This window comes from Panicum virgatum, chromosome 8N (assembly GCF_016808335.1).
Source record: "Panicum virgatum strain AP13 chromosome 8N, P.virgatum_v5, whole genome shotgun sequence".
Lineage (NCBI taxonomy): Eukaryota > Viridiplantae > Streptophyta > Magnoliopsida > Poales > Poaceae > Panicum > Panicum virgatum.
The window spans coordinates 10,032,676-10,104,309 of record NC_053152.1 but is presented as its reverse complement, the minus strand read 5'-3'; the positions used below and the strand labels follow the sequence as shown (position 1 = coordinate 10,104,309).

Here is a 71,634-nt window from a genome sequence, read left to right as displayed (position 1 = left end):
CTAGAGAAGAGTGTAGAAGCGAGGATCCACTCAGGCATCCATCGACTCTAGAAACCATGTCTCCTCAGACATATACTGAAGTCTCTTAACCTTGGGCCCTGGTAGCCCTCTCACGTCAAGAAGGTGCACAACAGGAGGCTCTGCTGGTGTGCCATCCCTAGACTGATCCTCGGCACCACTGTCACAGCCTATCTGTTGCTGCTGAACACGAGCTCTTGGCCTTCGAGTAGCACCACCTTGGGTCCGTGGACTAGAGCATGCAGGTGGTGAAGTTTGTGCTGTTTCCAAACCATGAGTACGCCCTGAGTGGCATAGCGGTGGAGTGGACTTTGGCTCCTCCTGACCCTCTGCCTGTGATCCTCGGATCCATATCGAACACTGTGGCTGATCAGAAGCATCTGAGGCTGCTAGAGCACGCTCCCACTCACGGTCCTCTCGTGACCGCTTCTTCTTCTTTGGCTTATCAGCCACTTTACCCTTGCCCTTTCTGTCACCTGCCATCTGCCAAGAGAAATGGTGGAAGATTTTAGATAAGACAGGGAATTATAATAATACGAGATCATGCACTAGAGATAAGAAAATCTTAAGCAAAGCATGGACTTGATTGAGCCTAATGCCATGAACTCTAGTGGATGAACTGCCCTGATTACACACTTATTTTGATGTGAAAGAAAAGTGCACGTGTGTGGGTGAAGTGCAAGGTGCATGGCCACGGCAAGGGTGAGAGAACATGTGTGCAAACTGTAAGAAGTGAAGATTTCGACACATGCTACAGAAGATTGATTGCATAACCTTGCAAAAACAGCGAGAAAGACGAGCCGAGGTCAACAAAATTGCCTTGGGGCAATTCACCGAACACCTTGAGGGCGCCCCGGTAGGAGATGGAAGGGGAGAGCCTTGGGCTCGGTTTGCGCGCGTGCTGAGCGCGGCGTGGAAGGCAGGAACGCAGCGGCGTGCGGCGGTGCAAGACGTGCACGACGGAGGCGGCGGTGGCGAGGAACGGCACGATGACGGCTTGGAGCAAGGCGCGGTGGTGGCGGCACAGGGAGCGCTAGTGCGGTAGCGGTGCGGAGGCAAGCTGGGCAGCGGCGCGTGGGTGGCTTAAGCGTCCCCACATAAGTAGAGGCTAAATATGATATAAATATCAGTCCCAGGAGGCTAATAACATATTTATTCAATAGATAGTTCAGTCACCGTGCAATCTCCGTGGAGGTGGGCAATGGATACACACGATAATAAGCAGTAAAAAGACTACAGTGATACACCAAAGCACAGCCCAGGCAGGGTCCAGATCGGGCTCAGAGTATCGCGCCAGTGAAAGCATGCTGCAAAGGGCCAACACCACAGGCAGCGTGGGTGCGGACACAACCTCCTACTCGACGTCCTCGACCATGAAGTCCGAGTCTTCCTCTGAAGCAACAACATATATTGGGGTGAGTACAAAAGTACTCAACAAGTCCAACCCCATCCACGGAGGGGGATAATACAGATTATGCACAAGATATAACAAAGATGAGGCTGAGGTTAATTTGCAGTAAAGCTAAATTTTTACATATGCACGGGTTTATTGTAGAAAAGGTTTTATCAAAGCAATTCTTTAGTAACCAAATAGCAAGTGGGGTTGATCCTACCCCAAAGATCCAAGTTTTAATACTACCAGACTCTTCGTCTGTCGTAGCTCACGGCACAACTGCTGGACACCTTCCAAAAATAACTCATGGCATATGAAACCATTCATCCCAACATCTAGTTATGTGACCAAACCGTAACTCGCCCAATGCCGTGGGCATGACTATTCGAATAGGTTTTAACTCTGCAGAGGTTGTACACTTTACCCACAAGTAGGGTACCGCAGCATGATCACCTTGGTGTCGGTACGGATCCAATCAAAACAATTACCCACCTTAGCTAGACCTGACTAGCCAACACGGAATCCACCAAGGGGTCATTGATCTACCAGTGAGGTTTACCCGTTGCTCATCAGCTCTCCTGATGACTAACAGACTAGCTAGTGGAGTTTATGCTAAGCCGTTGCCACACACAACGGTCGAGTGGTTGCACGATAATTTGAGTTAGGCAAGATAACACATCAACTCGGTCCTTAATTATGACAAGATGGATATCTCCCAACATTGCTCAACCACTATGGTACGAGCCTCAACATGGCATTTCACACAAGAAACACCCATCCATCTCATCTAAGTATTTCTTTCTTTTATTTTCTAAAAATCCCATTTTTCTCCCTTTTATGTACTCACACATTTTTTAGTAAAACACATTGTAATCATATTTGAAGTGTAGTAAATGAGTAACAAAGTCCTAAGCATTCTAACAGTGTTTATCATCCAAATAGAGCTTATCATATTTATAGACAAATATATGTTATCAAGGAATAATCCAAGCAATCAAGGGGTGGCTATCCAACTATGTTTCAGCATGGCTATCCAACTATGTTTTAGCGATAAAACAATATGCAATTTTATAAACAGGCCAATATGTTGTGTTTGTAAAATTGGGTTAAATATACATTAAAGGATGAAATTGGACTTGCCGTCTTGAAAGCCTTCCGGGAGTTACTGCTCGCGGTACGGGTCTTCGGGCTCCAGCTCGCCGTACTGCCCTTCAAACTCCTTGGCGTTCTCCTCCTCGATCACTCCGTCAGCTAAGGTGAGAACAGCACAATCGACAAACAACACAAACAAGCATCACACAAAATAAAATGAGCTCAAAGAGTAGCAGGAAAAGCAGAAGGAACTGATGGTAAATGATTTGATAGGAATTTAGGAAAAGACTTAGTGTCTTGGAGGTTTGATGAGTGAAACGTGAGAAGTGTAGTGTAGGCTAGTGATTAAATATGAAGTAAAAGGAATCAGCTTAATTTATGGGTATGGCTTGTACGTGATGGGCTGGTCTAGGATGGGCTGGGCATGTGCGATCCATACTTGTGCTTTTAGACTTGATTAGGATTTTGGGTCCAGGAAGAAAGGAAACAGAAGGAGACGCGTGCATAAAGGAGCGTCGTGTTCCTTGGACTCGGCCACCATGCATGGGTCAGACCAAGCTCTCTGCAGCTTGCTGCTCGGCAGCTCGAACCACCATACCTGAAACCGAGTGCATGGGGAGAGAGAGAGGAGGGCGAGGGGGTTTCATTTTGACAGCTTCGAGCATCAGAGGCGCAGGTCGGCTCCGGCTGCATGGCAGCCATGGCCGTGGCTTCAGGAGCTCGTCGAGCTCAACTCTGATGGGGAGGTGTACGAATATGGGGTAGCAAAAATAAAATTTTTCTACCGCATAAACCAGGATTACTGCAGTTATAGATCACGGGATTACCACTAGACGCGCGGTTGCGAAACTTCTGTAGTGCGTCGGTGTAGTGCAGATGGAAGCCGGTAGTGCAGTTGCGTGAACCTCCTCATGAACGGCTCGTTCTTGTGCAGCAAGCGCAGCACCTCCACGAAGTCCACACGTACAGGAAGAAGTTTCGCACTCCGGATTGCTAGATCCGCGAGAACGAAATAGGGCTAGATGCACGAGGAAGCGAAGCAGGGAGGAGTGGGCGGCTAGGGTTGCTGTAGCGGTGGCGGTACTGTTCGCATGAATAGTACCCCAACCCTTGTATTTATAGCCCCTTTGGGCGCCCCCTAGGTGGGATTTCATGGGCCCCACCTTAGGCATCCCCTAATGGGCCAACGAAAGCCCATTAGTGCATCTAAGCTCAGTCTAATTTGGATCTCATCCTCATTAGGCTTCTGGCTCTTAAGTGTGTGATCATATGGGCTCACGCGTGAATAGACATGGCCCAGTACTCCTACTGGCCAATAGTTGATAGCGGTCTCTAGCAAGACGTGTCAACTCCTAAGCACGCGCGAATCATATCTGTCGAGCCGTCACAATCTTATACATGATGTTCCCTTTGCCTCACGATATTTTGTCTAGCTTGAAGCCAACCACTCTTTCTCGATCCTGTGATTCAAAATCCTTGGTTAACTCTTAACCCTAGCATGGCCATGCATTTCTTGATCCGAATCACTCGAGGGGCCCAGAGATATCTCTCTCTTGTAGAGAGGGGCAAATCCCATCTTGACCGACAATGTCTCATAGCATACTTCTTAACAGACCCGAAAGCCACCTTTATAACTACCCTGTTACGGTGTAGCGTTTGATGGCTCCTAAGTAAGTCGGTTCACATCTTGAGTACGTACAACGATCTCAGGTCTTAGGACACAGCGTACATATTGTGTAATGAGAAGTCATCATCTCGTGTTGGGTTAGTTCTGTCTCATGTCTCACATGAACCCACATTATTAGTTTGACATCCTCATGTCCATGACTTGTGAAATGTAGTCAATCAACTAATACATGTGCTAGTCTAATATTCATGTGTGTCCTCACATGAACTCCGACTAGGAACATTTTAGAATATCTATACAAGTAAAGAGTTTCACAAATACTTCACATAAGCATTAATCAATACAAGTTGTCATCCATGGATATTCAAGGAACAGTTTATTAATCATAAATACAAGGAAATATGATTGCCTCTAGGACATATTTCCAACAGTCTCCCAATTGCACTAGAGTCAATCTAGAATGTATCTAATACCCATTGCTCTTGTGTGCCTCTCATGCTTGGGCTATGGAAGGGGTTTTGTTAATGGATCTGAAATGTTTAGGTCCGTGTGTATTTTGCATATCTTGATCTCACCACGATCGATGAACTCTCGAATGAGATGAAATCGCCCCATAACGTGTTTGCTCTTCTGGTGATTTCTTGGCTCCTTGGCTTGCGCAATAGCTCCACTGTTGTCACAGTAGAGGTCCAGCAGGCTAGAGGCATTAGGGAACACACCAAGCTCAATAAGGAACTTCCTTATTCAAACACCTTCCTTCGCAGCTTCCGAAGCTGCGATGTACTCGGCTTATGTTGTAGAATCGGCCACCGTCTCCTGCTTAGAACTCTTCCAGCTAACAGCACCACCATTTATTGTGAACACGTAACCTGATTGGGACTTTGAATCATCTTTGTCAGTTTGGAAGCTAGCGTCGGTGTAACCCATTACAACGAGCTCTTCCTCACCTCCATAGACCAAAAACACATTCTTAGTTCTTCTTAAGTACTTAAGAATGTTCTTCACAGCTGTCCAGTGACTCTCACCCGGATCAGACTGGTATCTGCTCATAACACTTAGAGCATAAGAAATATCTGGTTGTGTATTTATCATTGCATACATGATAGATCCAATTGCTGAGGCATATGGAACTTTGCTCATGCGCTCTTGCTCATCAGTCATTGTAGGACACTGAGTCTTGCTAAGATGTGTGCCATGTGACATAGGCAAGAACCCTTTCTTTGCCTCTTCCATGTTGAACCGCTTCAACACTTTGTCAATGTAAGTATTTTGGCTTAATCCTATAAGCCTCTTTAATCTATCTCTATAGATCTTAATGCCCAGTATGTATGCTGCTTCTCCTAAATCCTTCATCGAAAAACTATTTTTCAATGAAGTCTTTACGGACTCAAGCATAGAAATATTATTTTCAATCAGCAGTATGTCATCTACATACAAGATTAGAAATGCAACATAACTCCCACTTTTCTTCTTATAAACACAAGCTTCTTCTTCATTTTTAATGAAGCCAAACCCTTTGACTACTTCATCAAAATGAATGTTCCAACTCCGAGATGCTTGCTTTAATCCATAAATAGATTTTTGAAGCTTGCATATCCTTCCAGCATTAGTCAGATCGACAAAACCCTCGGGCTGCATCACATACACGTCCTCGGTCAGTTTTCCATTAAGGAAAGCTATTTTGATATCCATCTGTCATATTTCATAATCGAAATATGCAGCAATAGCTAGAATAATCCGAACAGATTTAAGCATCGCCACGGGCGAGTAAGTCTCGTCGTAGTCAACTCCTTGAACTTGTCAAAAACCTTTTGCGACAAGTCGAGGTTTATAGATGTGAATATTTCCATCTATATCTTTCTTCTTCTTATAGATCCATTTGAACTCGATGGTTCTCACACCATCAGGCGGGTCTATCAAGTTCCAAACTTGATTTTCCTTCATGGATTCTATTTCAGATTTCATGGCATCTTGCCATTTCTCAGAGTCAGGGTCTGCCATCGCCTCTGCATATGTTGCAGGCTCATCATTATCTAACAATAATAATTCCCGCGCTGCGCGGAGCCTTACTGACCTTCGTGGTTGCGGAGGTGCTTCTGTTGCCATAGACATCTCAACTTGTTCAGCTACATTAGAATTACTTGTAGAGTCTTGTCCTATTGGCTCATCTCGAACTTCTTCGAGTTGCACCGTTCTTCCACTTTTCTCTCCTTTGAGAAACTCTTTCTCTAGGAAAACTCTGTTCCGAGCGACAAACACTTTGCCCTCAGATCGATTGTAAAAGTAATACCCTAAGGTCTCCTTTGGGTATCCCACGAATATGCACTTATCGATTTGGGTGCAAGCTTGTCAGACTGGAGTCGTTTGACAAATGCTTCACAACCCCAAATCTTTAGAAAAGACAAACAGGGAGTCTTGCCAGTCCATATCTCATATGGTGTCTTATCTACGGATTTAGATGGCACCCGATTTAATGTGAAAGCTACTGTTTCTAGAGCGTAACCCCAAAACGATAACGGTAGGTCCGACTGGCTCATCATTGATCGAACCATGTCCAATAGAGTTCGATTACATCGCTCAGACACACCATTTCTCTGAGGTGTTTCAGGCGGCGTAAGTTGTGGAACAATTCCACAACTCTTTAGATGATTGCTAAACTCGTGGCTCAGATATTCACCTCCACGATCAGATCGTAAAGCTTTAATTGTCTTGCCACACTGATTTTCAACTTCACTCTGAAATTCTTTTAACTTTTCAAAAGTTTCAGACTTATGTTTCATCAAGTAGACATAGCCATATCTACTCAAGTCATCAGTGAAAGTTATGAAGTATTGGAATCCACCTCTAGCAATCGAGCTCATTGGTCCACATACATCAGTATGTATGAGTTCCAGTAAGTCCGATGCTTTCTCTGTAAACCTGTAAATGGCGTCTTGGTCATCTTGCCTAGCAAACAAGCTTCACATGTCTCGTATGACTCAAAATCAAACGAAGTTAGAAGTCCATCCGAATGGAGTTTCTTCATGCGTTTCTCGCTTATATGACCGAGACGACAATGCCACATGTAGGTAGGATTCAAATCAGCAAGCCGATGCCTTTTAGCATTAATATTACAGATAGGTGAATCATCAAGATTTAAAACAAGGGAAAATTCGATTCATGCCACCACAACTCCGTGAAATTGGGTTTCACGTTGAAAATCATGCCACTCAATGGCATGGATTTCAACATGAAATCCAACTTCGTGAAATTGGAGTGGCATGGATCCAACCGATCCTTAAAACAAATAGCCCATTCACAATGGACGCAAAAGCCACAAATATATTATTCTTAGAGATAGCACAACCATTGTTTTCACTCGCAAAAGAATAACCATCCTTCATCAAACATGAAGGAGACAGAATGTTTCGACTCAAACTAGGAACAAAATAACAATTACTAAGCTCGAAGACAAATCCTGACGGTAGGTGAAGTTGCATCGTCCCGACGGCCACAGCAGCAACTCTTGCATTATTGCAGACGCGGAAGTCAACTTCTCCTCTTCCAATGCTTCTACTCTTTGTTAGTCCCTGCATCGAATTGCATATGTGAGCAACCGATCCGGTATCAAATACCCAAGAATTAACACAAGAGTCAGCGAGAAATATTTTTGTAATATGAATAACAAGCGTACCTGAGGTGGAAGAACGATTCTTCAATGACGCGAGGTACAGCTTGCAATTCCTCTTCCAGTGTCTCTTCTCGTGACAATGAAAGCACTCATTATCTGCAGCTGGTCCAGGTTTAGCCTTGGGTGCAGGGTTTGGCTTAGGGTTCACAACCTTAGCCTTGCCCTTCTTCTTCCAAGAAGAATCTTTCTTCTTGAAAGCAGGCTTGTTCTGGACAGCCATCACATGGCCGCCGCTTGTGCTCTTCTTGATGTCACTCTCTGCTGTCTTGAGCATGCCACACAGTTCAGTGAGGTCCTTTTCAGCCCCATGCATATGGTAGTTCGAGATGAAGTTCACATAGCTTGGCGGTAAAGAGGCGAGAATGAAATCAGTGGCCAACTCTTGGCCAAGTGGGAAGCCCAGCTTCTCCAACCTCTGTGTGTAACCAACCATCTTGATTACATGCGGACCCACTGCAGCGCCTTCTACCAACTTGCTCTCGACAAAGGCCTTGGACACATTGAACCTTTCAGTCCTTGCCTGAGTTTGAAACATGTCCTGAAGCGTCACGATCATATCATGTGCCTCATGGTTTGTCTCGAACTGCATCTATATGTCAGGTTCCATGCAAGTGAGCATAAGGCAACTTATTTCAAGGTTGTTGTCACAAGCCTTTCTGTAAGCTGTCTTTTCCTCAGCAGGTGCATCATCAACAGGCTCTTCTGGTAATGGGGTATCTAGAACATCTTCCTTTTTCTCTGCCCTGAGAACAATTCTCAGATTGCGGGTCCAATCCGTATAGTTAGTCCCATTCAGTTTGTCCTTCTCAAGGACCGAACACAATGAAAAGGATTGGGTGTTATTGCGGACCATGATCTACAACAAAATAATAATACAAAATACTAAGACAAACGTATTCATGATGGAGTAAACGATATTAAGCAATTAACAGAATTTACTCTCACTAAAATCAATATCCCTCTATTGATTCTTAGCGATTCAAGACCCACAACTATCAAGGCGACTAGTGAGCTTTAGCATCACCGCTAGAAGACTAGATAGATCAGTAAGCAACTCTTTGCTAATCATATCACATATGACTCTTGTTGTTGGATGACATCTCCATGTCTCGCTCCCAACCTTTATGCCCCTAGGTCCTTAACCGTTAAGATGACCTTGTCAAGCTAACCAACCCTTTATGCGTGCATGTATCCGATACAGCCTGTCTAGTCAAGGAAAACCAGTGGCGCCCTAATTTCATAGACCCACCACCAATCGTACAAGACATGTGATAGTGCAAGGTTTAGTTGGTAGGGCATGATAGCTCAAAATTTGTGAGGGATTGTTCTACTTCTACTATGATGCACGTAATAGTAAAACATCAAGAATGGCAAGCACATAATTGTGAATCAGTATGACCCTTGTTCTTCTGGTGATCTCCATCTCCATAGAACTTGTTCGCCATGTAGATCTCCATCTTCATGGAACTTGTTCACCATGTTGATCTCCATCTCCATGTACATGTGCACCATCCTTCATGTGATGAAAACTCCAAGAACTAGAACTTGCTATTACACCTAATAGCTAGTAAATAAATAACATTCACGACTTGGATCATCATAAGTTGGCACGCAGGCCAGTACATCAAATGCAATAATTCATATGGCTCCGGCTGAATTGTCATAATCATGACACGCAGGTCATGAAACAATTACACACATACATCACATACACATAGGGGCCATACCGATCACAAAACCTACAAAACAGAGTTATGCGATTCCGATGTCCAAACTTAAAATGCCGAAAACTCTACCTTCTGGGCCGAATTTCACAGATCTAAATTTCGTGAAAACATCAACACTGTTCTGAACCAAGTCTAACTTTTTCTATAGATACAAATCGATATAAAATTCGCCTCAATCCGAGTTCGTATGCAAAAGTTATGACTGTTTTACTGTAAACCACACTTTTGGAACAAAATGGAATTCGCAATAGATCCAATCTACTGCCCTATGCATCTCATGCATCTGGCTTATGCCCTAAGTTTCGATTTGACCAATCACATTGATCTCTAACCGCAGTGACCGGGTTTATGTGCACCACTTAACTCTGATGGCGGAAAACCGACCAGTAGGAGTATGTCGCTGCACAACCTTCGCAGCTAGTTTACGAAACTAGGTCATAGATTGATCTGAAACTACGCATATCTCCATATGCACATATGGACTCGCGGGGCAATCTCCGCCTTGCTCGAGGGCACTCTGTCGAGGCCCTCGGCCGCACCCCGCATCTCCGCCTCGCTCGAGGGTAGCGAACCTACCCTCAGGGAGGCGGATCGCCTCCGCCTCTCTCGAGGGTAGCGAACCTACCCTCGAACAAGTGGATCTTCTCCACCTCGCTCGAGGCCGCCCCTCGACGGAAAGGACAAACGGTCCTTCCGTTCACCTGCCCGTCGTATAGGGGCATTGAACGCCAACCACTCCTCCACAGCGCTCGGGTCAGACGGCGTCAGAACGCCAGGCTCACCAACTCCGGTCACTGCTCCGCCATTCCGGATGCTGTGGCCACACTGTGGGACCCTGCGGCGGACTGTGCAGACGTGCTCGACGCTACTCCCTCTACTATGCTGCCTACTCCCCGTACTTGCTCTGCCGCAGGCTTCCCCGCATGGCAAGGGCACGACCCTCGGGCACGGCTCGAGCCTTGACCAGACCCAGACCCCCGCCCTCACGGCCCTCGGAACGCCGCCACGCCACTCGTGGGAGCAGAAGACGCTACAACAACGACCACGCCGCCTGCTGAGACTGTCAGGACGCCGGCGTGATCTCCGCAAAGCCAAGGACGACCGCCACACCCGAGGCCATACCCTACAGTGTACTTTCTACAGTGCCTAGCCACTACCCCCCGCAATTTGTGGAAAGGACCGACGACTTCTGGGGTCACCAATGCATGTACCCTGCCCTTCCTTGTGACTATAAAAGGAGGAGGCAGGGATGTCTCTCTCTATCTCTCTTTTTCTCGCGCTCACTACGACCAAGACCCACTCGCAAACACACCACGCCCCGATATTGGCACTCGCCTCAATCGTTCTACCGCTAGCAGAGACTTGGGAGCTTCCCTCCCTCTCTCGCCTTGCTTGTACCCCCTAATACAAGCCCTTCGGGTGCAAGACAATACAGTGCACTCGCACACCCCCCTTTGCTGGACGTATGACCCCGTGGCCGGAATCAGGATAAACCCGTGCGTTCCTGTGATTGTCTCTTGCATCAACACTTGGGACGAGGAAACACGCATCATTTACTAGTTGGTGCCGGGCCACCGGGTCAGGACACCGACAAGGGTGGCCTCAAGCATTCAATGCGTCAAAAGCATCATAAATGAGCCAAGGGATCAGATTATATAGAGTGGAGAAGCCCCCACAATCATTGGCAACCAACTGCACAAAAGTTGTGAGCATCGGTTAAACCAATGGGAGGCATCAGTTAAACCGGTCACACTGAGAGAAAATAGTAGCAGTTGAAACCCTGACACAGTGTGCAGGCTTGCATCATTCCACCGATGCTTGTTCCAATGGGGCATCGGTTAAACCGGTGCTGAAGGAAGTTTTTGGTTGACTAAAACATGCTTTCTGGACAATAGTACGTTGATTGCACCGATGCCTATCCTGGGACCATCGGTGATTACTCCAAAACATGCTTTCTGGACAATAGTATGGTGATTACTCCGATGCATGTTTTGGTAGCGTCGGTTGAAGCGGTGCTGTTACAGTGTCTGACTTGATTCCATCTGCACATCAATATTGAGCCGATGATGGGGCATCGGTGTATCCGATGACCATCGGATGAACCGGTGACCTGTCATCAGTTTAACCGGTGCAACTGATTTTTCTAATTTCTACTCAAGTGACTTGAAGTTGATTTCTTCCTCGAGTTTTTCTTCTTCCAAGTGTTGTTTTGGCTTCTTTGAGCTGTCTTGGACTGAGCTTGAGCAAGTGTGCAAGATTTTTTAGGCCAATTCAATCTAGGTTAAGCTACTAACTCAAGAACCCCTCTTAATAGTACGGTCAAGAACTAAAAGCTATAAAATCTGAATTAAATCAAATGTCCTTAATCTCCTTATGACACTTGATACTAGAAAGGTCCTTGATCTTCATAAACACGTCCTTGACAAGTATGATTATTTGAATTGAGGGGTCTCCTTTCACATTTCATACGAGACTTAACTAATAATTGATTTTTCCATGAAAATACACATTTGTCGCATACGGTTGTCATTAATCACCGAAACTTATCAAATGCATCTACAGGCCTAGATGCGCTTCAAAATTACAGTATAATAATACACATAATAAATCATTACAGTAGTATATAGAAAATGAACCTAGTAAGTTTAGTTTACACATACAATGTTTACTAATAGGCATATGTTAAAAGAGTACCGAAAGAAACGAAATCATTCCCACCAGATAAGTCTAGGCCATGAAAGGGCCGAGCTCTAGCCTAATGGTTAGAGCACCTGAGTAGCACCCAGCAGGCATGGGTTCAACTCCATGTGGGAGTGAATTAAATGGATCTGAAACAAAAAATTACAAAAAAAATAGGTTGGAGCTTCCCTTGCTGACTGCGGTCAAGAAAATAAGTCTGGGCCAGTGCCGAGGCATGAGATACGATGTTTTCAGGATTGGACATTGGGCTTTTTTGGTTTCTGACCCTAGCGGACCAAGCCAAAATTTTCGTCATGGCCAAGATGAGGCAATGCCAAATTAGGGCTAAAAAGTTTGCATTTGGGTTCGGGACTTGGCAAAGTTTGGACAATGTTAAAACTATGAGTATGACATGTCCCGCATGTCATTATTTTTAAATATTAAAAGTAATTAATATGAATATGTGCATAATATAAAAGCATGATCAACGAACAATTTTCTTGATTTTGAAAGCTCTTGGGATTAAGTTCCTTTCTTCTCCCAAAAAGCATTGGCCCAAACATAGAAGCAAGCAAACAAGTAAAACTAAGAACAATACACCAATCAAAAGAAAAGCTTCAAAAGAGCATACTATAGGATCGAAATAGTTACCACGATTCGAGAATGCGAGAAAGGCTGAAGACAAAGTTATGGTTGAGAAGATATAGCTATCGGAAGATTTGATTATAAAGAAAAGAAAACTATATGCTAGATTTATTTTTGTTTTGATGAAATCACAAAGTCAAGGTTATGACCTTATTATAGAATTAGTACAAATTATATTTAATTTTAAAAGCTGATGTATATCTTAATTAAAATTTACTTATAATTGTTTAGGTATAAATTATACCAAGTAAACATTTGATTTGAAATAATTCATGTAAATTAAATGCACATTTATGTTGGTATTAATGATATTAACATTAATTATGGAACTGGTTGATGAGGAACTATGTATGGAGCAACACTCCTAGATGGTTCATCCCTTGCTATTAAGAGGCTGGAGGACACTCAGCATTCAAAGAGTCAGTTCACATCTGAAATGTCAACACTAGGAAGTGTAAGGCAACGTAACTTGGTGCCTCTTTTGGGATATACTGCATTGCCAAGAATGAGAGGCTCTTGGTTTACAAATACATGCCCAACGGGCAAGGGTTCTCTTTATGAGCATTTACACCAACACAGTAGTGACGTACAAAAATGCATTACAATGGTCACTTGGGCTAAAAATTGCCATTGGGACTGCTAGAGAATTGTCATGGCTTCATCACAATTGTAATCCCTGCATTCATCATAGGAACATTTGTTCCAAGTGCATATTGAGCGATGATGAATATGAGCCCAAGATTTCTGATTTTGGGTAGGCAAGGCTTATGAATCCCAATTATATCCACCTGAGCACTGTCAGTGGTGAGTTTGGTGACTTGGGGTATGTAGCCCCTGAGTATACACACCCCCTTGTGGCCACTCCAAAAGGGGATGTCTATAGCTTTGGAGTTGTCTTGCTTGAACTTGTTACTGGTGAAGAGCCCACACATGCGTCAAATGCCCCCGAGAACTTCAAAGGCAGTTTGGTGGATTGGATAACTTACCTATCAAACAACTATCTATACTTCAGGATGCAGTTGACAAGTCCTTGATTGGGAAGGACAACGATGCTGAGCTGCGTCAATGCATGAAGGTTGCATGCTCTTGTGTGCTTTCTTCTCCGAAGGAAAGGCCTACAATGTTTGAAGTTTACCAGCTTCTGAGAGCTGTTGGAGAGAAATATCATTTCAGCGCAGCTGATGATGAATTGACAATGCAACCTCAAACTGCTGATCTGAAGATGAGCATATTGTGGCAAACTAGTTGAACGAGCAAGTGCTTGTGGGATACCCAAGATTGCAGGAGTTGTTGTAACTTGAATAATTAGGTCAGTCTGAAAGCATCGCTCTGTATCTTTTCAGCTTCCTGCACTACTGACCAACCATTAGTAAGCCCTAGGATATGCCATTTGGTTGGAACATTTGTACCAATTTGTGATGTTCGTGTTCTGTTGTATCTTCAGGACTGGTATGTCTTGGTTGTAAGATGTCAAACTATTTTAGTTGTACATTGTCCAAATTTTAGTTGTAGCGATAACTTTAGTAATGTGAAACAATGTTGATCGGTCATTTGGCTGTAGTTTTGTGGCCTTTCATGTAGCATTTTATTAATGCTTTCATATTCCTTCCTAGTTTCAAATGTTCCAAATAATTAATCCAAACCAATGGCGATCGATTGTGGAGTTGCGAGAGTTTTAGTTTCCAGTTTAGTGTTAGTTCTGCATTTGATGAAAACAAGGGACATGCTGGTGGCAATAATAAAATTAGCTTATATACTTTTTTTGAGGTGTATGCTCCCCTACAATAAGGTGACATGGCGCCATAATGTTTCTTTTTAGCACATTCTTTGTGGTCTTATGTGCAACAAGATCTCTGATTTCGTTTATGTGACCTACTGTAGTCAATTCAGAAAAAGCCATGCCACTTCTGAACCATGCTTATCCTCACATCCTATCCTGTAGATAGAGATATGCATCTTTTTGACTAAACCATATTTTGCCACAGTACTTTTGCTTCATAAGTTCCGTTACAAACAATTACCTTTGAAAAATATAAATGAGCATATATCATTGCCATTGTTGCTCATCTTTCCCAGAATATCCATGAGCCTAGCTATCACGCCTAGTTTATTCAGGAAGTCCAAGTCAGAAACAGAACATCACTCTCAACTGCTTAAGCTTGACATAATAAGAATGTTCAAAGTACATAGTACATGCATTACATGGAGTTTCGAATTGCCAAAATAAAATCATCAGCCGAAGCTCATGCAACATAAACTTGTTTCTTTCATTAAATAATAAAGCAGCTGGCACCAATAACGTGAGGCAGAGAGATTAGACCATATCAAGGAGCTCAGACTTGAATGTCCAACCCAACTGAAATCTCAGTTTCAAGATTTTGAATGTCTGACCGAACCGAAATCTCAGTTTCAAGATGGGCCAACCTAGCAGCTTAGTAACAATGGGTAATAAACCTGTCAGTGTGCAAACCGCAACAGCCAACCATAGGAGACGAGGAGCCAGAACTGTGTATAAACCAGTTGCGAACGCCGTGGTGGTCGCCATGTACGAAAACCACATAAGCTTCTTTGTAAAAGACCTGTAGTAAAGCAAGAACTCAAGATCCTCCCACCTTGCTATGATGCATACGAAGGCAACAGCAAGTGAGGAACACATTGCCAAGGTGTCAGAGATCAAGAATGCCTGAAATGCAAGCTTCCTTGCCATGATGGGATGGCCCTCGTTGCCAGCATCAGTACTATATCCTCCAGGCAAGGTGAATGCTGCAGCGAAGGTAATGGTCGCGATGAGGACTGCCACTAGGGAAGTGTTGCCTGTGTATGTTTGAGTCAGTGACCTGATATCATTCCTTATTAACTTTGTCACTTTCTCCTTGTTTTCCTCGAGGAGATTATAAATAGAAGTTTCATCTCGAGGATCAGCTTTCAACATAAGCATTGACACTTCGATCTGCACAAATTCAAATAAATATGAACGAAATGAAAATCTATATCACTGCGAGGTTGGTGCAACTGTCTTTTCCAGTGGTGTTCCCATTCAGTTACAATGCTACACTGGATTTTTAGAAAAAAGAAGCCTTCAATGTTATGGAATTATGGCTGAATTCTTCGAAGCCACCCTGGACAATGTAGCACAAATGCATTTCCTTAATACGGAACTGCTTCAGTTCAGAGTTGGAATTATTTTAGTGAACGACCTCCAAGTTTTGGGTATTCAGAGAATCATACTTGTAACCACATTAGACTATGTATGTAATAACCATTTTCGTAATCTGAAGTGTCCTTGGAAACTAGAAAGTTTATTGTCACCGTTGATTTCAAACAGTTCAAAAATCCTGATGTTCTGTCCTTCAGAATTATTTTTTCTTAGTGCTTGTTTGTGTAAGCTAACAACGTACTGAGAAAAATACGTACCCAGTTTAAAGACTCGGCGTTGGTGTCGTCACCAGATAAGTTCCAAGTTGCTGGGACAGCTGCGTTGTTAATAACTGTAACGTCTATCTGTTTGTGAAGCAGTAAAGCTTTGACCATCTTCGGATTGCACTTCTGGACTGCGAGATGGAGAGCAGTGTCTCCGTTTGAATCTCGCAGGTTTACGAGTTTATGCAGTTGTGGCATTCCAAGGACAAATTCTACGAAATCGGTCTTTTCGCGCCATACAGCTTCGTGCAGACATGTCCAGCCATTCCTTCTTCTGTACGGAGCATCTGGGCAATGTTCAAGAAGCTCTCGAGCAACCCCAGCCTGGCCTTGATATGCAGCACAGGAAAGGAGAGGGGTACCGTCATCCGAGGTCAATACATACCCCAAAGACCGATCATGTTCCAACAATACTCTTAGCACGTCAATCTTGTTCCCATAGACGGCCTGATGCACTGGAGTGTTGTGATCACACCTATCTTCTTCTCTGGCCAGCCACGGACGTGTCTCCACAATCTTTTTAACCATAGCTGCAGATCAAGGCAATGAAGAGTAAAGATGGTCAACTGCTGCCATGGAATGATGAGAATTTATGTATGCAGTAATTAGACCATTATTAGTTAACACTGGAGTAGATCGATTTCAGTTTGCCCGATACACACCTGAATTACCATTTCTCACGGCAGCATGCAGAGCGTTCCAGCCGCAGGCTCCCACATGAGCAGAGTTAGGAACCTCCAACAGTTTCTCCACGATATCTGCATCATTTCTCATCGCTGCCATGAACATTGGTGACTCCTTTTCTTCACTCACCGCTTTCGACAAGGCAGGCTCCGCTGCTATCAGCTCCAGCGCGAGCTTACTGTGGCCGCTTCGGATGGCGTGGTGCAGCGCATTGCACCCTTTGTAGTCTTGCTTCAAGATTTCTTCGCTCAGCTGGAGATCACGGCACCACCTGAGAAGGAACGATGCTAAGGTGGCCGTGTGGTCACTTGTCACTGCGGTGAGAAGCGGCGTCTCCCCATCTGCGTTGACAGCGGAGAGGAGCGACCGGTTCCGGGCAAGGACATCCATGCAGAACCCCTGGTGGCCACGGGTGGAGGAGATGTGGAGGCAGGTGTTCATCCCCTTCGGGGTTGTTCCAAGTAGCACGCTCGGGTCATGCACGAATAAGTGTTTCATTGTCACCGCGTCACCAGTTGTGGCAGCATCAAGGAGACGTCCATCCATAATCATTTCTCTAGTTCGGGAATTATTGCATCAAGGAAATCAGTATAATGGTTCCAGAGATATAAATTATTAGATGACACGAGTGTTTATTACTGCTGCTTGATATAAGAAAGGAAAGAAGATGTTCAGAATACGTATACCTGCTTCCTGAGTTTGTCCGTGTTATTAATATTTGGACACCAAGTAAAAAACAATCCCGCGGCACGTTGATCGGTCGCAACAAAGAAATCTCGCAAAGCAAATGAACTGGTGTATAGTGCAACGATGCGCCTAACAAGTGTAAGCCAATGAACTGAATCAAGCCTTACTATATCGAAAACCAGAAACACGTCAGGGCAACGACGCCTGATGATGAGTCACTTGGACAAGCAAAGCACATACAGATTTAGGATTTGTTGAAGAAAGGTATATGCATGCATTCGACAAAGGAAACGTAAAGTATGTAAATTCCATTCCCTTTGTGTGCGTTGTGGTGTTGTGCGTGAACCAAAACCACATGCTATGCAAGGCATATGTCCCTGTGGCCGTACGTGTTCTCTACCCTCAAATTTCTTCGTATGCCATTTTTTTTAAAGTAGTTTATGTTAAGGAGCTGGAAAATACATAAGGTCAAGAGATTAGACCCATATTACATATCAACTCAATGTAGATCGAAGGCAAGTGGCAGGAACTAGCTACCTCTACCGTTGTATTGTCATCTAGGCGTGTTAATTTGGTTGGGGACCCCAACAAACCCACACTACGTGAAAACCACAAATAGGTATCGCGGCATTGGTAACGGGTGCATGAAGCCCATTACACAGGACAACATCAGTAACGGGCTCGAAACAACGCGCGTTACCAATTAGCCTGGCAGGCCCGAGCCCATCGCCACCACAAAGCCCGTTACCGATAAGGTACTATGGTAACGGGTGTTGTAAAGGCTCGTTACTAGTGTTAGCTTGTAACAGACGTTAAATACAACCATTACGAATAAGACCCTTATCCGTAACGGTCGCTTAATGACCATTATGAATAAGACCCTTATCCGTAATGGTTGCTTAAAGACCGTTACGAATAATACAATTATCAGTAAAGGTCCCTTAAAGTCCGTTACTAATGGGCCATACTGGTAATAACGCGAATTAACGCCCGTTACGTGTGGCCATTTAACGCCCGTTACTAGTACTGTAGTAATAATTGAAGTGGCCAGCGAGTGCTTAGCACTATAGCAGCATCGTTGTCGCCGCTGGCTGCTGCAGGTGGATAGCAGCAGCCGGCGGGCGTCCACCCGGCGCGGCCGCCACCTTTCCCCCTTGCTCCAGTCCTTCGCCACCACGACCGCCACCGTACCTCCTTTGTCTCCAATGCCTCTGCTCGCCCCTCCACCTTCAAGCACGAGCGCGCGCCCCTCCATCCTCCGCCAACACTACGACACCTTCTGCACACGTGGTCGTTGTCACCGTAGCAGCGCCGCCCGTCGGCCGTCGTCGCTCACCACAGCAGCGCGGCTCCACACTCCTTTCCTCATCAAGGTATGGAATTTGCCCCTCCTAATTAGTAGGCAAATCTCTAGTAGAATAAGTAAGATGCAAAGCTCAAATACATGGATCAACCATCAGAAAAAAATAGGATTATACAACCTGATACCAATACGACTGAATCAAAGAAAGTTGGAACAAATATTGAGGAATAATTATCATATTTTTGTTCTAAAGCTACCCAGCAGCACCACAATACTCTCATGTTGATCCATGTTTTCAGGTTCCTGCTTAAACCTTTATAACACTTTCTTTCATAGTAGAAATTTGACCAAAACAAAAACAACAAAACATCTTGTGTGTAATCTACTTGGTGATAATTCTTTGAAGATGGTATCCCTTCTCCTCTTTAGATTTTGATGATATATTATTTGTTAAAAAAATTATTTATTTATGGAACTTGTAGATGGCGGCTGATCGAGCTAGGATGTATAGCAGGGTCAATGGTTTTCTTGCTCAAGGAGAGGTGGACATGAGAAACTGGGGTATGCCTACAATGTATTGCCCCTGTTTTGATTGTCTCAACCAAAGAAGTGTGGACAACAGGACAACATTTTCCATCATTTGATCGCACATGGATTCACAAAGAATTACACGTGTTGGAACAAGCATGGTGAGGAAGGCCTTAATGAAGGCGAAGAAGGATGCCTTAATGAAGGTGAAGCGCGATGCCATGCTCAAGGCCTTAATGAAGGGGCAGCATGACGCCATGCTAAAGCCCTTAATGAAGGTGCAACGAGTGCATAATGACTTAACTCATTGATTTCTCATTGTTACAGGGTAAAGCAGAATGTCTTAACTCCTTGATTTCTCATTATTATACGGGAAGAAGAATGCGGAAATAACTTTGAGGAAGATGAAGCATTCCCACCCGTTGGCTAGGGTAAAGGGTTTGGCGAAGAGTGTGCTGGAATGTACAAGAAGAAGAAGAAGAGGAGGTCTGATGTGGACAAGGAAGAGATAGTTGGTGAAACAATCACTAGAGTTATGGAGTTGCTAAGAGTTGCAGGCGTACCCATACCAGATGGTCTGTGTATCACCCAAGCAGTACACAAGAGTAGCTGCAAGGAAAAAGTGCATGTTAGCAAGGAGCAAAATGAGGGTCCATCACCTAAGCCGGACACAATAGATCTACTGACAGGGCCAACTAAGTGTAGTCTTGTGGATAGCGGCAGGTGTGACATGGAGCTCGCATTAGCCATTGTCTATCCAGATCAAGAGACTATCCATACAGTACTGATACAGTATGGGTATGCAGTAGTGCAACCTACTTATGTGTGGGCCAATGCGAGGCACTTCACACTACCTATCCCAGTAGGGGATGAGATCACAACCCTAGGTGATTCTCTCTTGCAACGGATACAGTGTCCAAGGCTGAGAATCGTTATACTACCCAGGTCTAGAGATCCCACATCTGCAGCCACATTAGCTGGTACAACTTCAGATGGAGGTACTTTAGCTCAGTGTCAGCAAAAGCAGCCTCAACAGAAGTAGTAGCTCAGCCAGCAGCCTGAAAAAATTGGTGTCACATCAGCCTCAGCAGCAGCAGCTTAGCCAACCTCTGCCCCAGCAGCAGCAGCTTAGCCAACCTCTGCCCCAGCAGGCCAATCCGCCAGCAGCAGCTCAGCCAACCTCTGCCGCAGCAGCAGCAGCTCAGCCAACCTCTGCCCCAGCCGACTCAGCAGCAACCACAATAGCAGGAGCAGGCCAGCCAACATCCACCTAAGCATCAGCCACAACAGGAGCAACTCGTCCAAAGTAACCCTAAAAATTCAAACGTTGGCGCTCTTTGGACTACGACTAATCCAAAATACAAGCCTAGTGAGCCTATGTTGTCAGAAGATGCTTTAAAGGCTGCTGGGCCAAGTTGTGAAGCCTTGCATGTTTACTTCATGGAACAAAGTACGAATGGTGCTACTGGCATTCCTGCAAAGGTGGCTACATCCTACTTTGAAAGTGATGGTGAATTACCCTTCACAGTTTGATTCAATGACTTGTATGACCTTTTCAACATGGATAGTCTGGACGTTAGCTTGTTGAGGTGCTAGACATTGTAAGTCCCTTCAAACTAAAATAGATATTCTTTTATTTTTACCACAAAGTTCATGCTAACAATTTGTTTATTTGTAGGAGAATGATGAAATAGGCAGAGGCGATGCACTGCAATGTTGGGTTTTTGGACCCATGGGTATTCTCGACCACAATGGTTCAATTCAAGACACGATATAACAGAAGCAATTAGAAAGGCTATGAAGCACGACTTCGTGGTGGGTGCCTACAACACCGGTTGCCACCACGTACTAGTGATCATTGCTATGAAGTGGAATGTTATTTGGTATTTATATTCTGCTAAAAGTTTTCCATTGCGAAAGTTCAAGGACATCGTAACTGTTGTGAATTGGTAACTATATTGTAAATTTTGTTTACAAAAATTCCATCTCTTAATATTTCTATTCGATATTTCTAATCATGCAGGGCCTATTCAAGGCACATAAAGAACAAGATTAAAACAAAGTCAAAAAGCAAACCTAAACTCACGCACAAGACAAATTTCCCGGTAAGAGCGAGGTTTTTTTTGGTCCCTTCCTACGTATTTGGTACTGCCTTAACTTGTGTCATTTTGGCACCTTCATGCAGTGCGCTCAGCAGCCGTCGGGGAGCATGTTGTGTGGATTCTATGCTGCATTGAACATGTTGGACCTACTTGCTGACATAAGCATCATAAAAAAGGATTCTGTAAGTATATACTATATACTGAACAGCCTTGTCTCTACTTAGCCTTGTCATTTTGGCTCAATTTGATTTTAGAAACTAATTTTTACTTGTATTCTCATAATAATTGTATTATGCAGGATTACAAAGCTTCCACCAGACAGGCAGATCAAGGAGCACTAAGGATGGTCCAGGGGATGCTGTGCGAGTTCGTTCTCAAGGAGATCATCGACCCAAAGGGTAACTTCTATGATGGTCCAGCAGATACCGCGTGAGTTCATTGTAGATGTTCTGAATATGTGTACTTGAAACTTGAAACTTGCAGTCCATTCTTGTAGTCATAAACTTGAAACTTGTTGCATGACAAACTTGATGTGTACTTGTGTATATATGTGATGTTCTGAATCTGTGATGTGTATATATGTGATGTTCTGAATTTGTGATGTGCATATATGTAATGTGAATGGCCTAGTGGCTGCCAAATCCTGGCTGGTTTCAGTATGCAGCCAGAAAACAGGCCAGTGCATGTGGAGTGGCTAAAGTATAGGTAACATACATTAAGGAAAGCAGGTTACAAACTCAAACGGGTTGGGTCATGGATAACATCTATTTGTAACGGGCCTAAAGAAATGAGCGTTACCTATAAGATAACTAGGTAACGGTCTTCAATTAACAACTGTTACAATATCTGACCAGTGGGCCCAGATGGAGACGCTTTGGTCATAGGTAACACCTATTTGTAACGGGCCTAAAAAAATGAGTGTTACCTATATGATATGAAGGTGACGGGCTTTCAGTAACGACCATTACAACTACTGACCAGTGGGCCCAGAAGGAGACGCTTTGGTCATGGGTAACCCAAATTTGTAACGGGCATAAAGAAATGACCGTTACCTATATGATATAAAGGTAACGGTCTTTAACTAACGACCGTTACAATATCTGACTAGTGGGCTCGGAAGGACACTTGGTAACAGATATCGGTAACGGTCTTTAGTAAATGCCCGTTACGAAATATGTGGTTTTGTAACAGTCTCTAGTCTGTATCCGTTACAAAATCTCTCAGTGGGCCCACAAAAATAACCATTTTAGGTTACTGGTTGCTGCTGTTGGTTACGGGCGTAGTTAAATGCGCGTTACAAATATGTGTAATGGGTAACGGGTGTTTTGACCTATCAATAGTAACGCGATAAGGGTAACGGGTGCGTTGCCCGTTACCAAAAGGCCATCGGCGCCCGTTACAAATCTCTGGTTCTCACGTAGTGCCAGCCAAAGTTTGACCTGCCCTGCAAATGCAATTTGGCTGCTGCTTGGTAGGTTCTAGCCTCTAGGCCTAGATTTGGCTGGCCCGTGAAATTTTAGCAGGCGCCCGCTACAGCGAACAGTGGAGAGTTCATTTGTCTGCTTCTTGGTTCTAAGCCTAGATTTGGCTCCTTATTGTAATTTGGCACTCGTCGTTTTTTCTGTCGAGGTTTCATGACGGCCAAGGGCCATTGCAATCCTCTATTTCCTATCTTAATAATAAAGAAAATAGTTGCTGCCAATCGAATTTCGTTAAAAAAAGAACTTTGTATAAACGAGCGAGAGTTCGCAACCCACATAAGCTTCTTTGTAAATGAATTCGAGAAAGTGAAGTGCATACTGCTAAGGTGTCAGGTAATATAAGGTCCTATTTGGTTAATTGGGGCTTATTATAAGCCCATAAGCCTCTAACATGAAGATGTTTATAATAAGCTCAAATAGATGTTTGGTTGTATGGACTTATAATGAACCTCTGTAGTAGCTAATGACCTTTGTGTCTCTCATTAATATGTTCAAAAAGAGAAGTATGGATAGGGTTGTGGAGGGGTAGGAGTTGTAAAGTGCTGTCTTCCTAGTGGGCCCCACAAGAATACATAATAGGCATTTGATCCTTCTCATTTGTCCCGGCTCCCACTACGTAAGAAACAACCTATAGTGATGCGCATAAAGGTGACCTGCAGTTGTCGGCCATCACCCCTCAAGTAAAGGTGACGGGCTTCATCTCCGCGCGTCACCTTAGACCAGTTTGGGGCCTCGCTAGGACTCGCTAGAAACGTGGTCTGTCACCTTTGAAAGATCATAGGTGACGGGGCTTAACATTGCCCATCACCTATACTAAAGGTGGCGCGCTACATTCTTCACCTGTCACCTACAGTCCATACAAATGTGACGGTCCAGGAACTAAGCAGCAAAGGTGATGGCCTTTACTTTGCCCGTCACCGCGTCTTGTGATGCGCTTAACCTATGGTCTTTAAAAGGTGACGCATTACATGTATTGTTCGTCACCTATGTGTATGTCCTTTCTTACCAGTGCACATGTGCCCTGGAATTTAGCTGTTTTTTTTGGAACAATTCAAACGTCGCCGCAGTCATACACGTTCTAACAACAGGATGAAAATTGCGAGGTAACAATGCACAGATTATTGCGAGATATATAACAAGGCAGAAGTTCATCATATATATATATATATATATATATATATATATATATATATATATATATATATATATATACAAACTACGATATACATAGTCTCATGGCAGCTCCCTGAGAACTTCCGCCACCCTGAAGAAGGCGTAGACAAATCCGGCGACGTTCTCCACGAGAGGTGCGTTCACCGGACATCTCCCAAGGTAGATGAGGTATTCGTTCAACTCGTTGAACGAATCCCTCATGACACCGATTGCCCAGGCACCGCCGTAGCCGAAGGAGTGGAACAGATCGAACCCCGGCATGTCAGGCACTAGAGCCGGTGCCGGAGCAGGGGCGGCGCTGGAGTAGGGGGCCGATCGGCGACATCCTTATGCGCACTATATCGCAGATCTTCTGTAGGCCCCCAAACGCTAGTGTCATCACCGCAGGGTCAAGGTTAACGATATATACATGTTCCTAAATAAAGATTTTTTTAGTTCTCTATGGTTTTTGGTTATTGAGCCTGAAATAGTGTGTGCGAACCGTGATTGCATCCCATATGGCGCCAGCCTTGGACAAAGAATGTTCGCCTCAAGCTGAAGAGTGTCAAAATATTTAGGACAAAACATAGTTCTTTAGTTACCACTAACAGACTCAGTAGAGACACTCTCTCACTGACACACACACACTGTCACTAACACACTAAGACACATTCATAGTAGCTCACTAATTAACAACACTCATTAGTACCATAAAAAAGCTTATTCTTTTACGGAAAACTCATTGTTAACGTTAATGTTGTGGCAAAACTCATTTCCTATCGAAAACCAATAATTTAAATTATTTCATTTAGCTAATACATTTTTGCATGGTCAAATTAAAAAAAATAAAATGTGTAGCAAGTTATACATTTTGTGGATCAAAACTGTGATTAAAAATAAAACATTTTTCTTGTGTACAGGAAATGTAAACAAAGCTATAAACTTTGTTTTGCAATTTTTGGACTCATAAATTATTTTTAATCCAATTAACAAATGAAAAACCATTTATAAAAGAGATACAAAAGAAATGAAAGAAAACAACAAAAGATTTGGCGGCAGAAGGAAAACGGACTTCATTTGTCCCGGGTGGTAGATCCACCCGAACTAAAAGTGGGCCGCAGTGAAATTTCGCTACAGCCTGCCAAAACACACCTTTGGTCCCAGATGAAGCCACCAACTGGGACCTAAGGGTCTTCGGTCTAGGTTGGTGGCTTCACCCGGGAGACCCTTTGGTTGGAACAGTTACTGGACCAAGAGCAAATGCAGGTTCAGGAGGGCTAGAAGCTTGTCCTTGGCTTGCAGGAGAATCAGTGACGCAGGAGAAGGCGCCAGAGTAGTACCTAGAGCAAAAGAATTGGCTTGCAGGAGAATAGGTGACAACAGGAGAAGGGGTCGGAGTAGTACCTACAGCAAAGAATACAAGTTCATCGCACATACTACAATTATGTACACTCTCTGCAATTACAAGAAGTTGCAATCATTAGGTTACTGGCTCAGGAAAATTACCAGTGCTGTGTCACACCCTACCATGTTGCATAACGAAGAGCAATGATGATGCAAGTAGAGGCCTACAGGGCATGGAAATGCCCTTCATATTTATGTTAAAAGAATCAATGTGCAATCATCTCAAGCATTTCAGTGAGAAAGCTACAACTTACAGCAAGCCCGGACGAGAGTTAGAGCTGCCAAGCCACCTACATTGCAGCATCCATCGTAATCAAAATTCAGAAACAGAAATTTCATTTAACTCTAGCAACCTCAGAGCATTTACCCCACCATTCGCTCAAATTCTGAAGTAAAGGTTCAGAACCACAATTCATCAACCATGGATCAGTTGAACAACACATGCATTGTTGAGAAAATAGTCGATCCAGAACACAAAAATACTGTCAAATCACACAATGTTCTTCTAAAATTGCTCAACCCAGGTATGGAAGAAAACATACGGAGAAACAGCCCCGCCTCAACATTGCTAATCCTCAAGCCAGCTGAGCGCCATACACTGCCCTCCCCGAGAAACCAGAGCAAAGGGGAAGCTGAAATTGAAAAGACTTTTGCAATGTGTGAAGCTGTGCTCACACCTGGATCCAAGAGCCGAAGCAAGAAGAAGCGCCACAAGAGTAAGAGTCCGCATCTCGTCCCTCACCCGTGCCGCCGCAGTGTGAAACAGCAAGCCCAGCAGCAGCCGTCAGTGCGGCCACAAATCACAACCGCGCTGGCTCCGCTATGGCAAAGCTCCTCCCCGCGCAACCGCAAGTGGACCCCGAAGCACAACAAGACGACGGAACCTGACCGACATTTTGGCAGCACGCAATGGACGACACCAAACCCATGAAGAGGAGGAGAGAAGGATAAGGCCACTAGGCCAGGCAGTGGGACCGGAGGGGGAGGGGCAGGGGCCGCCCCCCCCCCCCCCCCTAATGCTGCCGTAGCTTTATTATCAAAAGTGGAATTTATTCCTGCGGCAAGACTGTTGGCCCCCCCAATTACTGCTTGCCCCCTCAATGATCAAATCCTGGCTCCGCCCCTGCGGAGGGGGTGCTCACCGAGTGTGGCGGAGCAGCTCCGGCGGTAGGAAAAATATCTGATTCAGGCTGCGGGAAGATCGGGCGAGGGGTGGGAGGCGTTCTGATGGTGGATTCGAAGGGAGTTAGCCGGAGTTGGCTGGATTAGGGGAGATCTAGATACACGCAGGCCCGACGCTCGGAGGACGGACGGCGGGCGGGCGGGCTGGCGGAGGAAGGAGGATGGCGCGCACGGCGATGGGTTGTTGAACGACTCGCAAGGTGGCAACGGAGGACAACGCGCGCAGCGGGGGCGTGTGGAGGAGTGAGCGGCGGCGGGCGGAGGATGGCGCGCGGCGACGGGAGGAGGAGCCCCCGCGCGGTGGCAGGCAGAGGACACGCACGAGGCAGCGGCGGGCGGAGGACGGCGGGAGTGCGAGATCGCAAGAGGAGGCGACGGAAGGGATGAGATCCCGTTTTTGAGATCCAGTTTTTTCTTTAACGGAGGCTGCGAGAGTGGTAGGCAGGCTGGGGCGGACGGGACCAAAACCAAATGATGAAAGATGAAAGACTAAAGGCAGACTGACTGCTGAATTTTTTGTCACCCTTAGCCTCTTTTTAGTAGTAGAGATAGAGATTGGTGAGGCGGCTTGTCCGTGAGTTAGTTTCCTTACCAGCCTCTGTCATAAGAAAAAAATACTTTGTTTTCTGTTGGAAATTGCAGCCTCTCTCATAGGATTTTTTTTGGGGGGGGGGGGGGGGGGGGAGGGGTGATAGTATTGTTTATTGGAAAATATTTTTTTGTAATCCAAACAATGCATATGTCGTCCATCAACAGAATAGAGCTGATTAAGAAGTTTCCTTTTTTAAGAGGGAGGTGGGGCGTTCATATTTGAGTTATGTAATGGCACAGCTTTTCCTCAGAGTTGAACACTACAGTAGCTCATAGAAATGAAATCAGAATCTCCATACGCGTAACATAATTACCACACAGAATGCTCTACGAAACAGTCGGCCGTGGTGTCATTCTGGTTGCAGGGAAGTATACATGCACGTCATAAAGGTAATATATGCTTTAACCATACAATAATATTCCTTCCGTTTTGAATTATTGGTTTTATTTGCTTTTCTTGACGGATATGATAGTTTTCATTATATGCCATGATATATACTATATTTAGATACACAATAATATTTATATGTCTACAAAAATTAAAACCACCTGCAATTTGTAATGGAGGGAGTATATGTACAAGTAAGATAAGTTTTGCTCAGTGTGGGTCTTACCAGTAATTTGTCAGTATTGTGAAATTGACACGATGATGCAACGATGGGCGCCGCCCGAGAAAGAAACAAAAATGGCATGATGAAAGCAGGTAAGCAGCTTCTGGAAACAACTCACCAACAAGCCGCCTCACGGGAACGAATTTTCTATGTCTCCCAAATTCTAACGGGCTCTGAACCATAGTTGGTGGTACTGCGTGCATCAGCAAAAATGAACAATGATTTTGGGGATATTCGTTGGGCGAGTCAACAGTCAAGCCATAGTATTGCCACTTGCCAAAAAGGCCGACGACAACGCCTCGCCGCCCACCGAGGAATGGATTTGGCGCGCACCTTGGATTTTTCTCGCTCGCCACAGTCGGATCCGCATCTCGTCGCCTTCAGGCGACAACCCTTTACAGCGCGTCTCCTCGGCGTCTCTTCGCCTGGGAGCACGAGTCCGCCCTCGTCGCCTCGCGAGACGATGTCGATGGCTTGAGCCCATATGGGTGCTTTTTACAAAATTTACTACGGACGGCTCGCAACGGCCCGTTGGAAATGCCCTCAGCCATCGCTCGCTGGAGTTGCTGCTGGTGGTCGTGCGCACGCGCCTGACGCGCTCCGCTCCACGGAGGCCCACCTTAGGACGCTCCCCACCTGCTGGATACCTACGTGACTGACATGGCATGATGATACCTGCACCAGATTACACCTGAACCCCGTCAATAAAACCGTACCAGCAGGAGGGTCCATGCTCGAACAACACTCACTGTCAAACAGAGCTCATCAGTGCTCACAAACAACAACTGGTGGCAGAGGGAATAATGGCCGGGAACGCAGTGGCGACGAACAAGAGGGTGGTGCTGAAGAGGCACGTGACCGGGTTCCCCATGGAGGAGGACATGGAGGTCGTCGTCGACACTGTCCGCCTGCGAGTGCCGGCAGGGTCGCCGGCCGTGCTGGTCCAGAACCTCTACCTGTCGTGCGACCCCTGGATGCGCGGCCGCATGAGCAAGCACGACGATGGCGGCGCCGCCGAGACGGCACCAGACTTTGTCGTCGGAGAGGTACGCTTCCAAGATTCATCCACGATGCATCTTTGTTAAACGTGATTGGAACTTCAGAATCAGACATAAACACGTCTTTGTGTGATTGATTGATTCGTATCAGACATTGGTGAATTTCGGAGTGGGCAATGTTGAAGGAAGCAAGTCAAACTTCTACACTCTTGTCCACAATTCAAGGATAAGATATTTTTCATGGAGTTCTCTAGAATATCTAAATAAAATAAATCAAAGAAATTTCTAGGACTAGATATTTTCATAGAAGAGTGTAGAATTTAGATCAAGGGCTATGATTTTACCACATGTCAATAATCCAATGGCCTTGTAACCCTATAAATAGAGACTCCCTCCCTTGCCATGCCATTCATTCATGAGCATGCACTGCTGGAAAAACACACATTCATCTGCGGCCGTTAGTACCGGTCACGGCTTTGGCCGGTACTAACGTGCAAATTTAGTACCGGGTCAAAGGAACAGTGGCCCTGGGAGCCTATTCGTACCGTCTGATGGCTCCAGCCGGTACTAAAGTCTGCCACCGACAGCCTCTGACATCCGCCACCGACAGCTAGAGACAGTTTATAGGGTACTAAATATGGTACTAAATATGGCACGTTAGTACCAGCTGGAGCCACCAGCCGGTACTAATGCGCCCACTATAAATTGGCACCCTTCTTCCTCCCCGAGCCCGAGCCAGTGCCATTTCACCAGAGAAGCTCGAGCTCGCGGGTTGTTCTTCCCTTAGAGAGTTGCCGCCATTTGTTCTAGTTTTAGTGAGTGTTCTAGTTATCCAAGTACGCCAAAGGTTTGCAACTTCATCATCTCTTCATTGATAGTCTTTATTCTTCGTTTTATTTTCTATAGTTACTAGTTAGAGAAATTTGTGACTTTTAGAAATAGTGAGGATGAGTATGATTTCTTTGATTTATGCAATGATTTGAGATATATAGAACCGATGACTTGAATGTGGGAGTAGGTTTATTGACTAGGTTGAATATGAAAAATTTATAGACATATTGTTCAATCATTTTCTATATATTACAAATGACCGTAGCATATTTTTTATTTTTAGATTCAGATGAGCATGTGATTGTAGTAGATATAACCATAATGTGGATAGTTATTTTTTTTATAATGAACTAATGAAAGAATTATAATAGATTTTTTATTATGAATTGATTATTTTGACACTCTAGTGATGTATTTATTCAGGCTCACATTGAAACTATCTATAAGCTAAAAAAATCTTTATTTCGAAATAAGTATACGTCGTTAATCTCCATCCAATAGTGATGACACTACCTATATGGACGTCGTGAATTGGTTGGTCGCATCACCAGCACTTCTGATTAATACGAAGACAGCATTTGACGCAGTCAGCGTGGCCGTTGTTGCACTGTGAGCATATCAACTAGCACGCTGCCTGTGCCAAGTGCTGTGTTCCTATTAACAGGAAATGTTGGTGGTGCGACTGGCCGATTGGTGACATCCTAGTACCGCACCGTGTCCCCCCGAAAGGCATTGTCATCACCGCAGGGTCGAGGTTACCAACATATACATTTTCCGAAATAAAGTTTTTTTTCTTCTAGATGGTTTCTGGATATTGAAAAGAGTGTTCTCCTGGCACTGAAGGGTGTCAAAATAATTAGGAGTTATAGAGATTTATTTCAATTAATTAGAGATTTCTCTCAATTAATTTATTCAGGTTTTTTGATTGAGAATTAATGTGATTTTGCATTGTATTTCATAGACACTTACCAGCAAGTATGAAATGTAAACGAAGTAGTGTTGCTATTGGGGCATTAGTCACAGTGTGCCTGCTCTGTCACAGCTCTTTGTAGACCCTTCATTATGTAGATAGGGTGAGGTCAAGACCGACGAAGAATAAGGGCATAGAGAGAGTTGTGACATAGCACGGCACACAATGATGATTAATACCTCAATAGCAACTTTAATTTCATTACATTTCAGACTTCATTGTAAGTGCCTGTGCAATTCGAATATGAGGATATAATGATGTACATATTTACATTGTAATTGTAAGAGTTTTTTCAATCAATTTGCAAATTAATGTGATTTATTTTAATTAATTTATTCAGATTTTATTGTAATTGTAATAATTTATAATGTTGTAAAAATAATAGTGTTTTCCAGTAAAATATGGCTTCAGCAGCTGGAGGGAGTGGCACCGGTGGGGGTGATCGTTGTGTAATGTATGTGTCGTGGAATAAAATGTGTATGTGTTGTGGAATCTATGTATGTGTTGTGGAATGCATCGTTTGGTATTTATTATACATTTAGTTGCATTATTTTGGCACTCTAATGATGTATTTATTGGGGCTCATATGGAAACCATCGAGAAGATTAAAAAATGTATGTTTCGGATCATGAATATGTCGTTAATCTTGATCCTTCGGTGAAAACTCTGATATTTGGGGCTAGAATCGATATCCATGATGCGGTGCGGTATATATGAGGACGCAATGAAGGAGTACGGTCTTGGTCCCAATAATGAAATCCTCGAGGGTTTTAGAGGAAGTGACCCTGAAACAAAGCCTTTGCAACATGTATTTATTAATTTGGACTTCTATTAATTTTGTATGTCAATATTAAATTCGCAAAAATGGACGATTTTGTATTTCATTATGTTATGTGCCAATTTAAATGATATGAATACAAGTAAAATAATATTGTTACTTAATTCAAAATTGTAGATCGATGGACCGACAATGGATGTACAGCGACCGGTGCACCATGGCGTGGATTAATGGTCTAAAGTCTTTTCTCGATGTGGCGGAGGCCCACAAGTCATCGAAAGGTTTTATGTGTTGTCTGTGCCGAGTTTGCCAAAATAATAAGGAATACTCTAAGAGGAGCACTCTACACGCCCACATTTATGAAAAGGGTTTCATAGATAACTATAATCTTTGGACCAAGCACGGTGAACCTGGAGTTGTGATGCAAGATGGTGAAGAAGATGATGATCATAATATTGCAGACTGGGCTCATCTATATGAAGCAGGAGCCTTTGAAGATGAACCTATGGACGATGCTGAAGAAATGGACGAGCCTGGAGAAAATGCAGAAGAAGACCAACCACCTGATGAATTAGGTCAGGTTCTAGTGGATTCACAAAGAGAGACTGTGAAACTTTAAAGGAGTCAAAAAAGTTTGAGAAGATGTTGGAGGATCACAAAAAATTATTGTATCCAGATTGCAAGCAGGGGCTTAAAAAGTTGGGTACCACACTTGAAATGCTGCAGTGGAAGGCAGCTAATGGTGTCACCGATAAGGGATTTGAGGAGCTACTTGGAATCGTAAAGAACATGCTTCCTAGAGGGAAATGAACTGCCCTCTACAACATACGAAGCAAAGAAGGTTGTTTGCCCTCTTGGATTGGAGGTACAGAAAATTCATGCATGTCCTAACGATTGTATTCTCTATCGAGGCGAAGAATATGAGAAACTGGATGCTTGTCCTGTCTGTGATGCAAAACGGTACAAGATCAGGCAAAATGATCCTGGTGAGGTCGACGGGGAGCCCGTCAAGAAAAAAGTTCCCGCTAAGGTGATGTGGTACTTCCCAGTAATACCACGTTTGAAGTGTTTTTTCAGAAATAAATTCAATGCTAAATTGATGCGGTGGCACAAAGAAGAGCGTAAGCAAGATCAGATGCTGAGACACCTTGCGGATGGGTCCCAGTGGAGAAACGTGGATAGAGATTTTCCAGATTTTGATAACGACCCAAGGAACATAAGGTTCGGTTCAAGTACGGACGGAATGAATCCATTCGGCGAGTGGGGCAGCAGTCACAGTTCATGGCCTGTGACCCTCTGTATGTTCAATCTTCCTTCTTGGCTATGCATGAAGTGGAAGTACATGATGATGTCGGTGCTTATCTAAGGCCCAAAACAACTGGGCAATGATATTGACGTGTACCTAACACCATTGGTTGATGAACTTTTGCTGCTGTGGAAGGAGGAAGGTGTACGTGTTTGGGACGAGTACAAACAGGAGAATTTTGACCTGCGAGCATTGCTTTTTATTACCATCAATGATTAGCCTACACTTAGCAATCTGTCCAGACAGTCGAATAAGGGATACCAGGCATGCACTCATTGTCTAGAAGAAACCGACAGCTTGTATCTAAAAAATTGTAGGAAGGTCGTGTACATGGGTCATCGTCGATTCCTTCCACTCAACTACCCCTTAAAAAGAAAAGGAAAACATTTTAAAGGGGAATCGAAACGGGAAGCGTGTTTTCTCGATGGTGAAGGATGTCCATGTCGTGTTTGGAAAGGGCCGTGGAAGCCAACAAATTCTGAATGATGAAAACGGCCGTGCCCTAATGTGGAAGACGAAGTCCATACTATGGGAGCTCCCATATTGGGAAGTCCTAGAGGTCCGCAACGCAATCGATGTGATGCACTTGATGAAGAATCTTTGCGTGAACCTGCTAGATTTCCTTGATACGTATGGGCAGTCAAAAGATACACTAGAAGCAAGACGTGATTTGAAAGAAACAAAACAACGAGAAGACCTACGTCCTGAGAAGAGAGAAAATGGACAGCACTACTTACGTCCTGCTAGCTACACTCTCAGCAAAGAGGAAAAGAAAAGCATGTTTGATTGCTTGAACAGTATGAAGGTACCGTCCGGTTACTCCTCGAATATGCAGGGAAGAATTAATATGAAAGAGAAAAAGTTCACAAACCTAAAGTCTCATGATTGCCACGTTTTGATGACCCAATTGCTTCCAGTCGCGTTGAGGGGTATTCTACCAGAAAATGTAAGATTAGCAGTGGTGAAGCTATGTGCCTTTCTTAATGAAATTTCGCAGAAGGCAATCGATCCAAATAAGCTCACAAGGCTACAGAATGATGTGGTCCAATGTCTTGTCAGTTTTGAGATTGTCTTTCCACCTTCGTTCTTTAATATTATGACCCACCTCCTAGTTCATATTGTGAAAGAGATAAACATTTTAGGCCCTGTATTCCTACACATTATGTTCCCTTTCGAGAGATACATGGCAGTCTTAAGGAAGTACATTCGGAATCGTTCTCGGCCAGAAGGATGTATCGCCAAGGGCTATGGAATAGAGGAGGTCATTGAGTTTTGTGTTGATTTCATTGATGAACTTAGTCTAATTGGGGTCCCCATGTCACGCTATGATGGGCGATTAGAAGGAAAGGGCACACTAGGTAAGAAATCTAATATGCACATCCCTGAAAGTGAAATCCGCTAAGCAAATTTTGCCGTTCTACAGAATTCATCCCTCGTGGCCCCATATATGGATGAGCACATCAATATTGTCCGATATGAAAACATAGGGAAGTCTGAGGCATGGATTACACGTCATCACATAGATAGCTTTGCGGTTTGGCTGAGAAGAAAACTCATAGGTGACAGCACGATTGATGTACAACTACAATGGCTTGCTAGGGGACCATCGGCCACAATCATGCAATACCAAGGATACGAGATCAACGGATATACGTTTTACACAAGAGCCCAAGATGAAAAGAGCAGGAACCAAAATAGTGGTGTGCATATTGATGCAATAGGCCATGATGGAAATAAGGACAGCTACTTTGGTGTCATACAGGAAATATGGGAGCTTGACTATGGCCCCTTGAAGATTCCTTTGTTTCGATGCCAATGGGTGAACCGAGCAGATGGCGGTGTAACGATAGACCTTTATGGAATGACAATAGTGGACTTCAAAAAGATTGGATATAAAGACGAACCATTCATTCTCGCCAAGGATGTGACGCAGGTTTTCTATGTGAAGGACATGGCAAGCAAACTTAAGAAAAATCAAGGCAAGTCCGACGATGAGCCAAAACACCACATAGTTCTTCCAGGAAAAAGAAAAATCGTTGGAGTTGAAGACATTTCGGACAAGTCAGAAGACTTTGATCAGTTTGACGACCATCCTCCATTCTCTATCGATGTTGACCATAGCATCCTATTGTCCAAAGAGGACGCTCCTTACTTACGCCTTGATCATGATCAAGGGACATTCGTAAAAAGAAAAGTTCTCAACGTTCCATTAAATATTGATGTGTAATCATTATGTTATACTTTCATGTTCAAGGAACCAAGTGATTGATGTAATATATTTGAAACTTATTTTGAACTCAATATAATGAGTTCAGAGCGTAAACCTACAAATTTTGATCTCAATACGATAAATTAAATGCTTAAATTATAAATATATGCTTTTGTATAATACTTTAGACACTAAAACACATTTGACACACTGATATAACAAATTTTGAACTCAATACGATTAATTAAGTGCTTAAATAATAAATATATGCTTTTGTATAATACTTTAGACACTAAAACACATTTGACACACTAATATAACAAATTTTGAACTCAATACGATTAATTAAGTGCTTAAATAATAAATATATGCTTTTGTATAATACTTTAGACATTAAAACACATTTGACACACTAATATAACATATTCTGAACTCAATATGATTAATTAAGTGTTTAAATAATAAATATATGCATTTTTATAATACTTTAGACACTAAAACACATTTGACACACTAATGTTAAAAATTTTGAACTTAATATGATAAATTAAGTGCTTAAATAGTAAATTTATCTATTTTCTAGGCTTTTATTGAATTTGAAATTTGAAATTTAGTGTCAATACTTTGAATTTAGTGCAAAGACTAATACTTATTAAGATTAACGTATGTTTAATAATAATAATGTAATTTTGCATGGTGAAAATAGTACATATATCTATTTTTAATCATTTATTGAATTTTATTGCACATAAAACATAAAACGAATTACAAAACAATTACAAAACTGGAAAATCATTTTGGGAGTTTATTACCGGGCCAAGGTTGCAGCCGGTACTAAACTGCCTCCCCGAATTTTCCCGCCTGTTGGGGACGTTTAGTACCGGCTGGTGCCACGGCCCGGTACTAAACTGCCCGTGCCACGGCCCGGTACTAAACTGGGCAGTTTAGTACCGGGCCGTGGCACCAGCCGGTACTAAACTGCGCAGTCGGCAGATTAGTACCAGGCGAAGACACAGCCCGGTACAAACCTGTCTGCAATAAAGGGGGGATCAGGGACTTATCCATTTTCGATCCCCCATTCCTCGGCGCCGCCCGCTCGTCGTCGTCGTCCGTGCCTGCCGCACCGTCCCGCCCGTCGCACCGCCGCCCCCGTGCGCCGCCGCTCCGGGCCGCTTCCTCCCTCTACGCCGCCGCTCCGGCCCGCGCCATCCCTCTGCGACACTCGAACTAGGACGCCTCGCCCGTGCCGCCGCCCCCGTGCGCCGCCGCCGCCTCCTCCCGGCCCGTCGTCGATCGTCCGCGCCGCCGCCCCCTCCACGCGCCGTCGTCCTCCTCGCCGTCATTCCGCCGCGGCCGCACGACCCAACCACCCTCCTTTGCGCCTGCCGCCGCTCCACGCTTCCGAGCGCCTCCTCCTCGCCGCTCCCGTGCCCACCGGCAGCAGGATGCTGGCGTCAGCCCTCTTGGGGGCTGACGTCAGCATTATTTTTACAGAAAAAATTATGGAAATTATGAAAATAGCTGAATATATATATGAAAATTATGGAAAATGTATAGATTATGAAAATAGCTGAAAATAGTTGAAAATAGTATTATGGTTGTAGCAAAATTATAGAAAATAGAAAATTATTGCATAGGTATATTGTAGAGAATTATGTCTTTATATCTTGTAGTAATTACGGATATTGTACAAAAATCTTGTATATTGTAGAAAACTTCATGTCTTTACGGGCTTAACATTTATTGTTTTATTTGGTATTGTTGAATTGTGTATTTTATGACATGTATATGATGTAAATTTGTGAAATTAGTAGAAAATAGTAGAAAATCTTAGAAATTGGTGAAAATAGTAGAAAAATAGTTGAAAATCTTAGAAAATTCAGGGCACATTTTATAAAATTCCAGGGCACATTTTATATAAAATGTATATGATGTAAATTTTAGAAATTTTGATCTTGTATGCGTTGTACGGCTTTATTGAAGGTGCACTTGTAAATTTTTTATACATTGTCAATTAATTAGTACAAAATTGCATATCAAACATATGTTGATTCACATAGGAAACGAAATGGAACCCTTTCACCGTGATGACGACGAGGCACGCACCACAACGAAGAGGATGCTGCCGGGGACGATGGCAGCCAATACCTTAACGATACTGGCGATGGCGATGATAACCAGACTGAACAAACGACTGTGCAAGATGATAGCGCAGAGGTATATACAATTCGTGCTTATATATATATAAACATACGCATTAATTCTGTATGTAAGTATAGTGCGTACTAAATACATATTTTTTAGGCATCCGGATCGACTAGGAAACCAAAACGGAAAGTGTCGAATAAAATCATGGAGGAGCACACTATTATCACTTCATTGAATCCTAACGATTAACCAAAGTCTCCGAAGGGTGTGAAGACGACGGTGGTGAATCAATGTGGGTGTTATGTCAGGGACCACATTCCCATTAGCTTCAAGCTATGGAAGAAAAGTAAAGCCACAGATATCGATGCTGACATCGTTCCCGAGACCGAGAAGGAAATGTTATGGGCAGATGTCAAAAGGCACTTCACCTTTCCGGAGGACAAAGAACAGTTGTTTAAGGATTGGGTCGTGAAGAAGATGGCTATTGCTTTTTAGACGTTCAAGAAAAATTTGAACAAAGATTATGTTAAAAAGGGACTCACGCCGGACTTCGAGAAAAACTTCAAGAATCAACATCCTTATTGGGAGGCATTCGTGCAGTACAAGTCGTCCGAGGATAGCGAGAAGAAGACAGCCCAAGCCAAGGAGAATGTGCGCAAAAAGAAGCACTTCCATCATCTTGGGCAAGGAGGATATGCGTCGGCGATTCCGAAATGGCAGAAGATGGAAGATGATCTTGTTGCCAGAGGAATCAGTACCGGCGACTTTCAACTGGCCGTTGCGAGCAAAACATTACTTCTACGCTCATGGAGGCTCATTGAATATGGAAGATGGGTCGTTCGTCACTAGCGATGCCATAAGGGAAGCGGCCGACAGGCTCGATGTGGCACTAAAGGCCGTGTCCGAATGCAGCTTCAAGTCAGACAGAGAGAAAGACGAGCTGATGTATGCTCTAGGTACACCGGAACACACCGAACGTGTGCGAGGCATGGACGTAGTTCCATGGAAGCATGGCTTCAGTGGCGACATAGAGACGTATCGAAGCCGACAGAGAAGAAAGGCTGAAGTAGTAGAGAAGGTGCGTGCCCTAGAAGATCGGGTTGCTTCGATCGAAGGTGCACTTACAGCAAGCCAACAGCAGCCACCAGAAGCCAGATCAATGGCTCAGCTGGAGACTAGCCCCGTCGACTCGCAGCGTCGTAGCAGCGTCGCTTCAACGGAACACCCAGCCGCAGATCAAGAGGAAAGGGTTGCGGAACATTACCCCATGGACGACATCACCGTGAGGACCCCCTGTGAGCTTCTATTTCTGCTAAGGAAAAAACTGAAAGTAGTCACTCACGGGGTTGCTGAAGTCCCTGTTCAAGGCGGGACAATCCATGGCATGACGATTCCAGAAGGATATGCTAGAGTCATGGTTGACCGTGTCGAGAAAGGATGGGAAGACCTCGACCTCGAGATCCCTGGAGGCGATGGAGAAGAGGAACTAGGACAGGCCCTCCACACTTGGATCTGTTGGAAAAAACAGTATATAAAAATTGCAGAAAGGGATCCTAGCCCGTCTCCGAGGCCACCGCCAGCTACTCAAGGGTCTCTGAGGCCCAGTGTGGATCCACCGTCACCTCCCGCAGCCCAGGACCCCAGTGTTAGTCCATCGCCGTCACCGGCCGCTTCCGGGGAGCCTAGTGTTAGTCCGCCTCCGCCATCTCCTCGCCCCGCAAAGAAGAAGAAATCTGCTTGGGTGCCACCACCGCCACCTCCAAGATATAAGAAGACCAAGCACGAAAGAAGAAAGAGAAGCCAGTGCCAGAGAAGTTAGGTTATGAAATGACTCCAAAGGAATTGACTGCTTGGGTGCAAGAAGACGTGCGCAAGCAGTTGAAGCCAAAGAAGTCTCCGCCAAAGGAACCAGTGGATCCAGCAGCAAAGAAATTCTATCTATCCATGATGTGCCAACCAAAGCCTCCACTGATGTTGGACTACGACCACTCAATTACAAAATCATGGGAGAAGAAGAGTAATCGGAGGTACAACCAAGTCCCCCAGCTCAGCGAACAACCCAAACAAAGCGAAACTCCTCTAGTAGTGCTTTCAAAAGAGGATGAAGCTACTGCTGAGTTTGTCAACGAAATGAACCTCACAAAAGCTCAGCTCCTAGGTCAGGAAAAAATCCCGCTTCACCAAGGGGCAGGAAGAAAGCCATTTGTACTGGGGGAATCTCTGATGTGGCCAGAGTTGATTGACAACCTACCAACAAGAATGTGTGAGTTACATCAGTGGTACTTGAAAGTATGTGCAGAGGGGTATATAATGCTAGCTGCTCAAATTAAACACACCATTTTTATCGGGGAATGGATGACATTTGGATTGATTTTGACCATTTTTTGTATCTATTCAATCAAGACGCCCTAGACAAGTCCCTCGTCAGTGTATGGTCTATGTAAGTGTTTTCTGTCAATTGTATACTCTAGCTCTACTAAGTCGTTTAGATTTCTCATTCCCTCCTTTTATTTGTAACCGTGCAGGATGAAAATGGAAGAATGCCGGAAGAGCGGGATTTACAACGTTGGCTTCATAGATCCGAATGTTATACATGAGGAGTGTGTACGCCAATTTCCTAATCGGACCGAGAATAATTTAGTCATGTCCTTGAGAGGGTAGCACAATCGCACATTCATTCTGTTGCCGTACAACTTCAAGTGAGTCCTTTCACTTTTTGAGTCACTTCAACTAGCCAATAAGTGTATATATCTAACATTTCTTGTATCAACAGTTTCCACTGGATCCTACTTGTGATCGAAATCGATCGGTCCCGAGTTACTGTGTGGGACTCCTTGAGGAAGCCACCAGAATTATATCAAAATCTCGTAGACCTCATGCAAAGGGCATGGTCTCGGTTCCTCAAAACACAATTAGGAGTCGCGTTAACACCGACTGAGCCTGAATTCAACTATGACAAGCCGGTACAAATATCGCATATCTACTTTCATTTATTCAAACAGCATGAATATTTCATAACATGTATATAGTGTTTGAGACAGAACCAAGGAACCAACCTCTGCGGATACTACGTATGTGAGCACATGCACTTTTTTTGTAGAGAAACCAAGAGGGTGACACAAGAAAACTTCGAAGTACATATAACATTAGTAACAATTTCTTGTATTTAATTCCATGCAGGCACTAAATTAAACTATTGGTGTTTATTTGTTGTTGACAGATTTGGAGAATGAAAGAGAACCTCATCGAACTGGAAAGAATCAGGGCAATTCAAGAAGCACTCTGTGGATTCCTGTTGGATGAGTTGATAAATCCAAATGGTGAATTTTATTCCAATCCAATGATAAGTGTGGCTCAAGCGGATAAACTCAACAAACGCCGCAAGAAGGATGCCAGTGCCGATGACGATGCAGATGATTAGAATTATGGAAGAATTTGTCGGAAAAAACTTATGAGAATTCATACTTGTAAATATTATTGTCTTTTATCCATGTATGTGTATAATTTCTTTTATCCGTGTACGTATATAATTTTTTTATTTGCTTTGCTCCATATACAAATACGAATTCTAGATACGAGTACGAGTACGAACACACAAACCGCTGTGAGTACGACTACTAATACTAATTAATTGAAATTGAAAGGAAAAGAGAACAAATATAAAGCAATAAAAAGAAAAAAAATCATTTAGTACCGGTTGGTATTACCAACCGGTATTAAACTGCTCGGCCTACCTGCTGGCGTGGCCAGCAGTTTAGTACCGGTTGGTATGGCCGAGCAGTTTAATACCGGTTGGTAATACCAACCGGTACTAAACAGGCCGTTTAGTACCGGGCCAGATGACCGGTACTAAGTGCGCGTGCACTTAGTACCGGAGGAGTGGTACCGGTCGGGAAACCGGTACAAACCGGGGGTTCCCGACCGGTACTAATGAGAGATTTTCTAGCAGTGATGGTAGATGAGAGGTGCTAGTGCTAAAAGAGAAGGGTGAATGCTAGGCTAGCCACTAAAAGAGGAGAGTGTTGTATACTCTTGTGTAGTATTGCTGTGTTGCAATAATAAAGAGTTGTTCTTGTAAGTGTTGGTCTCCCAGTTCCTAAGTACTTAGTGTATAAGTTGTGATCTATCGTAGGTTGGCTCTGCCACCCGGGATCACAAAGGGTCTGGGCTTCATCGTAGGAAGGCTCTGCCTCCCGGAAGCCAGCTTCATCTGTTGGTAGGCTCTGTCACCCGGAAGCAAAAGGCGGCTCTGTCGTCAAAAGGACTCGGTACACTAAGTAACTAGAAGCTGACCGACTCTGGAGTGAGTTGATGTGTTATAGGGGTAGATCCTCAACTTAGTGGGTATTAGGGCCACCTCAATTTCCAACAATTGGTATCAGAGCTGTGCGGCCTGGGACCATCCAAAGGAGGCTTCAGTAAGCACAGGGTGCTTGCTGTGTTCGGTGCTACATCAAGGCGTTAAGAGGAGACTCTGCCGGAGCACAGTCATGGACTGTGAAGCTAATTGGTCTGGGACCAAGAAGCTTACTTGACGCTGGGCATCATTCACCATGGCAGATCTTGCTGGCGCAAGCAGTGGGATCAAGAAGCTCAATAGTCATAACTATGGCTATTGGAAGACCTGCATGGAGTCCTACCTACAAGATCAGGACCTATGGGAGGTTGTTGCAGGAACCGAAACTGTGCCTCCACCAAAGGAGAGTGGTGATAGTTCTGGAAATAAGGATGGAGCTGAAGCTTTGCAGAAATGGCGCATCAAGACTGGAAAGGCTATGTTTGTGCTAAAAACAACCATTGAAGAGGATCTACTAGAGCACATAAGGGATGCAGAGACCCCGAAGGAAGCTTGGGAGACTCTGGAAAAATTATTCTCCAAGAAGAATGAAGCACGCCTCCAACTCTTAGAGAAGGAGTTATCAGGTATCTCTCAAGACACTCTGATTATTGATCAGTATTTCACAAAAGTAAAATCTATTTGTCGAGAGATATCCGAACTTGCACCAGATGAGAAGGTTGGTGAGGCTCGTATGAGGAGAATTATCATCAATGGCCTTAGACCCGAATATCATGGGTTTATAGCCGCAATAAGAGGGTGGCCTACTCAACCTTCATTGGTGGAGCTAGAAAATTTGTTGGCTAATCAGGAGGAGTTAGCCAAGAAGATGGGCACCATTACTATAAAGGAGCAGGAGGAGGCGCTCTTCATAAGTAAGAAGAAGGGTCCACCTCGGAGTCAATGGAAGCCGAATCCAAGGTAGTCAGATGGTGGCAAGCATCACCCAAAGGAAAGAAGTGGTTCTTCAGGGGGAGCCCATGGACGAGAAGACCAGCAGCAACAACAGCCCAGAAGAAATAATGATGGATGCTACAATTGCGGTAAGCAAGGTCATTTTGCTCGAGAATGTCGATTGCCAAGGAGGCGCTTTGAAGGGAATGTGAGGCGCTTTGAAGGAAATGTGAGGCGCTTTGAAGGGAATATGGCAACTACCACACAAGAGAAGGAGGAAGCATACATCAGCGAAGAAGAGTGGGATGTTGAAGCTGGGTTTTCTCAAGAAATTGAAGAAGATGAGTTGGAGGAGGCATGGAGGCACCTACTTTTGCAGCAATAACTGATCCGGTAGTTAATTATAAGGAGGACTGGATCATTGACTCTGGGTGCTCTAATCACATGACCAATGATGACAAGAAGTTGGAAGATATGACCGACTACAAGGGAAGAAGAGTAGTGTTGATGGCAGACAACTCGAGATTATCTATCTCTCATGTTGGGAAGGCGCTCATTCCAAGGTATGGTCCTCAGCAACTCCAACTTGAGAAGGTTTATCATGTTCCTGGTTTAAAGAAAAATCTGCTGTCAGTCAGAAGGAAAATATGTGCTCTTTGGGCCAGAAGGTGTGGCGATTTTCAAAAAATTAAAGGTGATTAGCATACCCATCATGGAAGGAAGGAGGAGACAATCGGTCTATGTCCTCTCAGCTGAATCTGCTTATGTGGACAAGACTCGAAGAAATGAGACCGGTGATCTGTGGCATGCGCGTCTTGGACATGTTGACTATAATAAATTGAAGGAGTTGATGCAGAAAAAAGTGGTGAAAGGGCTTCCTCAAATAGACATCCGGACAGACATAGTGTGTGCCGGTTGTCAGTATTGCAAGGCTCATCAATTGCCATACAAAGAGTCAGAGCATCGATCGAAGGCACCTTTGGAGCTCATACACTCAGATGTCTTTGGCCCAGTCAAGCAAATATCTATTGGAGGAATGAGATACATGGTGACGTTTATTGATGACTTCTCAAGGTACGTCTGGGTTTACTTTATGAAAGAGAAGTCTGAAACTTTGACAAAGTTTAAGGAGTTTAAGGAGAAAATAGAAGGTGAACTCAACACGAAAATTCTATGCCTCTGCACTGATAATAGAAGGGAATATCTGTCAAATGAGTTCACTATCTATCTCAAGGAGCACAAGATAAGAAGGCAATTGACATGCCCAAATACTCCACAACAGAATGGAGTAGCAGAGCGCAAGAATCGTCACCTTGCTGAAACTTGCCGAAGTATGCTCCATGCCAAGAATGTGCCTGGAAGATTTTGGGCTGAGTGTATGAGGACGGCAGCCTATATCATTAATAGGCTACCTCAACCAAAGCTGGGATTCAAATCTCCCCATGAGTTGCTATGGAAGCTGAAGCCAGTGGTAAGCCATCTCAAAGTGTTTGGTTGTGTCTGCTACGTGTTTGTGCCTGATCATCTAAGGAACAAGTTTGAAAAGAAGGCAATTTGGTGCATCTTTGTCGGATATGATGATGCACGAAAAGGTTGGAGATGCTGCGATCCAACCACAGGAAAGTGTCACACCTCAAGAAATGTGGTGTTTGATGAAGCTTCTGTTTGGCGGTCATCTGAAAAGCTTGAGTTACCTGATTCTAAAGGATTGGAAGAGGTTCCAGAAGAAATCATAGAAGACGAGGAGGAGGCACAAACTCCAAGTGAAAATAAAGAGGGTTCATCAGTGAAAGCCAAGAGCCCATGGAAGACCGGTGTACATCATATGACACCAGAAGACCCTCAATTGCCACAAATGGAGCTTGAGGAGCCTATTCAAGAACTACGGAGGACAACAAGAAAGATCAAACCTAATCCAAGGTATGCAAATGTTGCCTTTGTTGATGAGCCTATACTAGTTGAGCCATCTTCATATGAAGAAGCATCAAAAGGTCCTCAGTGGCGTAAGGCGATGGTGGAAGAAATTAAGACACTAAATGATAATCAAACATGGGATTTAGTGCCAAGACCAAATGAAGTAAAACCTATATCTTGCAAATGGGTTTACAAAATAAAGACTTGTCCAGATGGCTCAGTTGAAAGGTATAAGGCTCGACTTGTGGCTCGGGGTTTCTCTCAACAGTATGGGCTAGACTATGAAGAAACATTTAGCCCGGTGGCAAAAATCACAACTATTCGAGTCTTGCTAGCATTGGCTGCTTGCAAGTCTTGGAGCTTGTGGCAGATGGATGTCAAGAATGCATTCCTACATGATGAGCTTGATAAGGATATCTATATGGAGCAACCTAGAGGCTTCGAGAGCAAGATCCACCCTGACTATGTATGCAAACTAAAGAAGGCACTTTATGGCTTAAAGCAAGCTCAACGAGCATGGTACGGGAAGATCGGTGAGTTTCTCGTACAGAGTGGTTTCAAAGTCACTCCATCAGACTCTAGCTTATTTGTGAAGGCGAAGGAAGGAAGACTAGCAATAGTCCTAGTCTATGTTGATGACTTGATTATCACGGGAGATTACTCTAAGGAAATACAAAGGACAAGAGAAAATCTCTCAGTCCGCTTTCAAATGAAGGAGCTTGGAGAGTTGAAACATTTCCTCGGAGTTGAGATGGAGCGCACAAAGGAAGGGCTATTTTTGGGACAACAGAAATATGTCAAGGATCTCCTACAAAGATATGGAATGCTTGACTGCAAACCTATATCTACTCCTATGGATCCCAATGTGAGGCTACAGGAAGATGAAGGAAATGACTTGAAGGACATGACTATGTATCGACAGCTGGTCGGGAGTCTAATCTACCTTACGCTAACCCGGCCAGATATTTCCTATCCAGTTGGAGTAGTTAGTTGATACATGAGCAAACCAAAGAAGCCTCATCTTGATGCAGTCAAGTGTATCCTCAGGTATGTCAAGGGCACCATCAACTTTGGTATTATGTATAAGAAGACAATAGACTGCCAGGTTATGGGATATTGCGATGCCGACTATGCTGGGGATAGTTGCACACGGCGATCAACTACAGAATACTTCTTCAGTCTTAGATCTGGAGCTATATCATGGTGCAGTAAGAGACAACCAACTATGGCATTGTCTAGTACTGAAGCAGAGTATCGATCGGCGGCAATGGGAGCACAAGAAAGCACCTGGCTCAAGTAGTTAATGGAGGATCTTTACCAGCCGGCAGAATGCCAAGTAAGGATTTTCTGTGATAATCTATCTTCTATTCGATTGGCGGAAAATCCGGTATTCCATGCAAGGACCAAGCACATAGAAGTTCATTATCACTACATAAGAGAAAGGGTACTTGAAGGGAAAATTGAGATGGTGCCTACTAAGACAGAAGATCAGATTGCGGATATCCTCACCAAGGGCCTTCACAAAGCAAAGTTCGAGAAGTTTCGAGAGGCACTAGGCATGGTCTGCAAGACATCTCTAGAAAGAAGTTTGCCTTGAGGGGGAGTGTTGAAGGAAGCAAGTCAAACTTCTACTGTCTTGTCCACAATTCAAGGATAAGATATTTTCCATGGGGTTCTCTAGAATATCTAAATAAAATAAATCAAAGAAATTTCTAGGACTAGATATTTTCATGGAAGAGTGTAGAATTTAGATCAAGGGCTATGATTTTACCACATGTCAATAATCCAATGGCCTTGTAACCCTATAAATAGAGACTCCCTCCCTTGCCATGCCATTCATCCATGAGCATGGTACATGAGAGGTGCTAGTGCTAGAAGAGAAGGGTGAGTGCTAGGCTAGCCACTAAAAGAGGAGAGTATTGTATACTCTTGTGTAGTATTGTTGTGTTGCAATAATAAAGAGTTGTTCTTGTAAGTGTTGGTCTCCCAGTTCTTAAGTACTTAGTGTATAAGTTGTGATCTATTTTAGGTTGGCTCTGCCACCCGGGATCACAAAGGGTCTGAGCTTCATCGTAGGAAGCCTCTGTCTCCCGGAAGCCAGCTTCTTCTGTTGGTAGGCTCTGCCACCCGGAAGCAAAAGGCGGCTCTGTCGTCAAAAGGACCCGGTACACTAAGTAACTAGAAGCTGACCGACTCTGGAGTGAGTTGGTGTGTTATAGGTATAGATCCTCAACTTAGTGGGTATTAGGGCCACCTCAATTTCCAACTGGCAAGGTGATCGACTCGACGCACCCGGAGTTCAAGGCCGGCGACCTCGTCTGGGGGATGAGTGGATGGGAGGAGTACACCCTCGTCTCCAAGTCGGAATCCCTATTCAAGATCAACCACACGGAGCTGCCACTCTCCTATTACACGGGTGTTCTTGGTGAGGGAGCTGATCACAACATCATACTCAGTGGCGGAGCTAGAAATTTACGGGTGGGTATGCCAAGTTCTTCAATGACTAGCTTAGTAGTTCTTGGGCACAACACTTGATGAGCTCATGTTGTATTTCATGGCATGTTATCTTACAATTTTGTGGAGCATTCTTTAAAACTATCTTGTCAACCTCATCAAAATTTCTTGCAAGCCAATTTAAAAGCTCAGGAAAATTTTCTTTGTTCAGTGAATCTTCACTTTCATCATGCCCTCTAAATGCCAAGCCATGGCGCAACAAAAATCTCAAGCACTTGAGTGTCTATGTCAAACGGAGTATATATAAAGCTTTGTACTGGGTGGTGTTAGAAGCAATAGACTCCCGAATTGATGTTCTAGGTGTAGTGAACCTATCATATTTTTCTTGAGCTTCAGCATGAGCACTAGTGACAGCACCAATGTGTTTTTTCAATCTTGATTTTAGGTGCTAGTTCCTCCATCCACCATTCACAAATGTATCTCCACCAGGGCATTGTATTTTATCCTTGAACAAATAGCAAACAAAGCAAAAGGCTACATCTTTTTCTACACTATACTCGAGCCATTTATTCTCCTTAAACCAAACTGGGCAAAAGCGACGTGGATGGCCACCTATATCTCTGTATTTAAAATCATGATTTTTTGGTTGACATGGCCCTAACTCAATATATCTCCTTCTAACACTATCTCGGTCATTGACATCATACCTTGAGATGGGAATCCGCTTCCTAGGATCATGCTCAAGTGCTTCCAAATCTACTCTTCTTCTTCATCTACATTACAAAAATTAAGAACACAATCAAAAGAATTAGAAAAGGAAATCTTGAATATTACACTGATAAGTGAATCGATGTGGATCTAGGGTGTTCCTCTTACCTTTACCTTGCTGGCTTGCTTGAATTGAAGGGCCGAGGGTGCACCTGGGTGCAGGGACTCAGTCCTGCAGGCTGCAGGCCGAGGGTGGAGCAGGAAGCCGCCAGGGGCGTTGGCTCCTTCTCGCTGTTGTTGGGGCGCCAGGTGCCGGGGCGGCGTCGCGGCGACAGGCGAGGGGCCTGCCCGGCTGCCCCTGCCGGAGTTGGGGAGGTTGCCGAACGCTGGATAGGTGGAGGGCTGGAGGACGGATGAGGAGGCGCGCTGGGGCAGGACTGCGAGGACGGCGGCACAGACTGGAGCGAGGGGGAACGGACGGGGCGCAGTTCGCAGCGAGACGAGCGAGAGCTAGAGGCAGTGATCGATTCCCATTCTTGGGCTTCTTGCTGGGCAGCTGGGCTTTGTTCAATTGAGCCCATAAGTTGTATTGGATGGTATACATATATGAATACACATTGGTATTTTTGTCTAAATCTTGGGTATGCCTAGGCATACAGGCGCATACCCCTGGGCCGCCCCTGATCATACTACTCCATTGCTCCCGAATTCCTAATCCTTGTGTCACTGCCAGTCACTGACTATAGGCAATGGCAGGCCTGACAGGGTTCACTGCATACGCGTCGTTTATGGAGGTCGGGAGGCCGAAGAAAGGCGACTTCGTGTTCGTATCCTCCGCGTCGGGCGCCGTCGGGCAGGTCGCCGGCCAGCTCGCCAAGATCGCCGGCTGCTACGTGGTCGGCAGCGCCGGCTCCGACGAGAAGGTCGATCTTCTGAAGACCAAGTTCGGCTTCGACGACACGTTCAACTACAAGTCGGAGACCGACCTCGCCGCCGCGCTCAAGCGCTGCCTCCCGGACGGCATCGACATCTACGTCGACAACATGGGCGGCGCGACGCTGGACGCCGGGCTCCTGAACATGCGCTGGGGCGGCAGGGTGGTCGTCTGCGGGATGATCTCGCAGTACAACCTGGAGGAGCAATACGGCCTGCGCAACATGTATCGCATCATCCCCAAGGCTCTCCGGGTGGAAGGGTTCAACGTTACTGGCTACTTCCACATGTACTCGAGGTTCGAGGAGGAGATGGCCGGGTACATCAAGGAGGGGAAGGTCGTCGTCGTGCAGGACGTCGTTGAGGGGATCGAGAGCGCGCCGACGGCTCTAATCGGGTTGTTTTCCGGGAAAAATGTTGGGAAACAGTTGGTGGCGCTTATAAGGGAGTGAGTTGATGAATGTGTCTTTTAGCTTTTGTGTGTTGCTGCTATGTGTACAAGTACAAGGAATAAATACGAAGTGCAACTTCTCCCTTACTCTATGCTCCTGTTTGGATCTTTCTCAACTAATGATTAGCTAGCTTAGCTATAGTTAATATCCTGTTTGGATCCTTCTCGAATAATATGGTTAGGTAGCATAGCTAGCTATATTTTATATTAACTAGCTAAGATTATCTAACTAATTATTAGCTGGGTGTGTTTGTTACTAACTACTACCTCCATCCCAAAATATAACAACTTTCTAACTTTTCAAAGTCAAACATTTTCATGTTTGACCAATAATTTCTCCATACATAATTTCTTTTAAATAGAAAATATTACATGCTATGATAGTTGGTTTCATTACGAATAAACTAATATCACTCTTATGTTGTCAATCTTTAATTTTTTTACTATCCACCGTCAAAGCTTAAAAGATTTCACTTGGAAAAAATCTAAAAATAGCTATATTCTTGTTGACCATGCTATTTCTTTATTTTTTGGTGCCAGGACTTCTCGTGCTCTGCTTATTTGGCGCCAAGACTTGTGAAGAAATGGGAGGGGAAGAAGAAGAAAGGAGTGCATGACCGATGAAAAGTTAGATAATAAAGCATCTCACGTCTCGCTAAAGAAAGAATTGTCACACGATTTTTTCATGCACTCAGAACCTCTGGACTTGTGCGATACCTCCTTATCATTTCACCTACACAACACTTATTACTGGTGTCAAAGGCTATACACTTGTGATACCTCCTTTTGAAGTATCCCGTGGAGAACCCTTCAGTACTGGGTGGTAACAAGTGACAAAAGGCTATACACTAGTACCGGATGGTGTTACCAACCAGTAATAATGGGTGGACATTTTAGCACCAGATGGTAACAACAACGGGTATTAATATGGACCCTTTAGTACAAAAAAGTCTTCATAGGCTTCCATCCATTCTAAAAATACTAGTAGTAAGAAGACCTCCTATATTTTTGGCTGGACAGATAGCGTGTTTTCTAGTAATGTCTAGGAGATGAGGGTGTAATCCTCCCATCCACTATCCACTGACCACCTTGCCCACTCCGAAATTCGCCAAGGTCTGATATCAGTCAACCACACACGGATGTCTTTACGCAAACCTCTCAGCTGACATTCTGGCGCCACCACGGTGGCGCCCTCATCGTGCTTGCTCATGCGGGTGACCAGTGATGCTTAAGAGAGGAGGAGAAGCCCTTGGTAATTTGCATAAGATCTACCTAATGAAGATCGGGGAAAGCATTTGTACGAGGTTATACAGAGACAAGCTGCGCATCGAGATGGTCAGTCGGCTACCCACAAAGTTACTTGATCGGAAGCTTTGCCATTGCACGGATATTTCCTCGCAAGGGGCTCCAACGAAGACTAAGGGAAACAAAAACTTTCCGATACCTTAGTAAAAGTTCGTCGTTTTGGGAGTTTTCATCAAGTGTAATTTGTAGCTTGATTTGTCGGGGTGACTCCTGGATACTAACTTAAGAATTGTCATATGTAATTTGTAAAAGGAAAAAATTGCTGAAGGACATCCTTCAAAGGTGGCTTTTGCTCCTAACCACTAAAACAATATCTCTTTGCCACATGACAGGCTTCAACAATAATAATTTGCTACAGAACACTATAACTTATATAATAGTATTTCCAACACAAAGAGGCCATACAAATCATAAATCTGGACAAGTTTACCCTTATCCCTTCAAACACACCATATTTTAGCAAAATCAAATTATCTTGACCAATCCACTCTCTCATTGAAGTAAAATAAAAAGATGCCGCACTACCATCCCGCACAAAAGAAGCTAATGGTGCCAAGCTGACTACAAAGAGAGACAAATACTCCCAGCTGTAGCTTTTTGCCACATGAATCTGGATTAGTGGATATATGAAAAAAGAGTTCAAATAACATGGCAAAATTCTAGGAAGCCAATTACAATTAAGATCTAGAAAAAAAATGCTGCAACCAATATTAGTAAAACTAGGGAGGTGACCCGCGCATTTGCGCGGCTAGTATTGATATTCTAAATATGTCATGCATCTTTTATCTAATTATTATTCACAAACATAAATCTTTCTCATCACATGCTACTTACTTCAGTAATCAAGAGTGCTTCTCTGCTACTAGTGCAGTGGTGCCTCCTTTTGCCTATATCTTTCTTTCTCAGTGTTAGTTGAAAGATCATGATTTTTTTTTCTTTGTAGTGTTAGTTGTTCAGTTTTGTCCCTAGGCAATTAGTTCATCGTAGAACTGATTTTTTTTCCTCACTTTGATTTTCCTAGGTTTGCAATTCATTGAGACAAATGATGAGTAGTGGTATTGGTGCTCAAATTGGTACCTCTGATGCTAAAAGGAGTAGAAGATGTAACACTGTTGGTGCTGTTAGTAATGTTGGTGTTCAAAATACAGTGCCTAGATTGAATGTGACTTATTTTTCAGAAATTCTTGAAGATTTGGATGATCCGATGCATGAGGTTATTCAGTCTTATGGATTTGGGTCATTGCTACAGTTTGATAACGCGTCATTCCTTTGTCTTTCTCCCGTTGGATTGCTGACCAAGTTCAAGTCAAGAGTAATGGCATTGTGGTCTGAAACAAGTCAATACCTATTATTGTTGGTGTTGTTCATGACGTGTTTGGAATTCCTATTGTGCAGAGAGAGGGAAGAAGGAATTTCTTAGGGCCTTGAGTTTGACTAGCTTGCCAATTTTCAAGTATTGTGAAAAAGGAAACTATCTAACTAATGCAGCTGACACAACATGGGTATACAAAATACCGATAGAACTAACCATACTTATTATGACAAAAAATGCAAATGTTACAATCAGAATACAAAATATTGCAAAATGTCATAGACAAAATTCATAGAAAAGAGGCTGCAGGTATATATATGAATCAACAGAGAACAGTGAAATAAAAAAAAGGAAGAAATGACAAAATTTCAGCTCGACAAGTGCAAAGCAACTTTGAACAGGGAGATGAACCAGAGTTCAATCAAGAAGATATAGAGACAGAAAAGCAATATAATCAGGTATAAACAATCTGCAGACAATGCAAAGCATCTACTGACGTTGAATCTGATTTTATAGCATAATAATGATAGAACTAACCATACATTTTATAATAGAAAATACAAACGCTACAATCAAAAAACAAAATAATGCAGAAGTCATAAACAGAATTGATAGACAGAGGATGAAGGTCGCTTGCGCAGTTGTTAAAAGGAGAATTGGGGAAGACTTTTGAGTACATTTACACCAGATGAGAAAGTGTTTAGGGGTGCACTGTACATACAAGTTTTTTGAACATTCCAAACACAACATCATCATCAAACATCTGCTCATCCCTTTGCCTTTGTGTTGCATCTCCAACACCTTCTTCAAAATCTTTGTCTTTAAACATCTCATCAGTATCATCATCAAAATCCTCAGTCTTCATCAACCTCAATGACGGTTTCGACGTAGGAGGCATCGTGGCTCAAAAATAGCATAAACAACAAAAAAATCTAATCAGTAAGTGGTACACAAAAAAATGATGAACTAATGTGTAATTATTAACACTGAAAACAAATGGACAGAAGAACAAGATACTTCAAACACAGTCACAAAATTAAAATAGCAAATCATACATAGTTCAAAAAGATGAACTGACAATATAATATGCAAATGTAAATTTCTGGGACTACAAATCTGGAACAATACATGGTCCAAATGAACCAAGTGATATACAACATCAAACTAGATTGCAAAATATGTACACATACAGTCAGGTAACAAGAAGATAAAAATGACACGACATACTTCACTAGAAAGAAACTACTAACAAGAGAAATGTTATGGATCAAATCAAGAGATTAAACTGAATTCTCTATAGATTATACTAAAAGATAACAATTAAATAAATGTATAACCTAATGAAACTATTGTGCGATAGAGTACTACAAAGACTATAATGGACATGATAGTAGCGAACTACAAGTTTGAGGTATATGCATCAAACAACATAATAAAAATTTTGTGAGCAGTAGAATTAAAAAAAAGAGGAAATGATAAACTTAAATGAGATATACTGCATGATATTAAGCTGGACACTGCAAACAACATTAAATAGGGAGATGAACCAGAGTTGAATCACGAGGATATATACACAGAAAAAACAATAAAATTAGGTAATCACTACTGACATTGAATCTGATTTTACAACAGAATAGTGATACAACTAGCCATACACTACATATTATGATTGACAATGCAAGGGCTACAATCAGAATAAGATGGATTAAATCCAACACTAGGTTCCTGAGACAGAAGCACAAACAAATCCCTAATCTAAACCCGAAGGGAGCAGGCACTAGGTTCCTGAGAGTGTAGCTGTGACGTGGTGGATGCGATGTTACACTAGGTTCCTGGATCTCTCCGCCCCGACGAGAAGCTCCTCCCTCCTCGCCACTCTCTCTCGTATTCAACGACCAATGGGCAAAAATGGGGAACACTCAACTTGAAGTGGACAGCCAAACACCTGAAGCCGACAGCCAAATGGGTTTCAGTCTAGTGCCAGACTAGTTAACAAACATAACAGGTCACAGGCAGGCCCGATATCCGAATTGCACATGAAACAATCTCAACTATGGATTGCACATCCAACGAACCACATGGGTTACTTACACCAAAACAAGATTTCAGTCAACTTAAAAGGAGCAAATATGTTTAGAATAACTAATTGGCCCCCTCTTGTGATTTCACCGTTCTTCACTAGCGACTAGTAAAAGACATAACAAACATTGAACTCACTCCCTTGCAAGAGCCACGAGCTGTTTGCCAACGTTCCTCCCGGAGAACAACCCGATTAGAGCCGCTGGCGCGCTCTCGATCCCCTCAACAACGTCCTCCACGACGACGACCTTCTCCTCCTTGATGTACCCGGCCATCTCCTCCTCGAACCTCGAGTACATGTGGAAGTAGCCACCAACGTTGAACCCTTCCACCCGGACAGCTTTGGGGATGATGTAGAACATGTTGCGCAGGCCGTCTGGCTCCTCCAGGTTGTACTGCGAGATCATCCCGCAGACGACGACCCTGCCGCCTTGCCGCATGTGCAAGAGCGCGGTGTCCAGTGTCGCGCCGCCCACATTGTCAAAGTAGATGTCGATGCCATCGGGGAGGCAGCGCTTGAGCACGGCGGTGAGGTTGGTCTCCGACTTGTAGTTGAACGCGTCGTTGAAGCCGAACTTGGTCTTCAGAAGATCGACCTTCTCGTCGGAGCCGGCGCTGCCGACCACGTAGCAGCCGGCGATCTTGGCGAGCTGCCCGGCGACCTGCCCGACGGCGCCCGACGCAGCAGATACGAACACGAAGTCGCCTCTCTTCGGCCTCCCCACCTCCATAAACCCAGCGTATGCAGTGAGCCCTGCCATGCCTGGTTGATAGGTAGCATTGAGTCTTAGTCAAGATGGATTAGGAATTTTGTAGTAATGGAGTATGTCCTATGCTTCTAGCTAGTCATGTCACTCGCACTGGCAGTAGCAGAAGACTTAGGAATTTAGGAGCAATAGAGTATTTCCTTGATATTGTAAAGAAAGTTGTTTTGAATTTTTCCTAAGTCAAACATTTGAAACTTTGACTATAAATAAATTCTTTTAGATTGAGTTTGAAAATATAATTCATCTTGAAATATAGTTTCCTCAATATTTATATTTTTTTACCAAAAAGATAATGGTCAAAGTTATTTTTGGAGATCATGTCATTGTTTGAAACGACTTCCTTTATAATACGGAGGGAGTATAAAGTTATCAGCTAGCTCACCAAGAACACCCGTGTAGTAGGAGAGTGGCAGCTCGGTGTGGTTGATCTTGAACAGGGATTCCGGCTGGGTGACGAGGGTGTACTCCTCCCATCCACTCATCCCCCAGACGAGGTCGCCGGCCTTGATGTAGGTAAACGGGTAGGTTACGCTAGCATCACTACCGCATATACCCAAGATACTTGCAAGTAGAAGATCATAGATCGTTACCACTAGACGCGCAGCGCAGCGGAAGAAGTCGCGCGTCGATGTAGAGGAAGTAGTCGATCACGTCCCACGAACCGAGCTCCTCTTACTTGATCCCAGCAGCCGATCAGCGCAGCAGTCGCAGCAGCGCCTCGACGGAGTCCACACGTACGGGGATGAAACGCCGGGCGTCGGTGTGCTAGCACCGCACGCACGGCATGGGCGGCGGCCGAGAGAGAGAGGGAGGGGCGGCGGCTAGGAGGTGGCGCAGCTCTTGTGTCGTCGCCCCCCTAGCCCCTCCCTCGTATATATAGGGCGTACTAATGGGCTTCTATCTCATAGGCCCATTAGTAACCCTAATCCCTCTTGGATCAATATCCTCTTGGGCCTTTAAACCGTATTGTGATGATGGGCTCTTGGGCATATCACTAACAATCTCCCACTTGCACTAGAGACAATCATACAGGCAAGCTTTCAACATTCCAAACCCCTTAAGTGTGTGACCCGTTAGGTTCATGTGTAGGTGGTCGTGATCGGAAATCATTTCCGAATCACAAGTCAATAGCGGCACCTAGCAGGGCATAGTGACTCACAAATACACATAAAGATCATATCGGCCGAACCATAGATATACTCATACGCCGATCCCTTTGCCACACGATACCAGTCAAACTCAAAGCGAGATGCGTGCCACCTTTGTGATAGCTCGACCATTCTCTCGATCTAATAGTGGATTCTATTCATAACTAACCTTTAGTCATCATGATTAACTCTTTAATCACTTTGGCATGGCCATGCACTTTCAAATCCAACTATCTCGAGGGGCCCAGAGATATCTCTCCCGTTATCTAGGAGGGGCAAATTCCATCTTGATCCGCTCACATCCCATTCCATGTTTCATGACACACCTGTAAGCTGCTTTTGTAACTACCCAGTCACGGAGTAGCGTTTAGCAGCCCCAAGATGCACCACTACACACAGTGAGAAACAATGGCGATCTCAGGTCTAAGGATCCAGTAGGTATAACACTCAAGAACAACTGATGGCACATACAAAATAACAATCCCAACATTGTCTTGGAGTGGGTCAATCCAACACCATGTTCACCAACATGTCTCCACATCATTAATCCGATATCTCCATATCCATGATCCGTGAAACATGATCATCAATTAATGCATGTGCTAGTCTCAACGTCGTTGTTGTCCCACACAACGACATAAACTAGGGATAATTTAGAATCATATCATTGTCAACAAAGAGTTTCACGAACAAGTCACATACTTGATAATCAATGTAAAAATAATCATCCATGGAACAAATAACAATTATTTATCATTACATAAACATACTCATGACACAAAAATCTCCCACGCACACTAGAATCACTGATGTAAGTATCTAATACCCATAGATCTCATGTGCGCCTCATGCTTTGGTTGTGGGAGAGGCTTCGTCAACGGATCAGCAACATTTGAATCCGTGTGCACCTTGCAAACCTTCACATCACCTCTCTCAACAAAGTTACGGATGAGGTGATACTTCCGCAGTATATGTCTGGACTTCTTAGTTGTTCTAGGCTCCTTTGCTAGTGCAACGGCACCACTATTATCACAATAGAGGTCCACTGGACTGGACGCACTAGGAACAACACCCAAGTCAGAAACAAACTTTCTGATCCAAACAGCTTCTTTTGCAGCTTCGGAAGCTGCAATATACTCGGCCTCTGTCGTCGAATCAGCCACTGTATCTTGCTTGGAACTCTTCCAGCTCACAGCCCCACCATTGAGGCAGAAAACAAAACCGGATTGCGATTTGGAGTCATCTTTGTCTGTTTGAAAACTAGCATCGGTGTAACCCTTTACAAGGAGCTCATCTTCGCCTCCAAATATTAGGAACGTATCCTTAGTTCTTCTCAAGTACTTAAGGATACTCTTTACAATTATCCAGTGAGGTTCACCGAAATCTGACTGATACCTGCTCGTAACACTTAGAGCAAAGGAAACATCTGGGCGCGTGCAAAGCATAGCATACATGATCGACCCTATGGCTGAAGCATAAGGAATCGTACTCATCCTCTTTTGCTCATCAGGTGTCGTAGCACACTGACTTTTGCTTAGAGTAATGCCATGTGACATTGGCAAGAAACCTTTCTTGGAATCTTGCATATTGAACCGATTCAATATCTTGTCAATGTACGTGTCTTGGCTTAATCCAATTAGCCTTTTTGATCTATCTCTATAGATCCTAATACCCAGAATATAAGCCACCTCTCCTAAATCCTTCATCGAAAAACTCTTTTTCAATGAGGTTTTAACGGCTTCAAGCATTGGAATATCATTTCCGATCAGTAATATGTCATCCACATATAGGACCAGAAACACAAGTGCGCTCCCACTAGCCTTTTTGTAAACACAAGGCTCATCTTCATTCTTGATGAAGCCAAACCCTTTGACTACTTCATCAAAACGAATATTCCAACTCCGAGATGCTTGCTTCAATCCATAGATGGACCTCTGAAGCTTACATATTTTCCCAGCATTTTTAGGATCGATAAAACCTTCAGGCTGTGTCATATACACATCCTCACTTAGATGTCCATTAAGGAAAGCGGTTTTTACATCCATTTGCCATATCTCATAGTCATAATATGCGGCAATTGCTAGGAGAATCCGAACAGACTTTAGCATTGCGACGGGCGAAAAGGTTTCCTCGTAGTCAACACCTTGAATTTGTCGGAAACCTTTCGCCACCAATCATGCCTTATAGATGTGAACATTTCCATCCATGTCTATTTTTTTCTTAAAAATCCACTTACAGTCGACAGGTCTTACACTGTCAATCTGATCGACCAAGTTCCAAACTTGATTATCATGCATGGATTTTAACTCGGATTCCATGGCTTCAAGCCATTTGTCGGAGTCGGGTCCCATCATTGCTTCTTTGTAGGTCAAGGACTCATCATTTTCCATCAATAATACGTGGCGCTCCTCCGTAATAAGGAGGTTGAGCTTGTCAGTAGCGCGACGTGCCCTTATAGACCTTCGTGGGGCTGGTGCCTCAACTACGGGTTGTGCAACATCTTGCACATCCTGTGGATCTTCAGTGGGTGCTGAAACAGTTTCGGGTGTTTCCTGAATTTCTTCAAGTTGCACCTTGCTCCCACTAAATCCTTTTGAGAGAAACTCCTTTTCTAAGAAAACACCATTGCGAGCGACAAACACTTTGCCTTCCGCCTTATTGTAAAAATAATATCATTTGGTTTCCCTAGGATACCCCACAAAGAAACATTTGTCTGACTTTGGAGTGAGCTTATCTGACATCAAACGTTTGACATAAGCCTCACATCCCCAAACTTTGAGAAAAGATAATCCGGGACGCTTCCCAGTCCATATCTCATATGGTGTCTTCTCAACAGACTTACTTGGAACCCTATTCAGTGTGAACGCAGCAGTTTCAAGAGCGTAACCCCAAAATGACAATGGAAGATCAGCTTGGCTCATCATGGACCTAACCATGTCCAACAAGGTTCGGTTCCTCCGTTCGGATAGCCCATTCCATTGAGGTGTTCCGGGCGGAGTTAGCTGCGGAATAATTCCACATTGCTTCAAATGATCACCAAATTCAAGGCTCAAATATTCTCCTCCACGATCAGATCGCAGAAATTTAATTGCCTTGCCTAATTGATTTTGTACTTCATTCTGAAATTCTTTGAACTTTTCAAACGATTCAGACTTGTGCCTCATTAAGTAGATATAGCCATATCTACTAAAGTCATCAGTGAAAGTAATGAAGTACTGAAAACCACCTCTGGCTATTGAGCTCATTGGTCCACATACATCGGTATGTACAAGTCCCAACAAGTCACTCGCCCTCTCACTATGACCAGTGAAAGGCGCTTTGGTCATCTTTCCAAGCAAACAAGACTCACATGTGTCAAATGATTTAAAATCAAATGAGCTTAACAATCCATCTTTATGGAGTTGTTCAATGCGTTTCTCATTTATATGACCTAAGCGACAATGCCAAATAAAAGTGGGATTCAAATCATTTGGTCTAAGCCTCTTAGTATTAATGTTACAGATAGATTTATCCTCAAGATTAAGAACATATAATCCATTCACCAATGGACAATGAGCATAAAAATACCATTGCAAAAGATAGAACAACGTTTGTTCTCTATTACAATCTTAAAATCACCAACTTCTTCCAAACATGAAGAAGAAATAATGTTCTTGCTCAAAGCAGGAATGTAATAACAATTATTTAATTCCAAAACTAATCCGGAGGGTAGAGACAAGTGGTAGGTGCCGACCGCCAACACCGCAACCTTTGCGCCATTGCCGACACGAACGTCCAACTCGCCTCTTGCAAATCTTCTAGTCTCACTTAGACCCTGCAACGATTTTCAAGTGTGAATCATCGATCCAGTATCAAATACCCATGATTCACTAGAAGATAATGCAATATTTATTTCTATAACATTTATACCTGAAGTGGAAGTCTCACTTCCCTTCTTCTTCTTCTTTTCTTCCAAGTACTTCTTGCAGTTCCTAGACCAATGTCCCTTTTCATGACAGTGGAAGCATTCATCTTCAGAAGTAGGGCCAGATTTAGCCTTAGGTGCTGGCTTTAGCTTAGAGCCCGAGGACACACCACCGGAACTCTTTTCCTTGCCTTTACCTTTGGGATTAGGAGGCGTCCAACGCTTCCTCTTTTTGTTCCCCTTCTGAATCATCATCACATGATTGGGATTCTTCTTAATGCTCTCCTCTACTGTCTTTAGCATCCCATGCAACTCACTCAATGTTTTATCCAAGCCATTCATCTGAAAGTTCATGATAAAAGGCTCATAGCTCGCCGGGAGCGACTGGAGAATAACATCAGTAGCCAAGTCTTGGTGAAGTTCAGAACCAAGTCTGTCCAAAGTCTCAATGTAACCAATCATTTTGATCACATGAGGACTAACTGGGCTACCTTCTGCCTAGCTTGCACGCAAACAAGGACTTTGAGATATTGAACCTCTCAGTCCTGGCTTGGTTCTGAAACATCCCACGCAGCCCCTCGATCATGGTATGAGCATCCGCATGCTCATACTGCTTCTGCAGATCAGGGGACATGGTGGCGAGCATCAGACAGCTGATATCAAGTGAGTCATTGCAGTGCATCTCATAAGCTCTGCGATCAGCAGCAGTTGCATTGTCAGGGAGATCATCAGGATATGGCTGCTCAAGAACATACTCCTTTTTCTCTTGCCTGAGAACAATTCTCAGGTTGCGGTACTAATCAATAAAGTTTGTTCCATTCAACTTTTCTTTCTCAAGAACAGAACGCAAATTGAAGGCGGAATTGTTACTGGCAGACATGATCTACAACATTAAAGTAAAGCAAGATTTCAGCACTAAGTTTATGTAAAGACTTTCATTAACTGATTTAACAAAAGACAACCTACTATATCAAAGTCATCTTCCCTCTAATGACATATAGTGGTTCAAGATCCATAATCACTAAAATTCTAGTGAGCTTTAGCATCACGGCTAGAAAAGTAGTGATACAGGTAAGTAACAAATTACTAATCACATCTCTATGCGACTCTTGTTTGTTGGGTGGCATCCAATGCCCCGGCCCCAACCCTATGCCTTAAAGCCCAAAACTGTTTTGATAGCTTTGCTGAGTAAACCAAAACTATGCTTGTGAATGTCCGACATCCACCCTATACAAAAGTGATAGCTGAGGGTACTCTACTTTGGTAAACCTACCACACAACGATCAAAATTTATAGGTGCAGCTATTGGTAAAAGGCATCAAAACTCAACCTTTTCTGAGGGAAGCTATTCTATCATGATTAAAGCATCCACCATATGTAAAAGCATGAAAGAATAGTATGACAGGAAAATAAACATCACAGGCATATAATCATATTATATTGTGAATAGTATGGCCTCTTGCATCACAATGGGCTCCATCGCCATGGCTCCAAGGTGACCTCCATTGCCATCCGTCCTGTCTTGTGGTTATCATCATCGCCATCATGATTGAAGCCTCCATGAAAAGATACTAAGCTACTACATCTAATAGCTAGTGAAATAATTACATGAGGATTCAAACATCACAAGTCGACACGCAGGTCGTTATACAATAATGGTGCAACCTCAACCAGGTTGTGTTAACTTGCGACACGCAGGCCGCACAAATCATCACATAGATCATCACATGACATTGAGGCCATACCATTCACATCACACGCTGCAAAAACAAGTTAGGCGTACGACGTGTTCTACCAAAGTAGCGCTTAGGAAGCCGCTACAGCGAGAAAGCAACGGCGGTCAGCGGGCGGGGGGTCGAGGGGGGAGCCGCCCCCGTGGGTCTCAGGGCTGCGCCCTGAAAACCTCACGGAATTACACAGATCGCATCTATGGAATCCCTATGAAAATCTCATCAGAGTGATCGCATCACCTCAAATCCGAGCCATTCATAATGCCTCAATTTTCACTAGGTCAATCACATTGACCATGCAAACTTTGCACTTGAGAAGACTGCATCTACACATGACCTCGATCTGTTGGTCCAATCTGCTGACTTATGCACACAGTTAGTCACGATGGTGATTCCAACCGGTAGGGACATGTCGTATGCATAACAGAGAAAGAACACAAACTAATCTTTTGTCACATGCCGCGCAATCAACTCGCTCCAGTTTTAACCCCTTATGACCAATTGATCTAATCAAACCGTACAAAAATAATAGATCCAATCTACTACAACAACATATCACATATATGCAAATGATCCAGACCAAAAACTACGCAAGATGGCTCTGATACCACTGTAGGTAAACGGGTAGGCTACGCTAGCATCACTACCGCATATACCCAAGATACTTGCAAGTAGAAGATCATAGATCGTTACCACTAGACGCGCAGCGCAGCGGAAGAAGTCGCGCGTCGATGTAGAGGAAGTAGTCGATCACGTCCCACGAACCGAGCTCCTCTTACTTGATCCCAGCAGCCGATTAGCGCAGCAGTCGCAGTAGCGCCTCCACGGAGTCCACACGTATGGGGATGAAACGCCGGGCATCGGTGTGCTAGCACCGCACGCACGGCATGGGCGGCAGCCGAGAGAGAGAGGGAGGGGCGGCGGCTAGGAGGTGGCACAGCTCTCGTGTCGTCGCCCCCCTAGCCCCTCCCTCATATATATAGGGCGTACTAATAGGCTTCTATCTCATAGGCCCATTAGTAACCCTAATCCCTCTTGGATCAATATCCTCTTGGGCCTTTAAACCGTATTATGATGATGGGCTCTTGGGCATATCACCAACACTTGAACTCCGCGTGTGTCGAGTCGATCACCTTGCCCACTCCGTAATTCACCATGGTCTGATATGAATCAACCACACGCAGATGTGTTCATGGCTGATCGTAAAGCTCCAACTACGTTTAGCAATAAGAAGGTGGATGAACTTTGCAAGCCTACCTCTCCGATGACAAAGTCCAGCCCCGGCGCGGTGGCGCCCTCGTCGTGCCTGCTCATGCGGCCGCGCATCCAGGGGTCACACGACAGGTACAGATTCTTGACCAGCACGGCCGATGTCGACCCAGCCGGCACGCCCAGCCGGACAGTGCCGACGACGACCTCCATGTCCTCCTCCGTGGGGAAGCCGGTCACGTGCCTCTTCGGCACCACCATCTTGTTCCTCGCCGCTGCTGCATCGTCACCGCCGCCAGCCATTTTCCTTCGACCACCGGTTGATTGTGAGTAATGTGGCTTGGAATAGAAGGTTCAATAGCTGATCGATCGCCTCTCGCTCGTCTGCGACTACCCAATGCGAGCTTTGTTTGTCTGCGAGTGTTTTTCGAGCACGGACCCTCTTCATACTGTTTTATTGACGGCGTTCAGCAGGGCGCAAACTAGTTCAGGTATCCATGTCAGCCATGACGGTTTCATTTTTTTTGGACGAACATCGTCGACGAGTGTGTTTCTATTGATATAGCAGAAAAATACAAGACTAAGGTCCTGGGAGGCCATAGGCAGGAAACAAAAAGAAAAAAACAACAAACTCGCCCGGTTGGATTGCGACGTCAACACGGGTTACCACTCAACTATACTCACTGGCCGGTTGGATTGGGATATCAACACGGGCAAACTCTAAACACAACGACGACAGAGGAGAAAAGGCACAACCGCAGCTTCCACCTACCATCGCACTCTTGTGGCTATCGAAACAACTGAAGTGTTCCAGCATTGATAGAGGAGCAGAAGGGGCAGACACCACCATACTAGGAGGCCACTGCTGTGCAGGACCCAACGCCGCAGTGCTGCTGCACCCAAACTGAGGCACGACGGTTTCATAAGCATTGTGTAATCCATGACACCATGTCCATCCGGTACGGTCTGCAACTTCGGAGAATGTATGTATACGACATCACCAGTGACGTCAGGTTCTCAAACATTTCTAAACTTTGTCAATATAAAGTGAGGTAATCAGTGGCCAGCGTACAAAGGAACGCTGACGGAAGTGAAGCTAGTCGGATAACTTCAATAATTTGACCAAATCAAGGTGGTTACTAAGGCACTTTTTTCATCACTTCTGTTAGTTATTCGATCAAAATCTAGCAGTCTGCACGGATATAAAACTGGGAGAAGTAACCGGAGGTTGCCAGTATACGTGTTTATCGAATTTCTCGAAAATTTATTGGGTTTACTATTTTTCTAACGGAGAAAATTTAGAAAAAAAATCCTCAAACTGGACACAAAAGAATAGTCTAGATTATCTCCAAACAAATCTAACAAAAAAATAAGACATCATATAATGCATAAAATGAGAAGATATATGGACTAGGAGGAAGGTGATGGGCATGGATTCGAAATTACCAAATTTTTTTGACAAAACGGTAACTACGATAAATGTGATTATCGGTTTTCTCGGGTTATTTTGACCGAGAAATTTTTCTTCTGCATATTGTAAAAATTAAAGAAGATAGAAGTACAAAACAAATTATCATGATAAATTATGTAATAGTAAAATTTCTCACAACAAATAAAGTAAAAAAATCTTCTCCATCCATATTCGTACTGCAAAAATTAGAAATTTTCAAATACAACCTGAAATTCAAATTGCAAAGTTGGGAAATTATTTGTGCCACCACCTATCCATGCCTTTTTAAATGAAAAGCATGGATCGGCTGATGTAGACGAGTGTTCTTCTAGTATTGTGAGATTTCAACAGTATGGCAAAAATACAGGAAATCATGTTAAATAGTCATGACTATATTTCCTTTACACCTGAGCACTCTTTATATGTAAAAGGAAACATCTGACATTAATCTTGACAGCTATAAGTAACCATAAACTTAAAAATGTAAAAAATCAAGTGAGAAGTTTTTAGCGATATGCTCAAGTGATAAAAATTGTTGTTCGAAAATTGTGTACAAAATATTATTTGGCTAAAAAGTTGGCCTGATGTTATCCAAGCAGAAGAAAACACTCATATCCTCATTTTTCCAAGAATACATGCACAGTTTTGCTTAGTGTTGCAGTATAAAATTGATTTGCGAATGTCCGTCAGAAATATGGTGCTTATCAATTGATGGTATCCATCTTCTTACAACTGCAAGCTCATCATTAACTAGCCAACATAATTTCTTGAGTGCTCACATATAGTGTATGAGTGTGGATACCCTGAAATTATGAGTCTTTCACTACCGGAAAACGCATAATTGCCGAGTGTCACAGGCTTTGCCGAGTGCCAGACCACGGGCACTCGGCAAAGAGACGCTTTGCCGAGTGCCTAGGGCGTAGCACTCGGCAAACCTTTGGCACATGGCATGCCCAAACGTTGTTGAGTGCTGGCCCTCGGCAAAGAACGGCACTCGGCAACGCACTCGGCAAAGGCCGCCCACGTGCCCAGCACGCGCGCCCGCCGTTAGGGTGGCTGACGGCGTTTATCCTTTGCCGAGTGCCGCTAGATGGCACTCGGCAAAGATCAAACTTTGCCGAGTGCCTTATGCCAACACTCGTCAAAGTTTCTTTCGCCGAGTGCCGATCCTCAGGCACTCGGCAAACAGATTCAATTTTCTTTTTTTTGGGCCTTCAAATTTTTTTGTTCTCTACTTAAATTTGAGAATTTAATCCCTGGTAACATAAAATACTTTTATTGATTGGTTTACTATATTCTGTTAATTTTTTGGTTTGCGGGGAATAATCGGTCAAATTTAATTTAAAATTAGAAGTGTGTCGAAATTTCGAAATCAATGAATGGGAATGTGTTATTTATGTACTTGAATCAAAACTGATGTCATATGTGCGATAGAACTTAAAAGTTGAAGCATCTTTATCACGAAACTTGATTACAAGCGTGTGCACAGACGTTCAGAAAAAACCAAAAATAGCATACAATGTCTGAAAATTATGGGACTAGTGCAAATCTCTTGGTTTCATGCGAGAATAGTGTGGAAAAAAATTAACAGTGTTTCGGACATGTTACACATACGCCGCTTACAATCCGGAGGATCTCCGAAGAAGTTTCCGAGAGATGCGTAGTATCTGGTTGGATTTCTGGTTTCAATGAAAGTCGCAAAGGATTTTCAATGTGAAACTTTTTATATAGAGAAATAACAACAAAATATGTGTCCTGTGAAAATTGGGTTAATTTTTGAGTTTGCTATCTATATATAAAATTATTTTTGGCATACATTGAAAATCAATATATTTAGTTTCAACTTGATCTTTAAACGCATGAAATAATAGGGTTTTTTGCATGAAAACGTGAACCATAAATTGTTGCATTATTTTGGCAAATTATTTAGTTCATAGTCACAAAAATTTTGTTACATACTTCATCAAAACAAATGCAGCTCGCCGACGACCCCCCGCCGCCGTCGTACGCCTCCACGTTCCCCCCTCCCCGCCGCCCTCGCGTCCCCTGGCAGCTCCCCAACGCCTCGCGCTGCCATCGTCGCCGGCTCACACCCCCGCGTGAAGCCGCCGGAGGCTCCCCGCCACCTACCCCTGCCTCCACGCCGGTGGGCACCCGAGGCCCGGCACCTCCACGCCGCCGCCCGGCTTCGCCAAATCGGCTCCCAAGGGCGCGCACCCCTTCAGCGGCGGCGGCTCCTCCCCGCCGTGACACCCCGCCCCCGCCCCGCCGCAGCCGACGCCTCCCCGGCCACCTTGGAGGCAGGGTATTTTAAAAAAAAATTATTTAGTTCAATATTTTAGATGTTAACTACAATTGCATTATGATTTGTAGGTAGCTTTTTAGGTAGATATAGAGTTTTAGGTACATGTAGATATTGTTTGTTTAATTTATTTAGAATGATTTAGTTTATTTAGTTTATGTAGATATAGATTTTAGATGTTAATTGTGTATATAGTTTATTTAGAGTGGTTTAGTTTAGGTGCATATAGATTTTAGATGTTAATTGTTTATATTATTTTTAAGACTGATTTAGTTTATTGAGTTCAGTTATTTTAGATTATATAAATATCGATAATAAAATGATATATTTAGTTAGTTTATTGATAATTATATTTTGAAAAGCAACCTGTGAATATGTTATAGCATGTACACCAGTTAGGCGTCTCCCGTTCGAAAAATGTACGGTTGTAAATATGCAGATATTTGCATATTGATGGCCGTATCTGTTTTGAATTGTCCATGCTTTTGTGGACAGCCCGAGGATGCGTAGATGGGTCAGTTTCAATGGTCCGCTCCGATCCGAGGCAGAGTTTCGGCATCATCTCCATGTTGTTCTCGGGATACACAATCTCCGTTTCGGGACGTGTATCTGGAGAACAGCGGGGAGGTGCTGCCGAAATTCTGTCTCGGACAGGAGTGGATCATGGAAGCTGACCGTATCTACGCATGGTCGGGTGGGATTAGGACCTATCTTCACCTACTAGAGTCTAGACCCAACATCTACACACATTTAATTTTAGCAGTAGTCGCTGATATCTTCGAAGATGAATGACCGTGAGTGGATGTACACGGGCCGAGTAACCCAAGCTAGCATAACCGATGAATGGATTGAGAAGACCAACGAGTTCTTGGAAGGGGCATGGGCGCAAGCTGAAGGGTCGAGTTTCATGTGGTGTCTCTGCAGCAGTTGTGGTAACCAGAAATGAAATACAAAGAAGGTCATGGGCGAACATCTTGTCAAGTATGGGTTTACGCCAGACTATACCTGGTGGATCTTTCACGGTGAAGCGCATCGTATGAGGGACGAGGTTGTTAGGCAACGCATCGAGGAATGTGATGCAGCTGGTGGGATTGGAGACATGTTAGACGACTATGAGGAGGCACATTTCGGTGAAGGGCCGCAGGTGGAGGAGCCAGAGGCAACCACAAAGGCGTTTTACGAGATGTTGGAGGCGGCACAGAAGCCCCTTCATGGCCAAACAAAGGTTTCTCAGCTGGACGGCATTGTGCGTCTAATGGCCTTGAAGTCCCAGTTTGGGCTGAGTCAAGATGCCTTTGATAGTATGTTGACTGTTTTTGGCAGCATGCTTCTGGAAGATCATATTCTGCCCAAAACAATGTATCAGGCGACGAAAATCCTTAGTGCACTGAAGATGCCATATGAACAGATACACTCTTGCCCTAATGGGTGCATCTTATTTAGGAAAGAGCACGAGGCTGAAACTTACTGTCCAAAATGCAAAGCCTCAAGGTTCCTGGAGGTGGATGCTGGTGAAGATCAGCCTAAGAGGTAGCTCATGATTCCTGTGAAAATCGTACATTACTTTCCGTTCATTCAGAGGATCCAAAGACTCTATATGGCCGAGGAAACCGTGAAACAGATGACATGGCACAAAAAGGTGTTCGATACAACCCCGATAAGATGGTGCATCCCTCTGACGGTCAGTCATGGACTCATTTTGATGAGATTCATCGTGAGAAAGCTGAAGAAGCTCGTAATGTATGTGTTGCACTAGCAACCAATGGGTTCCATCCTTATGGTTTGATGCCTGCATCGTACTAATGTTGGCCCGTGTTTGTTATCCCCTTGAATCCCCCCCCCCCGGCGTTCTCTTTCAATGACATACCATATTTGTGTCATTGATTATTTCTGAGCACCCAGGGAATAAAATGGTTGATTATTCCTGAGCACCCAGGGAATAAAATGAGTGTTTACATGGAGAAAAGCATGGGAGGAGGGGGTGTGGACGTATGACCGAGCGACAAAGGAAAACTTCAGAATGTATGTGTGGTACCACTACTCCCTGCATGACCTCCCGGCGTATGGCATTTTCTGCAGATGGTGTACTCATGAAAAATTCCCTTGCCCAACATGCAAGGCAACTCTGCAGTTCATTTGGTTGAGAAAGGGGGGCAAGTTTTCGTCATTTGATAAACATCAACAATTCCTTCCTGCTGATCGTCCATTTAGAAGAGACATTAAGAACTTCACGAATGGTTTCGTAGTTACACAACCTGCACCATAGATGCTGACGGGTGCCATGCTTCATGATCGGATAGATGCTCTCCAGGTCAATGATGCAGGTGGTTTTGTGGGATATGGTGAAGAACATTCCTGGACTCAGATCTCTAGCTTGTGGAGGCTTCCCTATATTAATGATCTTCTCCTTCCACACGACATTGATGTCATGCACACTAAAAAGAATTGGGGCGAGGCCCTTTTTGGAACTGTCATGGACATCCCGGATAAGATGAAGGACAGCGTCAAGGCTCGAGTGGATCTGGCAATGTTGTGCGATAGACCAAGATACGAAATGAAGACTCCGAGACTAGGGAGACAATGGAGGAAGACTCCGGCGGATTTCGTCCTAACGAGGCCCCAAAAAAAAGAAGCACTAGAGTGGATCCAAAAGATACAATTTCCAGATGGGTATGCAGCGAATTTGAGGAGTGGAGTTAATTTGACTACCATGCGAATCAACGGGCTGAAGAGTCATGACTACCACATATAGATTGAGCAGCTTCTTCCGGTGATGGTTCGAGGCTATCTCCCTTATAATATATTGCGAGTGTTGGCTGAGTTGAGCAATTTCTTCTGCCAGCTGTGTGCTAAGAAGTTATCTCGGCCCATCATTTCAGACATGGAAAAAGTGGCCCCTGTGTTGCTATGTAAGTTGGAGAAGATCTTTCCACCCGCCTTCTTCAATCCGATGCAGCATTTGCTTCTACACCTTCCGTACAAAGCACGAATGGGGGGGCCTGTGCAGTACCGTTGGTGCTATCCAATTGAGAGATGTCAGAAGGTCCTTCGAGCGAAATGCAAAAATAAATGTAAAATTAAAGCTTCTATTGCACAGTCATATATTCTGGAGGAAGTGTCAAACTTCACAACCAAATACTATGGTGAGAATCTTCCCAGTGTGCATAATCCACCCCCTCGTTACAATGCTGGCGATAATGAATCGAGTCTCAGCATCTTCCGAGGACAACTTGGAAGTGCAAGTGATGCGAGATACAAGACCTTGAACCATGAAGAGTGGCGCCGTATCATGCTATACGTGTCGACCAACCTATCCGAGGTGGAGCCGTATATTGCGTAAGTTCTCAACATTGTGCCCACTTTACGAGTTTCCGTTCCACAAGTTTCCACTACTTAGCATCCAACCCCCTTTGTCATTTTTGATACATGGAATTTCAACAACTATTTTGGCGTCGGTCAAGGGCTCCAACCCCCAATGGAAATGGAGAGTCTTTTTAAAAATGGCGCCGGAAATTCACAACCCGATTTCATTTATTGGTTTCAATAGAAGGTAGTCTTGAATTTATAGTTCTATTCTATTTAGTTGTCCTCGAATTATATGACAAACTATCCTGCATACGCTTGCAGGGCCAAACTGATTCGTCCATGAGTGCCAAGTTGAGACAGGTTGCCGATGGTTTTAGCTACAGGGTCAAGTCGTTTAATGTTTATGACGTGAACGGATATCGCTTCCACACAATAAGATTCGAGCAGAGTCGACCCAATCGAAGAACCACTAATATAGGTGTTTTTACGCCAGGTCAAGATGGAGTCGAGTATTATGAAAGAGTTGAAGAAATATATGAACTCAAGTTTCATGGTTCTATACCGCTCACTCCAGTCATTTTCAAATGCCATTGGTTTGATCCAACATTAACCAGACATACCCCTAGTGTTGGCCTAGTCAAAATTCGACAGGATTCAACGTTACAAGGCGATGATGTGTACATTCTGGCTCAACAAGCCACACAAGTTTATTATCTCTCATACCCATGCCAAACCGACCACCGTCTTCGGGGTTGGGATGTTGTGTATAAAGTATCGCCACACGGCAAACTATCTCTCCCAAACAACGAAGATTATAACAATGATTCAGAGTTTTTTCAAGAAGAGGGCTACAAGGGAGTTTCGAGATAGACTTATCCGACGAGATCGGAATGGAAGTCGACAATGAAAGGGAAGTTAACGAGGAAGGTGGAGATGAGGTTCAAAATATTCAAGACTTACAATTACTAGAGCGACTACGTTTAGGCAGAGACAGTGAAGACGACATTCCTCTTTTGGATTCTGCTGGTTATGTTGACATAGCTGATAGTGATGATGAGGATTACGATCCAGCTAATCCTGATTATGATGACTACTTCTAAAACATATATGACTCGCAATAATTAATAGATATTATGTTAATTTGTAGTTATATTTTCTTTATTTTCATTTATTTGCAAGTATTATTTATCTTGATTAATTCGTTCACTCCTTTTGATTTCAGGTAACTAAACAAAGATGACAGGTGGTCACAAGATGACTTGGCTGAGCTCCTTGTACAGGGGCAGTGGTGGAGGAGGCGGTAGTGGGTCCGACGCACCCGAGGGGTCCGGGAGCCGTAGTGTTCGCAAAGGTGGTGGAGGAGGGGGAGGGAATGGGAGAGGGAGAGGGAGGGGTGGAGGAGGACGTAGTGGGAGTGGTGGAGGAGGTAAGGTGAGGAGGAGGAGGAGGGAGAGGACCCCTTCTCCTATAGAGGAGGAGGAGGAGGACGAGGAGGAGGAGGAGGAGGAGGAGCAGAGGGTGGAGGAGCATGGGAGCAAGGAGGAGGAGGAGCACATGGAGGGGGAGGAGGAGGACGAGGAGGAGGCCGAGGAGGGGGCGGCAGGAGGTGAGCGGGAGTTGTGGTTGCGTGGACCGTCGCAACTCCCGCGACGTCCGATACGTCTAGCGAAACGCCTGATGATTCGGTCACTAGAGCCTAAGTACATATGTTAGTACTTCTTTATTATGAATTACATATGTTTAAAATCACAATACTAATTAAAATTTTACCTTAAACACTCTTGCAGGGGGTGGTTTTTTGTGCAGCCTGGTCAGCACAAACAGAAGCCCAATGGTATCTTGGGTCTTCTGTGCAGGCAGCACTTCTCCAGGCTCATGATGCATGCTAGGGTCCTGGAGCCGGCATACATGTGGGACCACTACATGGCCAGTCTAGATGCTACTGATCGTGAAGGAAGGAACTTCACCACCAAAGTGATGCGGGTGGCTGGAGAGTTGTGGTAAGTCATCCTCGAACTAAAATGGTCGAAATATCGCATTATGTTTCAATTTTTGGAATGGTGATTGCAATTACCTTGTGGGTATATATGCAGGATTTCTACAGGTGCGAAGAAGGCTATGAGGCCCGGGCGAACGAGCAGGCTCACCAGGCTTGCTACAAGCTGGTGAAGGACATGCACTACGAGGTGCGTGTCC

General features: G+C 44.0%; 4 protein-coding genes and 1 pseudogene across 7 annotated transcripts; 2 read left to right on the top strand and 3 right to left on the bottom strand.

Annotated features, from left to right (window-relative positions):
• The first annotated feature begins 12,520 nt into the window (after nt 1-12,520).
• LOC120684767 lies at nt 12,521-14,233 on the top strand (annotated as a pseudogene).
• Nucleotides 14,234-14,867: 634 nt separating this feature from the next.
• On the bottom strand, nt 14,868-17,765 carry LOC120686203 (ankyrin repeat-containing protein At2g01680-like). Its single transcript, XM_039968379.1, has 4 exons — nt 17,642-17,765; nt 16,934-17,511; nt 16,266-16,801; nt 14,868-15,801 (listed from the first exon to the last, which is right to left on the bottom strand). The coding sequence occupies exons 2-4, from the start codon at nt 17,505-17,507 to the stop codon at nt 15,166-15,168; spliced, it is 1,746 nt and encodes a 581-aa protein (XP_039824313.1). The 5' UTR covers nt 17,508-17,511; nt 17,642-17,765; the 3' UTR covers nt 14,868-15,165.
• Nucleotides 17,766-28,799: 11,034 nt separating this feature from the next.
• On the top strand, nt 28,800-48,927 carry LOC120684434 (2-alkenal reductase (NADP(+)-dependent)-like). Of its 3 annotated transcripts, none has more exons than XM_039966295.1 (4): nt 28,800-29,042; nt 29,146-29,172; nt 46,655-46,805; nt 48,299-48,927. In XM_039966295.1, the coding sequence occupies exons 1-4, from the start codon at nt 28,800-28,802 to the stop codon at nt 48,925-48,927; spliced, it is 1,050 nt and encodes a 349-aa protein (XP_039822229.1). The 3 variants fall into 3 exon arrangements, with proteins under 3 accessions (XP_039822229.1, XP_039822230.1, XP_039822228.1); XM_039966296.1 differs by lacking the exon at nt 29,146-29,172 and adding an exon at nt 38,568-38,590 and having other exon boundaries at nt 28,800-29,046; XM_039966294.1 differs by lacking the exon at nt 29,146-29,172 and having other exon boundaries at nt 46,619-46,805.
• On the bottom strand, nt 47,542-48,208 carry LOC120684435 (putative uncharacterized protein DDB_G0290521). Of its 2 annotated transcripts, none has more exons than XR_005679297.1 (2): nt 47,711-47,926; nt 47,542-47,607 (listed from the first exon to the last, which is right to left on the bottom strand). XR_005679297.1 is itself a non-coding variant. In XM_039966297.1 (2 exons), exons 1-2 carry the CDS (start codon nt 48,121-48,123, stop codon nt 47,604-47,606), a joined length of 411 nt encoding a protein of 136 aa, XP_039822231.1. In that variant the 5' UTR covers nt 48,124-48,208; the 3' UTR covers nt 47,542-47,603. The 2 variants fall into 2 exon arrangements, 1 of the variants encoding a protein (XP_039822231.1); XM_039966297.1 differs by having other exon boundaries at nt 47,717-48,208.
• Nucleotides 48,928-53,756: 4,829 nt separating the features above from the next.
• LOC120684766 (2-alkenal reductase (NADP(+)-dependent)-like) lies at nt 53,757-62,683 on the bottom strand. Its single transcript, XM_039966646.1, has 5 exons — nt 62,429-62,683; nt 62,282-62,331; nt 57,792-57,798; nt 54,772-54,892; nt 53,757-54,385 (listed from the first exon to the last, which is right to left on the bottom strand). Exons 1-5 carry the CDS (start codon nt 62,681-62,683, stop codon nt 53,757-53,759), a joined length of 1,062 nt encoding a protein of 353 aa, XP_039822580.1.
• Between the last annotated feature and the right edge of the window lie 8,951 nt (nt 62,684-71,634).

What these genes read in the sequence shown, in the direction of transcription:
- LOC120684434 (XM_039966294.1), top strand. Translation starts at nt 28,800, where the DNA reads ATGGCCGGGAACGCAGTGGCGACGAACAAGAGGGTGGTGCTGAAGAGG. An exon ending in CAGACTTTGTCGTCGGAGAG is followed by an intron (nt 29,043 to 46,618) that starts GTACGCTTCCAA and finishes TCCTCAACTTAG; the next exon opens with TGGGTATTAGGGCCACCTCA. An exon ending in CTATTACACGGGTGTTCTTG is followed by an intron (nt 46,806 to 48,298) that starts GTGAGGGAGCTG and finishes AGGCAATGGCAG; the next exon opens with GCCTGACAGGGTTCACTGCA.
- LOC120684435 (XM_039966297.1), bottom strand. Translation starts at nt 48,123, where the DNA reads ATGGGCTCAATTGAACAAAGCCCAGCTGCCCAGCAAGAAGCCCAAGAA.
- LOC120686203 (XM_039968379.1), bottom strand. Translation starts at nt 17,507, where the DNA reads ATGATTATGGATGGACGTCTCCTTGATGCTGCCACAACTGGTGACGCG. An exon ending in CGTGAGAAATGGTAATTCAG is followed by an intron (nt 16,802 to 16,933) that starts GTGTGTATCGGG and finishes CTTGATCTGCAG; the next exon opens with CTATGGTTAAAAAGATTGTG. An exon ending in ACGCCGAGTCTTTAAACTGG is followed by an intron (nt 15,802 to 16,265) that starts GTACGTATTTTT and finishes GAATTTGTGCAG; the next exon opens with ATCGAAGTGTCAATGCTTAT.
- LOC120684766 (XM_039966646.1), bottom strand. Translation starts at nt 62,683, where the DNA reads ATGGCTGGCGGCGGTGACGATGCAGCAGCGGCGAGGAACAAGATGGTG. An exon ending in TGGACTTTGTCATCGGAGAG is followed by an intron (nt 62,332 to 62,428) that starts GTAGGCTTGCAA and finishes GATTCATATCAG; the next exon opens with ACCATGGTGAATTACGGAGT. An exon ending in CTACTACACGGGTGTTCTTG is followed by an intron (nt 54,386 to 54,771) that starts GTGAGCTAGCTG and finishes CCTATCAACCAG; the next exon opens with GCATGGCAGGGCTCACTGCA.